We start from the raw sequence: 58,308 nt of genomic DNA, 5'->3' as shown, positions 1-58,308 counted from the left end.
ACCACTTCCCCTTTCATCGTCTCTTCCTCACCAAACCCTCATTCTCAAATCTCAACCTACCATGCCGCCAAGAAATTACAATATGTCTCATAATTTCACTCTTAATCACCCTTCATCAATTATTATTTTATTGTAATAATTGATGACTCCCTTCAAAGAATTATTGCCAAATCATCTACGTTTAATCATTAATTCTATACACAATTAATTATGACCGTTTGGTTTGAACCATCGTAATAACATGTTATGATCCAAAACTGTTGTTTTATGCAAATGCATATTAAGTTTATGCCAAACAAAAATCATGACAGTTATATGTTTGTAATAAAAATCGTCACAAACAGATGTTAAAACTTTTGGATCTTACGCATTTTTTATTACTTGTCTAAAGGTTTAGTATTGATAAATTGTCGGATTAAAATTTTTTATGCAGCCAATTATTTTGATAACACTTTATATAGGTATCATATTTAAAAGCAATTATTATAAAATTTAATAATTTTTAATTATATAATAATTTGTAATAATCTCCTCGGGAAAAAAAAATGATCTAGTTGACGTTATAAAAATATTTATAATTTAATATATTTTAATTGAATCATTAGTCAAAATGTTGAATTGTGAATCCGGATACCATAAAGAAAAGAAAATAGTATCTACAACTTCGAGGTCTGACATAGTAAATTTACAACGGAATAAACAATGAATTTGGTCTTTACACTACAATTAATATTAATTTAATTCTTCAAAACCGTTAACATTAATTATTTAATTTAGTTCCTCAGTTCCGGAAGCAGCATCAAAATCATTGTTTTGTATATGCATGTGTATATGGATACGATGATATTGATGAACACGTGCAGTCGATATTAGCTTTTAGGTAGTGTTTGTTTCCGGGAGAGTACTGTTCACAAGCAAAGAAAGACGTGGAAAGATACCGTTTGTTTCTGCTGATTTGGAACGAAGGAAAGGCGAAGAAAAGCGAGGAGAAGCACTGTTGCTCTCCTCGCACAAAAGGGAAGAAAGGAGGTGAAAGACACGTAGGATTTGTGAAAATCCGAAAATACCCCTCCCATGCATGTGCCATGCAGTAGAGAATCTCTGGCATTTCACGGACCGTCCTTGTCTCATGCATGCATACTGGCAGGAATCTCTGCCATTGTTGACTGAATTATTGAAGGAGCTTTGTCGTTGCGTTTGAAATAATAATATAAGAGGAAGCTCTCTTTGGTGGTATGTCTTCACAGAATTTCCGTTGAGTAATTTCGGTTGGTGTTGTTCAAGTTCTTCACGGGCTGTTACGTGGCTGGTGCGTCGCTGGTGGTGGCTGGTGGTGACTGGTCGTGAGTGATTGCGGAAGAGCTCCTACATTGAAGATTAGTTTTGATGTCATTTAATATATATGAAGGACCATAATCGATTATGGTTGGTTACATAATCGATTATGGCCTTCCATAATCGATTATGGGTGAGGCATAATCGATTATGCAAGGCCATAATCGATTATGTGCCAAGCATAATCGATTATGCAGGGTGTTTTCGCTGATAGTGGAATCCGGAACGGCCCGTTCCAAAATATATTTTATGAGGAAAACGCGAAATCAGAACGGGCCGTTCCACTTTTGAAACGGGCCGTTCCACATACCCCAGAACGTCCCGTTTCGGTATGAGAACGGGCCGTTCTGGTTATGTGAAAGAGCCATGCAAAATGCGTCCAGAACGGCCCGTTCCGGACCCGTTCTGGGCACATTAATTTATTAATTGATCCGTATATATATATATATATATATATATATATATATATATATAATATTTAATATATAATACCTTAAATAATTATATTAAATATTAATATTATATATATATAAATTAAATTTTAATATTAAATAATTATATTTAATTTATATATAATTAATATTTAATATATAATACCTTAAATAATTATATTAAATATTAATATTATATATATATATAAATTAAATTTTAATATTAAATAATTATATTTAATTTATATATAATTAATATTTAATATATAATACCTTAAATAATTATATTAAATATTAATATTATATATATATATATAAATTAAATATTAATATTAAATAATTATATTTAATATATATATATATATATATATATTAATATTTAATATATAATACCTTAAATAATTATATTAAATATTAATAGTATATATATATATAAATTAAATATTAATATTAAATAGTTATATTTAATTTATATATAATTAATATTTAATATATAATACCTTAAATAATTATATTAAATATTAATATTATATATATATATATATAAATTAAATATTAATATTAAATAATTATATCTAATTTATATATATATATATTAATATTTAATATATAATACCTTAAATAATTATATTAAATATTAATATTATTATTTATTATAATTAGTATCATTATTATTTATTATGATTCTTATTATTTTTCTAATATTTATTATTATTCTTATCATTATTTATTATTTTTTTAATAAATTATATCTATTAATATAATTTTATTGTTATTATTATTAATTATAATAAATAATATTTTACTCATTTCTAATCCAAGGGTAAAAGTGTAAATTATATATTCATCTCTTAAATTTTTAATTTTTATCTATCATTAAATTTAAAGCAAATATTTAAATTAATTTATTTTTAAATTAATTTTTTTATAATTTTTTAGTTAAAATTTATATATTTATCTTTTAATTATAATAATTATAAACTTTTTTTTAACCTAAGGGCAAAATAGTAATCTTTCACAATTATCAATTAAAAAATTTATTTTTATCTATCACATCAATCAATTCATTCACAAACTTTCACAAACTTTCTCTACACTTTCCACTCACTTTCTCTTAATCCAAACAACCTCATTTTCCACTCACTTTCCATTCAAATCCCTCCTTTTCCACTCCCCCTTTTCCATCTTCAAATCCAAACAAAGCCTTAATGATTAGAGACTAAATTGATTTAATTGTTTATACTTTAAAGGGATGTTGCTATGATGTGACTTTGGAATAATTTGAGAAATAAAATAAAAAACAGAAACTATAAACAAAAAGTATGAGCATTTTTTTTTATCCAAAAGCATGAGCATTTATATGTGATGAAGAATATATTAAAACTATCTAATGCTTTTCTTCTTTTAGTAAATAAGATTATTTAGTAAATAATTAATCTTAACACATACCCTTAATTAAAAGTTAAAACATAACTTCCTTAAAATAAACAGTTTATATAATTTATATTTGTACCGTCCTGGTCGGGTACCGATCTGATACCCCTTACAGGTTTGGATCCGATGATTCGCGAATATGGATATTCTCGGTCGGCAGACGATCTAACCTCTCACGTGGGTAAGATCAGTCGGACCGCGATTTTCCTCCCTGGAAGAGCTTAATCTGGGCGGGCTCGGCCAGGATTTGCTCGGCCAGGATGTACTCGGTCATGGTAAGCTCGGCCAGGATGTGGTCGGCCGAAGGCCGAGTAGGTCTCACCCCTTGGACTGGTTCGAGAATCAAGGATAAAAATCCTATCTTTGATAATCAAATATTCCCAAGGAAAACCGTTATGGAAATCCTCGCGCTTACAAGGCTCAGAAAGCCCATGAACAGAAAAGTATAAAAACCAAAAACCCTAGAATTAAGGAGAAAGAATTCACTTTTAAATGCTCTAGCTTTAAGGCTCAACCTAGGAAAAAACTCTAGCTCACCCTTTGGCCAGAACAATATTATTTTTAAAAGATGATTTAAGGACTAAATAATTAAGTTAACACTCAAGAGGTTGTATTAAGGGATAGTCTCATGCAACGTGACAAATTAAAATTCAAATATCTTCATTAAAAAATGCGTTCATGATCAATATAATTATATTGTAAATAATATTGTGTATGATAAAAGACACTTGTGACTTTTTTCGGATAAGTAAATTGATATCACTTGTATACCTTTTAAAAGATTAAACCAATTTTTTACTTATCTATTTTTTTTTCCTATGTGTCTCTTTAAGAGACGATTTTTTTGGTGACATTGTTAAACACTAGATATATGAACATTTCTCTAGCGGAGATTTTAACTTTTATATTCACCACGTTGTGAGGTATTAATTAATCCTTTCTAATGAAACTAATCACAGTACTTACTTATAATGCATAACATGAGAATTGACAAAGTAAAAATAAAAATTAAAAGAAAGAAAAAATAAATAATCTACGTTTTTTGTTTAGTATTTTTTTTTATTATAGAGAGGGAAATAAATACTACTACTGCACAAGGTCTCATGAATTTTTTCAAACTTAGCTTAGCTACCTAGATTGAAAGTTAGACTATAAATTCTAAAATGTTTTGTTTTGATGCCAACCGTTAAAAAAAATCTTAAAGATAAAACCTACGATAAATAACGTCATAACTGGTTTTCATGTCAAGGTTGATGAGTTCAAAGATGGCGAGTTTTAAAATAGTTTCGAAGGCAAGAAACAAACAAGGACCAAACTAAGAAAGAATCAAGTTTTTTTTTTTTTAGGTAAAAAAGAACCAAAGTCTTAATGCATTTTAAGTTTTGTCTTATCACATATGTTTCCTTAGACAAACAATGTTAATTACACTGTTTAAAATCATGGAATTAAAGGAGAAAGCAATCTAAGGGAGAAAATTTTAAATAAAAAATAATGATTTTTTACTATTTATTTAGAAATAAAAATGAAAAGGAAGACTTTTTTTCTTCACAAATAAATTTGCCCCTAGAATTGTGAAAATAAGAGGATGGCTAATTTTTTTTTTTATTGTTTTAGTTAGATTAAAAATTAAATAATTTTATATCAATAATAATAATAATAATAAATACTTTTATGTTAAAAGTAATAAAGTAAAATATTTATTTTAGATTAAACGTATTTGTAAATTACATAAAAAATCATATTATTTATTAATTTATTTTCACACCCAATTCTGTACATTTAATAAATAAATAAATAAATTTATCGATTTATATCTAGTTTTTTTTATCTATGTAAATAACATATTTATTCTATTTTTTTTTTAATTTATATCGCTCTTATTTGTTTTATTTATTTTCTTCTTATTTTACTCTTTATTCAAATATGTCTTCAATTTTTTTTTAAGGTCAACTTTGTTGGCCTCCCCTAAGGCCCTACTTAAGGGGGTTAGCAGTCATTGTAGTATTTTTTTTTTCTTCTTTTCCCTGTTTCCTTTTCTCTATGTAAAAATAAATAAATGAATGAATCTTTGAACGTCAAAATCTCACTTTAGGTTGATGATTTAGGACTTTATATATTTTTTTCTTGTAAAATCATTTATAGACACTTTTTTTTAAAGACATTATGATATATTATATAAAAGAATTTTTTTTATTTATATGTATTTTTCTTTTACATGAAACAATTATCTTATGATAAATTTATAAGTAAATTACAATGACATTTCATAAAATTTCGTAAAATTGTACTAATACTCTTTAATTTTTCTATCCCTACAATAATCACTCATAAATGTTTAAAAAATATTATACTAACATTTTTTTATATATTACTTTAACTCACTTAATTATTTGAAAAACATTAAATTATGATTTCTTATAAAAGAGGTTAATACAAGTGGATTCTATTTTAAATAAGAGTTTCAATTATATTGATATCGTTTTTTTTTTCTCTCTCAAAATTCATACTTTTATTTTTAAACATATAAATTTTTTATTCATCAAAATTATAATAATGACATTCAGAGTTTGAATATAAAATCATGTGTATACTACTTAGAATCTCCTTTGTATATATGAAATTCCTTTTTAATATTGGTCTATTTCATTAATTATCATATTAAGTAAGTAATTAAAATTAATACTATTTAACCTTTATCAAATAAACAATTAAATATTGTTAACAAATAGACATTTAAAATATTATCAAGATTTCTGTGTATGAAGGATTAAAGTAGTGTATATTTAATTAAGATATATGACCCACAAGATTAAGAAAAATTTATAATATGAAATGTGGGAATTTTTTAATAAATTTTAATTAATAATTAAAATAATGTTAAAAAAAATATATTTAATATCAACATTGATGTAATGCTTTTTAGTTATATTCCAAATTAGAAAGGGTAAAGCTTTAAAATCTAAAGGGCATAATTATACTTGTACGTTGCTTTCAAGTGTTCAACTGTTCAAGTTGAGGTGTCCCACGTGCTCCGTTACCCACCAGCTGCTTTAAAACGACAAATTTATAAATTATGCACGTGAATTATGACTAATAATAATAATAATAATAATAATAATAATAATAATAATAATAATAATATTATTATTATTATTATTATTATTATTATTATTATTATTATTATTATTATTATTATTATTATTATTACGACGTACTACTTTATTAAGGTATTTAGATTTAGATTAAGGTCAAATGGTCCAAAATTATTTTCTAATATCACGTCTGTAAATATAAAATAGGCGGAAGTAAGCATAACGATAAAAAGTAAAAGAATAATCCCAAAATTTTATGTAAATTTTTTCTAACGCGAATAAAGAAAAATTACAGAATCTAGTCAAGTATAAGTTATCTACTGTGAAATTAAACTTACAATAATTTTTCTTTCTCAATCGGTTCACTCAAATAATCTCGCATTTTTCATATAATCATAAAGCATAGTGAAAATAACTCTCAATTACCATTATTTTTAACTTTTTAAACAATATAAAATTTTATAGCCGAAACAATGTATAATTGATTTTGAATTAGTGAGAAATAGAAACAACAAAAGAGAAAAGAAAGTAAATTAACTATCATTTAATACAAAGTCTTCGTCATCTCCCCACAACAATGAAGATATATGAGTAAGACAAGAAAGTTATACGATTAAAGTGTTAAACAAGGTATTCCCAATCTTAGCAAGAGAATATGGTATTTTATTCTTTTCACGAAAAAAATGATGGAAAGAAAAATTCCATGATAGATCGGAGAAAACTCTAATTTTAGAATTTAAAGGAGCATAAGGGTGAATCAATGAAACTCCCTAATTGATAAGAGAAATGATCACTTGTAAATATGATATTTACATATTATATTTAGAAATAGACAAATCATGAAAAATTGCTAATATTTGTATTTGAAGTAAAATCACACAAATATGCATATCATTTTATCCAATTCTTGAGTTAATCTCTGAAAACTCCTCCAAAATTGGAAAGATTTGGGTTTCCTTCCGAGTTACCATATGTATTCAACTTAACAAAGTGTTTTGGAGATGGATTTTATCCTATCATATAAAGTCTTGATACTCGAAGACTAATAAATAATGTCATTAATCAAGTATTTTGATTGATAATAAACTAATGTTACCAAACTATATCTAGAAATACTTCAATGTTCTTGGACTTCCAAATGTACCATGTTGTAACAAGAAAATGAATCAAGAAATTGATTTTGGCTTAAAATTATTTTAAATAAAAAATATTTTATATTTTATTATTGTCATTCATTAAATTATAAATATTTAAATATAAATTACATCACTTTAAAATCAATTTTGACAAAAAAAAAATCATTTTTAAGTATTTTTCATAAACTCCCTACTTAAAGAATCAAACGTGCACCAAATGTTTCACCAACCGGAGGCATGCATGTTTGGTTATGTGAGGTAAAGGATTTGAATCATTCCATGCGTGTCGTTTTGAAGCTGAAGTAGCTTTTGCATGTTTTAAATATTTGAGGTGAAAATGTGTATAGATGTGTCGTGAGTAATGAATATAGTGTTGGGATAAATTTCTTAAATCAAATATAGAAATTATCCATTAATCAATATTAAGAACCGTTATCTCAGATTATAGAGTTAATGTTAATAATAGGGACCTGTATCCATTGACGTTAATCAAAAGGTTACAGTAGAATAGTCTTTTGGTGCAATGATCTTCCTCGGCCAAATCACTAAATTCCTTAACGGGACTTGATATTACTTTTCTGATGAGGAGATAGAGATATGTGTTTCTGATTTGACATATTAGAGACCATGACCATTTTTATGATTTTAAACCTATTAGGGTTCTCATTAACTTTTAACGGGCCAAATCTGGTTTTCACTTATTTGGGCTCATATAATTTTTTTTCTGTTGGCAGTCTAAAGGTTCACTAAAATTAGATCACTTTTATTGTGCTCAACTAAATGTAAATAATTAATATAAATACTACAAATAATATATGTAGTCCACAATAATTATTAGAAATAAAATTTCTAACAGAACCAAGTGCAAATTGAATTTGTTAATTTTGAAAAATGTTTTTTTTTCGTGAAAAAGTTTTAAAACAATATTTTTGAAAAAGATCTTTTACATTCATTTATTCTTTGAGTGGGTTCATACTTTTGTTAATATAGCTAAGGTTAAAATATTTAAAACAAAATGAAGATATTTTAAACGTAATTCTCAAACAACTTAAGGGAGACATGGCCAAAATAGCTAGCGAGATTACTTGAGTCTAAGGTCCAATCACATCCACGATAATGGGTGTGTATGTATTTTGGTGAATGAGTGTAAAATTGATTTTGAATAAAATAATTACGTATAATTGATTTTGATTAAAATTGATTGTGAAGTAATATGATTTATATTTGAATGTTTTAATTTAAAAATAATTAAGAAATAAAAATTGGTATAGAACATTTTATAATTTTTATCTAACAAAAAAACTACTTAAACCCCCATCCACATAAAATCAGGTATGAAGCTTCAATCTAAATACAAAATCAAACATATGAATATTTATTTAAATAAAAATAATACTAATTGATATTTTAATAATATTTAAATGAATTAATCTGAATCTACCGTATTTATAAATAAGTTTAGTTCATGTAAAATTAAACTCAATTTTTAGATGAAAAAAACACAATTAAAAGAAATTTTTTGAGAATATTTACGATCTAAATCATTTAATCATGTGTCTTATTTTACTTTATTGAATCTTTTATTGTCGTGTCACATTTGAACAACTCATTTAAATTCATAAATATTTATCTCTTTATTCTATATTTCATATTTTCTCTCTTTCACAAACACATACATAATAAATAATTCACAATAAAAAAATTATTTATATAAAAAACTTTTTTATTTTATTTTAAACAACTCAAAATTATATGTGACATACAAAAACAATATTTTATTTTTAAGCAACATACTCTTAATAAAAATAATTAGTCTTGCGTGTAAAAGTTACTCATTATTAAATGGACATGTTCTTTAAATAATTACGAGCAATTATGCATCCATTGAAATTTTAATCGAAAGCTGTTTCGAATTAATTGTGATTGACGTTTATAGTTTTTTAATTATAAAATATAAATTTTAATTAAAAAGAAAAAAAGCTTTTTTAATTAGTCGAAGGGAATATGCATGATCTAGCATTTTTCTATAATTGTATATTTTGCATTATTGTACGAATAACATAACTATCTAAACAAAACGTGCAATATCTTAAGATTCTCTTGCTTCTTGACAAGATGGCAATGCAATGTTTTCAATATTGGTCTCACGAGCATGTCTCCTTTACGTCTCTGGGCACAATCGAGGGGGCATGACCAATTTTAACTTCAAATAAGGATTGGCGTAACTAGAGTTCCTGATCTCAGATTGTGAATTTATAAACTTAATTGTGTACTAAATACTTTAAGGCGAGATGTAACACGGTAAATTATATAATTGTTTACTTAATTTTATTACGTGAATGATTTATGTGATTTATTAATTTAATATTTTAAAATTCTAAGAATTGAATAATTCTTATTAGTTATTTAAGAGTTGATATCATTATTGACCAAATTTAGGAAAAAATATATAAAATTTTCTTAAAAAATTTAGAGAGAAATTAAAGTGATAAACTTTGGAGTTAAATAAATTATTTTTCTTTTTTTGATTTTGTATAAATATTCAAACTCGTTCTTATAGTTGAGTGGTGGTGTTAGATTGAAAATTCGAAGTTTAAAGTGCTAAGAATTAGGATCAGGGTCGTGATGCGGTGAGAGCTCAAAGTAGCATTTTTTAGTATTCATCTTTCTTCTACCTCTTGTCTTACCCTTTGTTTGGTGGAAATGATTTAATGGGAAGAGAAAGGATTATAGTGGATTAGAGCATATTTGTAAAAAAAAAAAATCATATTTAGTGAAGTGCATTTAAGAAAAATTGAGAGAAATTATAAATGAGTCTTACATTATTTTTTATACGTTATTCGTTGAGAGGATTATTATGAAATTTATAAAATATGTAAAATTACGATATGTAAAAAGATAATAATTTAAACTATATTGTAGGATGAGGATAAAATAGTAATTATAAATACTAACTTCATTCTATTTCTTACTTAATTTCAATCTATCAAACAATTACAAATTTCACTTTATTCCATTATATTTCCTACTCATTTCTTATCAAGTCAATCCTCACATATTCTCCCTCATTTTCTTATATTCCCCCCTCTCCCAAACAAAGCATTAGTGATTTGAAGTAAAGGAAGCTTGTATATTTTATCTTATTGTGTTGTATGTGTGAATTATTATCTAAATTCATCAAATTGTAATCATGCTATTGAATTGAAGACTGAAAATTATTGTTTTTTTTATAAAAAATTTCTTTCTAGTTGTTGGAGAAGAAAATTATAGAAATTTGAAAATTGGTGGTTACATGTGGTGATCTTTTTTTTATCATTTTGAAGTGATTATATATATATATATATATATATATATATATATATATATATATATATATATATTTGAATTTGTGAGTTGCATGTTAAATTTGAATAAAAATTACAAATGTTGAGTCCAAATCATGATTCTATCAAGTATAAAAATCGTCTTTGCCCTAAGCAATTAAAAGAATATGTTAAAAAAGTGTTTTTTTTAAAGCTAAGAAAGTGTTATAAAATATTCTTAGCACTTAACTTTTTCTTTTTTAATTTATGTTATTGTAACATTTTACATTTCATTTATTGACATGACATAATAATGTCAACAACTTCTATCCACATAAATAATGCTTAATGGAAAAATTTATTCTAGTAAAAAAGATAAATAAATTCATTCTCTAACATAAATTATGCAGCAAAAAATATTATATTTGTAAGTTAGCCATCATGTATATTCATTCACATTAGTAAAATACAAGACTGAATTTAAAAATACCTAGTACAGTGAGATGCCAAGCCGAATATTCTATCCCTCTCCAGTACAGCATTTTACACGTGCAAAAACATAAAATATCCTTCACCCCCACGGAAAGTGGGAAACACCAAACACATCAAGACATTTTTGGTGACACAAAAATATTTATCTAGCAACCACACTTTAACTCCTTTTTTTTTTACCACCCTAGACCTTAGTGCATCCACTTCCTAACAAATGGGTGAAATGCGAGTCCTTTGAATCTAACAATTTTTAACAAAGAAAAATAATTTAATTTTCACATATTATTATCTAATTAAAAATCACTTTATAAATAATTAAACGACAGTATTTACGCTGCCAGGTCCCAATACACTACTAAACTGAAGTGTGAAACTCAAAAATGAAATATACACGGTAAAAGGGAAATGAAAAGTGAAAACAAAAACGACGTCGTTTTTCTTAACAGAATGAAAAATTCAGAACGACGGATAGGGCATTGCAGAAGCGGCGAAATGTTAACTAACTTTCCTGGGGACAAGAAGAGGAAGGGTTCCACGGTGTCATATCCATAGGGTAACTCCCCAACACCCGCAAGAAAGAGGTGAATTCCTGAACCTCAGCGAGGGCGTTCTGCGCCCTAACCTCGGCCATGGAAGCTTCGAAATCGATGTAGAATAAATACTCAAAGTGCTTCGCAGTTCCCTCGCTCTCGTCATCCTCCACCACGCGAATCGGACGGCTACGGTGAGGCCGAGACTCGATCTTCGTCAAGCTGATGTTCCTAAAGGCGAACGCAGACAGGACTTTGAAGAGAACCGAAGTTCCTTTATCGTGCGCGAACACGATGCTCGTCTTGAACGGCCGATCCGTGCGCGGAATGATAGGTTCTCTCGCCAGCATCACGAATCGAGTCACGTTGCTCGGATCGTCCTGGATTCCGTCCGCCAGGACTTGCAGGCCGTACAGCTCCGCCGCGCGCGCGCTCGCGATCGCCGCCGTGTCGCGGAGGCCGTTCGCGGCGACGAATTCCGCGGCGCCGGCCGTGTCGTCTACGGCCTCGCGCGCCACGGTGAGGCCGAGCCTCGTGAGCGAGTGCTCGCACTGCGCCAGCGCCTGCGGATGCGAGATGACGCGCTCGAGGAATTCCTTGCGGACGCCGGGGAGCGCGAGGAGGCAGTGGTGCACCGGGAGCTGGACCTCGCCGACGATGTGGAGGCGGTGGCGGAGGAGGAGGTCGTAGTTGCGGTGGATCGAGCCGCCGAGGGAGTTCTCCACCGGGAGAACCGCGCGGTCCGCGATCCAGAGCTCCACCGCCTGGAACGCCACTTCGAACTGGTCGCACGGTATCGCCTCGCTGTTCGGATACGCCTTCCCCGCCGCGGCCTCCGAGTACGCGCCGGGAACGCCCTGGTACGCCACGCGCAGCTGCGAGCCGTGCATCGGCGCCGGAGCTAGGTCGGAGATCGTCAGCGGCTTCGGCGGGAGCGGCTTGCTGTTGTCACCGTCGCGCTTCACAGGTACGAGATTTAGATTCGTTACGGCGGCGTTGTTGCCGTTGACGGCGCCAACATGGTCGCCGCCGCCGCCGCCCCCCGCAGGAGAATCGCCCTGCTGCGAAAACACTTTACTGGCTAAGATGGCGCAGGAGCTTTGCCAATCGGCTCGGCTGGCGCCGAATCCCTGCGAGAAACTCGCGGATTCGTAGCCGTGGCCGCATTTGACTGTAAATCGGGTCGTTCCGACCCGAATAACTGAGTAACGCGCCCGGTTCAGATAGTTGAGAGGGTTTGAGGACGTTGGAGTGAGGGTCTGCATGTTAGGGGACTAAAGTGGAATTAAGAAGAAATTTAGTTGCTTGAATTTGGCTTTGGGGGCTTATAAGTTTGGTGTTGTTCTCTTTTGGAGAAGGGAACGTGAAGCTGATGAAAGGGTTTATATATTAGTTGGTTGGTTTAGGATTTTGACGAGGAAATGGAACGTGAGAAGTCTTGAGGGGATGGTGTGTGCGTGAAGGGGAAGGATGTAGGGGTCGGTCAATCCCGCACCTACCCCCCTCTCACTCTTTTATCTCTAACATTGCATACGGACATCATCACACGGTCATTTATTTTTATTTAATTATTATTCAAATAATCTGTTTATGGTAGTGTTGTATAATTTCTGCCTTGCCCATCATGCATTAGTGTTTTCAAATTTATTTCTAGTTTTGTAAAAGGAAAAAAAACAAGTGTTTGGTGAACTTTCCCCCCTCTTTTTCTGAGTAGAAAGATGCCCTATCCTGTTCTGTTCATGTATATTTCAAATACATCTATTTAAAACATTAAACTTTTACGTTGAGAAAAACAGCTATGTAAATTCTCTAAAGATATAAAAAGAGTGTGTGTTCAAATAGGAAAAAAGTATATTCGGTTGTAGTCTCGCAAATATTACCCTTCAGTAAATTTTTATAACAAATAGGTGATAAATTATATTATCATTAGTTCTTTTGTATTAAAGAAAATATTTTTTATTTTATTTAAAATATTTTTTAATTATAATAGGAAATTATGCTTTTTTGTTAAAAAAAAATTACACCATAATATATTTTTTTTGTCTTTTTAATAAAACAAATTATCTAATTCACTGTAATTAAAAAAATTGATTGATTGCTTTCAAATAAAATAATTAATTTAATTGATATTATTAAATTTATTTTAAATTTATATTTGAGTAAATGATCAAATTAGTTTCTGAATTTGTATGTCATTCTTATCTTAGTCTCTGATTTTTATGAAACTCAAAAAAGTTCATAAAAGTGTAATTTATCACTCTAAGTCTTTCTGTTAAATAAGATCTATTTTCTTAAACGAAAACACACGTGACATGATAATGTCATGTGACATACACATGGTACATATATAGAGTAACACATGTCACGTGAGGATGTCACATAACGTATATGTACCACATGACATATGACCATAATACAATATCATTTAAGTCCTTAAAATTGTAATTCAATATCACTTTTGTTCTTGAAATTGTAACTCAATATCACTTTATTCCTTAAAGTTTTAATTCTACATTACTCTAGTCCTAAAACATTGTTATAATTTTATTTTAATTAAATAATTATGATTTAAATATTTTAAAAATAAAATAGATAATTAAATTAATATTACAAATAGGATGATAAATATATTCAAATCATATTAAAATTTTGGTATTTAACATTAGTATGGACTTCTATGTATAAAACAAGAACCACTATATTTTACAAGAGTAATTTTAGCCTTTTAGGAGATGTTTCCTTTAGTGATAGTGTTTTTATGATTTTTTTATTTCATATCTAATTTAATTTTTATTTATCATAAATATTTATGAGTTAAGTTTTAATATTTTAAAATAAATTATTATTCAAATTTTATATATAATTTATATGTTCAAACATAATACTTATTTATATACATAGTTTATTTTAAATTTTAGTTATATATAATAAATATTTAATATGTGCATGTATTGCACATGTTAAAATATTAGTTTTTTTTTTAATTTTAAATATGCTATATCTCTTTTTTCTATCATCAATTTTCCCCCATTTTTATCCATTTCACTATTTAAAATACATAAATAAAAATAATTTATAACTTCTCAATATTTATATTTTATTTTCATAATTAATTTCCTTATATAAATTAATATTATTTCTAGAAAGATTAATATATTCAATAACATATTTTAAAAGTGTTACATACCGTATAATATTTATTTTTTTATTTATTATTTTTCTCTTTTTATTGTTTTGTTTGATGGTCCTCTAATACCTTCTAAGTGCAATTTTGTTATGTTTGTCATTATATTTACAATATTAACTTAATTATCTATTTTATTGTGTAAATATTAAAGTCATAATTACCTAATTAAAATAAAATGACGACGTTTGAGGACTAAAGTGCTGTCTAGTTAAAATTCTAAGGACTAAAGTGACATTGAGTTATATTTTCAAAGATTAAAGTGACATTGTATTACAATTCAAGGATTAAAATAATAGTGTTACAATTTTAAAGATTAAAATGATAGTGTTATAGTTATATGTAATGTGATACATATACTCCACGTGACACTCACATGACATGTGCCAACCCACATATGTATGATGTGTATGTAACATTACATTATTGTATCAGGTATGCCTTTTTGTTTAAGAGAACAAATTTTATTTAATAGAAAGACTCAAATGAGTAGCATAATAAATTTTCAAGAACATTTTTTAATCTTATTAGAATTAGAGATTAAATTGAAAGTGACATAAATTTTAGGAATTAATTTGATCATTATTTACTCTTTATATTTTTCTAAATTACTCTTAACACTAATTATACCAATATTTTATCAATATTCATTAAATTGGGATAAGTAATTTTATTTAAAAGTAGTTATTGTATTGAGTTAATCACTTATACATTGTTAGTGTAAAAAAAATTTTACACCGGCAACTAATTATATCTTTTAATTGTTACATGTCACTGTTAAAAATAAATGTGTTTATAGTGACATGACATGACACAATTAAAAGATATGTATATAGGTAATTAACTCTATTATATTTTTTTTTACTGATTCTTATACAAAGGCTAAACAATGCTTTAGATTTTTAATGACAATAATCAGTGGCAGTGGATGCAATTTTTTAGTAAAAATAAAAGTTAATAATAATAATTATTATTATTATCATCTATAAGATAAAAACATAAATATTAAAAATGTTTATCGATGAATTTAATATATGAAATCAAGAGTACAAAATAATTTTTTTTAAACATATACTATTAATTTAATTAGAGTGAGGTATGCATTTGTTCACTTCTAAATGAGCATAAGTCCACCACTCACTTTTCCTTTTGAATCTTAAATAAAAACAACAAGTGATGGATGAAAATAGGCATGACAATGAGTTGAGACAAATGCGGGTTTCAATATCCTTGTCCTTGTTTTCATACTCTATATCAATTCATATTCCCATGCTTCATAAATATGAAATTTGCATCCTATCTTTGTTCCCGTCAGGTATTAAGTATACATGTACTTGTTTCACATTTGTTTAAAAATTAATTAAATATTTTTTACAAAAAAATATAATTTTTTAACATAGAATAGCAATTAAAAATTTATATTAATTAAATTTTATTTGAAATAAATTTAAAAATAGAGTAAGAATTACATACATATTAAGTAAATTTTTAAAAAATAATAAGCTAAGTTTCTAAAAATTTCAAGCAGGCACGTGAAGGAGGCGAACATGCATATATTCATCTCTATCTTCATAATCGATTTAATAAATTAAGCATTTTTTTTGTCCGATTAAATCGAATATTCCTTATTAAAGTTAGGATGAGTTTGGATATTACTCACCAATAAGAAATTATTTATCATTCCTAAATAAAATAAAAACTCACTTGTCTTGGATAAATGATTTATTTTTCATTCCAAACAATTTTTTTATTTAGTACATTTTTAAAAAAATTTCTTTAATTATTTTTAAGAATAAGTTTTATTTTTTTATTCTAAACAATTTTTTTGATTTTTTAAATTAAGTTTTTAGAAAAGCATGTTTTAAAATTAAAAACACAATTGTTTCAAACAAAAAAACCTACTTCAGTCTGTATATATATGATTTTAATTGGTTTTGAAAAACGTCTTTTCATCAAACTTAATTCTATCAAACATTCAAATCAACAAAAATCTAGTTGTCGCTGTTGATTGGTTCAGAAACCTATAAAACATCATATCAAATAACCTAATTTTAGTTGGGGATCTTTGATGAGCTGATTAGAAACAAAAGAACTAAACAATGTGTTTGGTGAACTGATCTTTTTTCTAATGTTTAAAAAAAATCTTAAAACCAACAATTTTAAAAAGAACAAAATAGAAATAATTTGCCCATGATTTTTAACTCTCTTTCAATTTTTGTTAATTTTTGTTTCAATACTTATATGAAAATGAGGTAGAAAGAAATCGTAACAATCTCAAATTATTATACTTAACTAATAGTGAAGAAAATATACTCTCAAACATTGATATTAGGTTGATCAAGCACAAGCATTCAACTCCTCCACCACAAGTATTCAACATTAACATTTGGTTGATCCAACACTAACACTTGATGATCCCAACACAACATTCTAGCATTGGACTGTTCAAGCAAAAGCATTGAATCTTTCAAGAACTTATTTCATCAACAATAAGAGCTATGTCTTGGGTAGCTAGATAAAATTAATTCACATCTTTATTTATTTCTTATCACAAATGATCTAAATTACCTTATTTAGATTATTTAAAGAGGGGCAACTGTGAATAATCAATTTTATCCGGACTCACAAAATTAATAAAATGGACATCTATTATGAAGAGGAGGAGCTCTCAAAGTATGAAGGTGACAACAAGGAAGTTTGAAGCAAAAAAAAAATGTTAAGTAGCCCAGAACGGGCCGTTCCAAATTCGGAACGGGCTGTTCCAAGTCAGTTAAAAGGCCTAAATTTCCTTATCTGGAACGGGCCGTTCCGAATTTTAGAACGGGCCGTTGCGCTTTTAGAACGGGTCGTTTTGAATTTAGAACGGGCCGTTCCAGATTCACATTTAACACATAACGTCCATTTTCAGAACGGGCTGTTCCGATTTTGGAACGGGCCGTTCTGGTCAGGTCTGACGTCTATAAATTGACGTCTGGGGCACTGTTTCCAGTACGCAGAAAAATTTCGTCCAATACTCTTTAAAGCTTGAAATTTTTTTTTTCTCTCCCCCTCTCTCTTTTGTATTTCTTGAGATCTGTGAGGCACCTCTGTAGTGTGAAAGGTAGCCAAAAAGCACCTTCTTGATCATCATATTCGAAGATTCAACTCATTTGGTATCATTTCTTTTCTTAACTTTTTTTTTCTTCTTTCTTTTATTTATTTGTTTATTTTATTTATTTTATTTTTTTATTTATTGTTTATTTATTTATTTATTTTTGTTTATTGTTTGTACATAGTGAATATGGTTTGTTGCCTTTAAGATTATTATTTATAAAAATATTTAATATACGACCAATAATAATGTTAATTGAATAACATTTTTATCTTTAACATTATTAGGTCCTGGAAGTTTAATGACTAGTCATTTGTAGCTTAAACTCTCATTAACAATTTTTTTTTATTTATAAAGATATGTTGCAACCAATAACATTAATTAAGTAGCACTTCTATTTTTAACGTTATTGGAGGTATTTATTGATTAGCCATTCGCTAACTTGAATCCTTATGCAAAATCTATTTCTTTAGATAAAAAAATGTAAACATAATTTTGCTTCATGTATACTTATTTTTATGGTTAATGATATTAATTGAGGAGCACTTCTACCCTTTAATATCATGTAAATCATAAAAGTTAATAGAATAATTATTCATTGTCCTAAGCTTTAAGCATAATTTCGCATCAACAAATAAAAATTAATAACATTGATTGAATAACAATTTTATCTTTCATGTTACTGGAAGGGTTTATTCATTAGTCATTTGCTAACCCAAATCCCTATAATTTTCTAATATAAAATAAAAAAGAAGCATCTCACATACATTTCTGAGGAGTAAATTTAATGTTTATAAATTTATATAATTTTGCGCACTTAATTAAAGGTACTGTTTTTACAGGCGTCGTAGGGTGCTAATACCTTCCCTACACGTAATTGACTCCCAAACCCAACTTTGATTTTAAAGATTATCTTTTAAAGGATTTTCCAATATTTTTCCCTTAAAATAAAATATTGGTGGCGGCTCCATTGAAAAATAAATGTTACCGTCATCCCGTCGTGATCCCGGTTACGACATATACTTACAACTAATTACCTAAAATTATTATGCAAGTCATGTATAGAAATAGATACTAATATATATATATATATAAGAGTTTTGGCAATAATTAAAGAAAATAAAATTTTATACAAGTATATAAATGTATATAGTAACCCATATACTAAATAATAATCCTAGTAACAAGTCAAATCCACTACTATATACAACTAGTCACACTACACAAAGGTAGCTCCAAAAAGATTAGCACCATCATCATCAACATGACCTCAAAAGAACTCTGCATGTAGTCTATCCTTTCTCTACTTCCATATCAAGTATGATTATTATAGTTCAATCACATGGAAACATGTAAGAATAAACTATTATTAAAAAATAATCAACGTAAACAATACAAAGTAGGAAATTCTACAATATTAGTATAAAAAACTCATCAACTTATTCTACATATCATCAACTATACCAGTTCCTCAACACACAACACTATCAACATGTCATATTATAGCACAACACATCAATCAACTTGAGCAACACACAACACAACATATGCACAACATACAACTACATGCGTTGTAACATATTCAATTACGGAGATCTTGTACAACACAGGTGAGTAGTCTAAGTGGTTTGACCCCATCAAATCAACAACTTGACCTTTTCAATCTAGCTAAATCAACAATCAATTTGGATAAAATTCACAACAACATGGTTTCTTGGATTTTTCTACTTAAATTATGAAGTCTAGTATTTTTATCAAGTAGAACAACTTTGGTGTGGCTTTACCACACCATTAGCTTGCATAACTAAGCCACCTATGGAATTTTGGCTACCCTCCAAATACTATGTCTCTTGAGTACATGGGTAGGGATTTTGGCCTTAGACTTTGTACCTTACTCTACTTTGGTTGTTTTATACACATATGTCTTGACCTTGTCTACATACTGCATCAACTAAGGTCCTAGAGGAAACTCTACTATTCACTTCAAGGGTCAACCTCAAGAAAGGTTCTCAACAATTAAGCTCGTAGAGCACCACAACAATATCCTCATAGTGAGATATCTAACTTTTAAAACTACCTCTCTTATAGTCCTAAGTCAATCAACTTAATACAACTTCATGTCTTAAGCATTATCAAACACAATTACTCAACACAACATAACATACAACTCATGTTATACTTCAAAGATTTAATCAACTACATACATCAATGTAAATAAGTGATATCATACAACAACATACAACATATAAGTTATCCTTCTACTCATACTATGCTCAACACTTAGCTAAAACAACATATTGTAAATATGCAACCAACACCTAATGTCATTCTTTTCATGCCTAGCGTCATTAAGGCAAAAAGCTCTTAAGCTCGGCCACGTTTGATGCCACTCAACCTGTGCCTGACGTGGATGAGGCAAAAAGCCTCTATTGCCCTCACGCTTGGAATGACAATTTCCACGTTTGGTCCCATTTCAGTTAAAGACAATTATCTCTGTCATCATGCTTGACATCACTCCATTGGTGCCTAACTTAGACAAAGAGCTATGTTGTGGTCATGTTGGGTGCCACACAATTTGGGGCTCAACATTACCAAGCCCGAGACAATTCTCTCACCTCATGCCTGACGCCATTCAAATCACTCAGTGTGATCAAGTCAGAGACTATTCTTTCTCCTCATGTTCAACACCACCAATCATGCACCTAGTGTGAGCAAGATAAATGACCTTTGATTTGAGCCACGCTTGGCACCATGAAGGTGCTCTCGATGGATAATAAATTCTACACTTGATAGATTCACGAATTTGCTCAATGTGAAACTTAAACAATCCAAGCATGCAACACAACAATATACATTCAATCATCATACTTAACTCAATTTTTAACAAAGAGACAACATGCAACCAAAGATCGTTCAAATTCACCAAATTTCTCTCATTGAAAACCAAGGGCACCAAAGCTCAACACCTAGCTTTAGAATCATAGAATTTCAACTACATAATTGAAATCATTCAACAAACAATTAATATTGCATAACAACTCAACAATCAACAAGGACCAAGTATGGCTTCCCTTACCTCAAAATCTCAAGAATCCAAAAGAAAAGAGGAAGTAGAGGGTAGGTTTCTGTGCCAACTCTAAGAAGTTCCATACCACATTGCACCTATCATGATTCTTAGCTTCAACAACTTTGAATTATCAATTAACTACTCGATTAAGAACTTCTACAACTCTCGAAAATCTATGAAGAAGAAGAAGAAAAAGGAAGAGTTTTAGAAATTTCAGAGTTTTTCTTTCTAACTTAAGTTTTCTTCAGAATTGAACTTATGAAATTCAAATCTTAAAAGAAATTTTATACACTCTTTCCTTATGGTCAAATTGAACATCTGTCTAAAGGAACCTCCTAATCACTTATAACTCACAAGAATTTCCTAATTCTCCAAATTTCTCCATAATTATAACAACAAATCAACACAACACATAATTTAATAAAATCAAAAATAGTTAGTAAAAACATACATTGTTACATAAATAAAAAGGAAATCAAAAGGAAAAAATAAGATAAAAATATCAGCTACCTTTCGTTTGAGAGGAAAAACAAGAAAGAAAATCATTTTTGTAAAACTAAAATTAAATTATCTTTGATTTTTTCAATTAAGTTGTATACTATTCTTTTCATCAATGTTTTTCTATTATTAATTTTTTGTTGATAATGTTAGCATATAGACATTAGTTTGTCAAACACACATATCATAATTCCAGTAATCTTTATACATCATACCTCACAGTGAAATCTTGAAGTATCGGCTTGGAAATACCTTTAATTCCTATAAATAAAAAAAGGGGGTGTTTAAATTTTAGTACAACTGACAAAATTTTACAAATATGAATGGAAGCATGGGGTCTACTTGCATTCATACACGTAAAATATATTTATTATATTTTTATAAATAAAATTTTGAATTTTGAATTAAGTTAAATAATGCTATTGTAATATTTTATAATTATAAATTAGATTATCTCTGAGATTTTTTAAGTTTTTTTTTACTGTTTTTTTTTAAACTTCTATACTATACTTTTGATGTTCTTTTTATATTAATTCTTTATTATTAACGTTAGTACTATAATAAAATTTATATTTATTAGTTTTTCAAACATATACATCGTAAACGATCGTATTCAAGTTAATTAAAATATAATAACTTTGAGTATATAAATATCCAACAAATTATGACAATTTTTTTATCCATATATATATATATTAACGATGACAATAAGATAAATCTAAGATTTTGTTCATACTATCCTAATTAACAAATAATGAAACAAGTCTTCAGTAACTATGTTAAATTTATTTATAGAAATAGTTTTATTGTTTATAATAATTTTACCTCATTCAAATAGAATTACTTACTACTTACTGTGATATGTGGTTTAGATTATATATATATATATATATATATATATATATATATATATAGAGAGAGAGAGAGAGAGAGAGAGAGAGAGTTTAAACGACATCGGTGTAACTTTTACTAATTATTATACCGCTCAATAACTTTATATTAAATGTAAATTTTGTAAATCCAACCGTTAGATTAAAAATTCATATGTATATAACAAATTTTGTTAAAATTGAACAACAACTTGAGGGTAATCAAAGTGTTCATATTTTAGTATATTTTAAAATAAATATATTACGTCAATTTTGTTTTATAAGAATGAAGTATCAAATCATCTTAGATTAATATAAAATTTTGTATATGTGATCTAAGAGTAAAGAACTTTCAATCTAACGGTTGAATTTATAAAATTCACATTTAATATAAAATTATTTAGCGATGTAACACTTAGTAAAAGTTATATCGGTATTATTTGAACCCTCATCTTATATATATATATATATATATATATATATATATATATATATATATATATATAATGCATATATGAACATGAGAATTGACATTGTATCATTTTACTCAAATTTTACCCACCGGCATCCTTAATCAAATGAAATAGGGTGTAGTTTTTTTTTTCGATGAATTGTTTTTTTTTTTATCGGTGAACTCCGTAAGTCTCTAGATTATATACAATGTGTTAGCTGCTATCGACACCAAACCAAAATTAAAGGCCCGCGACAAAGAACTATCATCCTTAATCAAATGAAAAAGGATGTACTTTTTTTTTTTTCAATCGGTGAACAATTATTTATTTATTATTATATCGGTGAACACTCTCTAACTCCTTAGATTATATACTATGTGTTAACTGCTATGAAATGTTAGAAATACTTCATCATAAAATTTTGATAGATGATCTCGCTGTTGACAAGAAAAAAAGAGGAAATAGTTGTAAGGTGTTTTTTTTACTAAGTAAATCGAACTAATCCAATCCAACAATTATTGGATTAGTTTAAATTAGTTAATCTGGTTGTCGCTTCGAAAAATAATATTTAAAAGTGGAAATAAAAATGAAGGGAGAATAGGAAGAGGTTAAAAGAAATTCTTCAAGTCTATTTCGACGAAGTTAATCAAATAAGAGACATATACATAAAAAATAAATAAAAATCAAATACGAGACCTAAAACTAAAATCATACCTCCCTTAAAGTCATCATCACTCATAACTGAACAAGTCAAGTAGTTAATCAGTTACGTCCTAATTATGAGAAGTGAAACAAAGGATGCATTTCAGAAGAAGTAGGAAGATCAAGGTTTAAACTTCTCTAATGCCTGAAATGAACAAATATATCAAGCTTCCAATTCTTGGGTTTTAACCCCATCTACTGCATTTTCTACATCTATTTCATTTATTACGAGTATATATGGTTCAGATAAAGTTGTGGCCTAGTGACACATTTAGAATCATCTCTCATATTATGGACAATTTCATGCATGGGAGGAAGCTCCTTTACAACCTCAAGTATCATAAAATTTGTTCAACAGCTGAACCAAATCATCGTGTTGACTATAAAATTCATATATTAATATATGTGTGTTTGAATTAGTTGATTGATTATAATTTTTTTATTACGACAATTATGAATCATTTCAATGTTGATTGTAATAATACTATATGTTTTTGTAATTATTATATTTATTAATGATCATGTGACGTGTGTTATTTTTGGAATTGTTGTTGAGGGATTTTAGGGGTTAAGAAATTCCTGAAGAATTTTTAAGTGTTTAGAGGGTTTATCTAGACAAAAGTTCTATTTGATCATGAAAGAATGAGTATTTAATGTTTTTTTTTTATAATTGAGTTTCATAAGTTCATTCTTAAAAAATCCTAGAGAGATAAGTTAGAGAGAAGTTCTTTAGAGTTGAAAATTCCTTCTTCTTCTTGTGAGTAAGTGATCCCTTCCCCAAGGAGTTGATTTGTTAATGTTGTTGATTCAGGTTTGTAAAGCTAGAAATCAAAGTCCTTTGAGTTGTGTAGAGTTCTCCAGAGGAGCTCGATTCCATTCTTCCTTTTCCTTCCTCTCTTTTGCTTGAAATTAAGGTAAGGGAAGCTAGAACTCATATTTATGCCAGATGGTTGGGTTGCATGAAAATTCGATGTGATGAATTCATGGTTGTATAAATGAATTTGAGGGTGAAATGACTGTTTGAATGAGCTTTTCTTGTTTTTGGTTCATGGAGATGAATTTTGGTGTTTGACCTTATATGTGTTGCATGCTAAATTTCTTATGAGAAATGAGTTATAGGTGATGCACATACATGGATTATGGTATTGCATGTGGAAATCTTCTATTTTTCAGTGTTATGAGCCAACTCATGAGTCTGTTATGTGTAAGGGACCTTTGTCTTGCTCATGCCAAGTGTAAGATTGGTAGCGTCGAGCGTGAGGAGAAAGAATTACCGCGGGTTGGATTGACGTTGGATGTGAGAAGAAAGAATCATTTCGTGTTGGTTTGAAGTCGGACATGGGACTTTATTGTGCCAGGTGTGAAGGCGTAGGGGGTCTCTACCTAATCCATGTTGGGCAAGTAGTATGGTGTTGGGCATGAACGAGTTAGAGGGCTCTTTGCATCAATGACATCGAACATAGGGTGTGTGGCGATGGGCGTGGATTGCTTTGAAAATACTTGTTATTTTCATGATTAAATGGTGAACATGGATAATTTAGGTTAATCTACTAAATATTATATGTTGATTGATGATGTTGTTTTATGTGTATTGATCTGGGATGATATATGTAAATGATTGTATTGTTGAATTGTTGAGATACATTTGTATTCTAAGAATTAATAATATTGTTAGATCTCTATATCCATTAATCAGGGGTAATGCATATAGATGATGATTGTTAAGATTTTGATGTTGAGAATGATATAGACATTGAAGCATGTTAATTGACTTAACACTAGAGAAAATGATGTTTTTGAAAGTCAAATATCCCATTTTGTGAATATTGGTACGGTGATTTAGGAGACTAGTTGTTGAAAAACCCTTCTTAAAGAGGTGATAACCCTTGGTGTGGACGGTTGAGTTTCCTCTAAATCCTTAGTCAATATGGGAGTGAGATATGAAGTTGAGGGCTACAACCTTTAACTGATTATTAGAAATGTGTGTGGTATCACAATGATGATTAGCAAGTTAATTTTATATGTGACTTGGTTAATGCATGTCAATGTCATAGTAAGCACACACCCAAGTTATACTATACTTGACAGTAGTACTGAACTTTCCTAATTTAAGTAGCAATACCTAAGAAATCATGTGATAGGGATTGATATCCCAATTTAACTGTCGATTTAGTAAGTACGTAAGACGTGAAAATGATCAGTTAGTTTAGTAGGGTCAAGTTTCTTAGACTACTTATCTTGGTGTAGATCTCCGTAAGTAAATACATGATAACACATTAATTGAAATGTATACATATGATGTGATGTTGTTTGGTGTTATTCATATACTTGTGACTATATTGATCATAGGATAATAATATATATATATATATATATATATATATATATATATATATATATATATATATATATATATTCAAGTATTGTGACTATATTAATCCTAGGTATGTTATTTTTTGCAGCGAGTTGATGATCTGTAAATGTAATGACCATTACAAATCATTATATAAACATCATTCTATCATACATTACAATGGATGTATATACATAAGTCAATCCAATTATCCAAGTATGATAAAAAACCTCCTCCAATTTTAGAAGTGATCCAAGATCTTGTTCGATCATGAGCAAATTTTAATGATATTTGTTATATCCACATTATAGATGATGTCAAAACTTTCTTGCTTGAGAATGAGAATGCTCTATCTTTTAGATCCAAAATGACCGTAGTTATATAACCAGTTTTACGACAATTATTTATATAGTACTGTTGCAACGGTAATCAAACGATAACTAATAATTTAGTTGTTTAAAATTCATAATGAAATAAATTGTTACAATATATTTACTTTTATGTTATTATCATTATTATTATTATTATTATTTTTACCCCTTTTAAGATATCCTGTTGTCGAAAACTAAAGACTAATATCTCAAAATACGAAGTTCATTTAAAGGATTATACCTTTCAACATATGTTTTTCTACACACATGAATACCAAAATCAAACTCTTAACTACATACTTAAAAAGTGCAATTTTATGGATAATATAACATGAAAAAAAATGTACTAGATAGGGTACAAATATAGATGAGATACACAACTTTTAAAAAATTCAGGGTACGAGTACATTAATGTAATTTAAATATATATATATATATATATATATATATATATATATATATATATATAGTTATATAAACATAAGAAAATTGGATAAATGATAAAAAAAAAAATCACAAATAAACAGAACATTTGTCACTTGAACTAGAAGGCTAAGGAATACTTGAGATTGTAACCTGATTCATTTATAGGCCTTTTTCATAACTAAATTGAATATGTAGACAATGTAAAATCTGCTGCATTTTAATTCAAAGCTAGCTACATATTAACAACAGTACAAACCTTTTGATGTCCTGAAGATGCATTCTACGATCTCCATGAATACATATGCTACATACATTTTATATGGCTTGGTTTATCTAGGAATTACAATGAAGCTGGATAAAACTGCAAAAATATATATACATTCAAAATGATTTGTCAAACCTCTCGCCTTTAAGCAAGAAAAAAAAAAAAAAAAAAAACACCTGCAGATTTCAAATGAATCAAAACTAGCTACAAGGTTAATCTAATCACAACACAAATAGACCCCTAAAAATCCCCAATGTATACAAATTGACCTATTATTACTCTCCATCATTGAGTCCATCCAAGACAATTGAATCTTTACACTGCCCCTTCAGTGGTTGAGAGCATTTAATAAAGTGAATATGTGAACCAAAGAAACCTGTCTTCTACAGGCCAACCCACTTCACCCATCTGAAAATCCGACCAACCCCCAAGGGCAATCCATAGTCATTAGCAACAGCAGGTTCTCTTCTGGCAACCTCGGCTTCAGACCAAACATATACCCCACGTTCCTGCTTGCTGCCAGGTACGGTGTTATCCAGGATAACAGCGACGAGAAACGCTATCACCATGTGTAGTGAAAAAAGTGTGTTCAAGACATAGTTCAACTGCAAAAGGAACAGATTAACAAGTCATACCAACCATGGAAAATTTCTACCAAGGAGTAAAAGTAATTTTTAACCAGCATTCAAGTGCTAAAATAACAAACATAATTAAGAGTAATACAAATTAATTTATTTTTTTTTTGGAATTTTCTTAACTGAAAATAATAAAAAAATCAGTAAAAAATCTCTCAAAAACACTTTTATCTTGTATCTAACTAGACCCTATAACTAAATCCAAATACATATTAATAGTTAGTTTCACTGCATCATGAATTCTAGATGTCCTATATATCCATATAATAAAATAATTTAGCAACTATAAAATAATGAACAGGTGGGATTCTGTCAAAAATGAAGCTGCCAAGCTGCATATGTAGCAGAAATCATAGTCAAAATTACAGAGTAATAGGCAATTGACCTTGAAATATAAGAAACTAACTAACTATTCCCTATTGAAGGTGGGTAGTTTCTACATCCATTCACAAGATCACGGAATAGAATGTAATGACAGTTTTCTGAGCCACGGCCACCTAGAGAGACGAAAGTGGCCTTTGGATTACTGTTTATCTTTTCTGAAAATCTTTCAGTAGTTAACAAATTTTGGGATCAAAATTTAACACAAATAAATTTAAGCATGATATCCATAATGGTAAAAAAGCATGACACAGGCATACCCCTGCATATTTGCTGTGGAAAGGCCCATGAGAAGCCACAATGTAGGGCTGAAAATAACTTGGCACTGACAAGTTGGAATTGGGAGAGAGACCATATTGTTGAAAGTATGCAGGTATGGAAAGAGAGAAAAACAATGATAACCCAACAATGATGATATTGCGAGAGCTTCCAGCCTCACTGTAGCGTAGATTTGACAAGCCCAATGCGGTGAGCATTGCCCACATAAAGCAGAGGAGACCAGCAACCATGACTTCAGGAATTGAAGCAATGAATCCTCCAACCTTACCTGTTGTGCAGAATAAGCAAAATTAAACATGGGTAATTTGCAAGAGAAGATTTTCCATAGGAGAGAACAAAAGTATATTAAATGGAGACAAGAGAAGCCAGCAAAATAACAGACTGAATAAACCACATATCCTCATTGTCTTATGGCTAATTTATGCTGTTTGGATAACATTCTCCATAAGCACTTATAGAAGAAGAAAAAAATCTCCCATTAACTAAAATTAATTTATGCGTAAGTTAAAACTAGCTTTTTGAAGAAGCTAAAATCAATGGAAAAGTGTACCCAAATAGGACCCAAGTGCAAATTGCAATAGCCATTTGTCTAGCCGAGAATTTACATGGAATTAGAAAATTAGAATTCACTTGGACGTCATAATGAATGAAATTAATGAAAATTTTGTTATTCTACTGCATCTAAATCTTAAGGTAGCCCCTGATTTCAAGAAATGATGCCTACAAACATCAAATGTTTTTACATAAAACAATTGTCCTAATGGCTGCAGACCAGCAAAATGAAATTTTTGTATCACTGGGAAACCAAAGAAATTGCAAAAATTAAGCATAGGTAACCCAAATTTTCTTTTCATCCCAATAACGCATTGCTCATAATAAGTATACTTCCAATGAAGGTTAGATTCAAAAACAGAAAGATACAGAACTTACCCACAAGAGACAAAACTATCAGAAAGCAGGCACCTAGTTGAACTGCCCGGCGGCTTCCCATTTTAGTCACAGCAATTGTGTGAACATTTTCAGTTAATGTTGTAGAACCAGTTCCAGTTCCCCAAAGACCAGCCAAGACACTAGAAAGACCTTCCAAACCGATTCCTCGACTAAGAACTCCAGGAGTTGGCGGTCTGGATGCTACCAATAATGAAGATGCATGGTATGAGCCAACCTACAAAAATTGAAGTAAATGAGTATCAATAACAGTACAGGGATTAATTACAACTTACAATCCTGCATCTAGAGAAAAATACAAGGAACATATTATTCTAATTGAAATATTATACAGTTATTCTCTACTAGAACAATTCCTTATTATTTGATTAATCACAGTGGTTATTTGCAGCATCAAAATTCTAAAAATTTTAGCAATTAAAGAATTATTGCCATTGATCCAGTCATTTCCTAATGTGGAAAAAAGAATGGCACAAAGAAAAGACATTGACCATGTAAAAAATGTGACAAGTTGACAACCATAGTTTTTAAGTTTGGATCTGATAATCTATCATTTCAATAGCCAAAGTTTTCCACCTTCATTGACAAAACATTCACTTAAAATGAATTTACAAATACTCTTAACTTGTAAGTGAATAATAGCATATGCAAGTTTCATATTTCACAATCCAAGCCATCTTTTTTGTCAAACATATATCATAGTAGGTCCAAATCATAATTTCCCATTCAATCCTGTATCACATCCAAGAAAAAGAATGGCCTTATAAATACAATATTGCTAAAACATAGTTATGAAGATGGTACAAGGGCCCTGCAGATAATTAGTTTTTTTCTTCTAAAATAACACAAGCAATTCAAATGATCAACATGTCCAAAACAGAGAAAGACAAGAAACTAACCGAATCTACAGATGAGATTAAGGAAACCACACACATTACAAGAGCCATTTTCCAGTGGAAGACAGGAGTACCCCATTGTAGTGGATAAGGAAACCTAAACCACGGAGAGGATTTCAATGCTTGAGAAGTATCGACCCGACAGTGCCTCATCCTTGAAAAATGCTTTCTGCAGTGCTCTGAAACCATATTTGAGGCAGGTATATTTGTATCACACCCTTTGTAGCTGTAAGCTCCTGCTTCAGTCAGCAAGAAAGCAAATGCCCATGTAATTGCCAGACCCAGAGGAACCTGGCAGTTAGGTGAAGAAAACAGAAATTATTCGCTACACCGCAATTTAATTTCAACTACTGGAGCAACTGAAGATATTGTAACGTTCAACTTACCGCATATATTAGAAATATGCGATGTCCAAGAACAGATATCTTACGAAGATACTGTGAAAAGCAAGAAATATTATATTACAAATTGTACTACTAGTACAATGCAAGCAATATGATATACACACTTAAGATTTTTAAAATAAAGCATAAATAAATGAGTCCATATTAAAAAAAAAACACTCAAAGTCACATATACAAACTTACAAGAGAAAAAACAATAACCACTAATATCTGTACTGCACCAATCTCAATACATGTACCGACTAATGGGAAACCATAACTGTAGAATGAAAGTCCAACTGCAGCAATAGTTGGGGATACAACTACAGGATTGATCAACCTGTAAGGAAACACATAAAATGAGGCTCATTAGTCATTATCAGCTACAATGAACAAAAATTAAGATGTGAATTCTGAAATTTGATGATTTTATTTCAGTCAACTCGGACAGTAAAGTGATCTAAATTTAAAAATTGTAACAGATGGCAAAGGGCATAGTTTCACATTGCACCAAAACAAAAAGGGGGGGAGAATGATATTCAAACAAGGCATATGTAAACTTTTGAAACAGCACTTTTTCATGGAAGAATGATTACAGAAACTTAATCATGAGAACTGACAGTTATCAATACTCTAGACCGACAAATTACCAAAATTAGATAATAATCTTAAGGTTTAAATACCCATTTGATCTCTATAGTTTCATAAACTTTACCTTTTAGCACTTATGGATATAAACATTTCATTTTAGTCTCTATATATACCATTTTTTTCCCTTTTAGTCCCTTCTTTATATTTGCTATAGGGACTAAAAGATAGAGTTTATGAAATTACATGGACTAAAAGGAAACAAAAATGATATGTATAAAAACTAAAATAAAACGTTTTTAACTATAAGGATTAAAAGATAAAATTCATTAAACTATAAGGACTTAAAAGGGTAGTTAAACCTAACCTAAATTTATCCAAAGAAAAATACATCATTTCCTTCCTTTCAAAAGTACTTATAAACTATTCTAAAAGTACATTGCTCTCATAGATAATTTTATTTAATATATTCACCACTCTATTAGGGGATATGGAAATTCTTTTAGATTTGCTACACGAATCCCCTTTTAAAAATTGTTTGCATGAAATTAATAGTATTAATATTATTATAGACTAAATGTTAATTTCTTATATCCTCCTGTATAGTTTTATTGTTTAATCATTTATTTATTAAGAAAAATGCTGATAAGAGTTGGCCCATCTAGTATGATGATTGTGTCAACACCAAGGTATTGGGTTCAATTCTTGTTGGCCTAAGAAGCCTGGATACATAATACGATACAAATAAGCATACAGGGATATGGAAATTCTTAAAAAATCAAAAAACAACAGTCAGGATATATTAACAAAAATTATATGCGTGTAAAATTTAATTTTAAAAAGACACTTACATCACTAATTGCTTATTAATATAATAATACATGAACATATCAATCGTTAATAGATGATGACCACAATCTACGAAAAGGATAATTGTGATCATAACAATTAACGAGCATAGTTACATACATATTTTTTCCCTACCCATTTGTGAAAATGGGTGGCATAGCAAAGTGATTTGTGAGTGACTAATAGGAATGAAAATGCGTTAGATCAGACTTTGAATATATAGGTTAAGTTTGTTCTAAAAAATTAAAACATACATTTGGCCTATTATCTATCATGGGTTTTTTTTATAGGTCTAGCTGACCTTTTTAAAATCCGATCCATTAGCCTATATAAAAGTCTATTTTATATTAATAATGTTAATTAGGCTAATAGACTTAATTTTAAAAAAAGGCAACAAATATGTACTAAGAGTTATTTTTTAATTTGTGTAATAAAATATAGTTTATTCAATATTATTAAAATTTAAATTTTGAAATATATATAATGTCACAAAGAGGAGAAAAATGAATCATTTTCTGTTAGAGAGACAATTCATGCATAGTCATGTATGTCTGCATATACTCAGGTACAAGTCGTAAATGAAAAAAGATAATCATATAAAAAAAAATTTAAATGTTTCCTATATCTAATTTAGTATATTCTAAATAACCAACTCATATTTTAACAAACTAAAATAATTATGATAATAATTTACAAACTAAAAAAATAGGCATACCAAATACATATACAATGTCACAAAGAGGGAATAGATGAAACTGTTTTCTATTAATGGGATAACTCATGTACACTGACATACACTTACCATGGACTATAATGAAAGAGGATAATCTATTCAAATAATATATGTATATTTATTTTTTTAGTATATTATAGAGATAAATAGACAAACTTTTTTATATAAGTCTAAGCTCAACCTTTTTAAATAAATAGGTTTTTTTAAAACCTAAACATGATCTTTTTATTAAAGAGGTCAGGTTAAACTTTAAAAAGGTCAGGCCACATGTCTCTATTTTAGGCTTGATCTATTCTCATCTCTAGTGACTAGGGTGAATGAATGGAGTGGAAGAGAGGATAAGAAGAAACATTTGGTATTGGGTTTGTCATTTGCAAGCCCTAACAATGATAGGGGGGCTCTTTTTTGTTGCACCATTTGAAACAACTTTCACAGTAAGAAACTTAAAGTAAAAAGTGAAGGTAGCGCTGGCAAAGCAATCCATCAACCATCCAATATTTACAAGTAAATTCATTAAATCTATCAATTAAAAAAATATAATAATAAATAATAGATTTAATCTAATCCATCTATTTAATTTTATGGATAGTTAGTAAAAATAAATAAAACCCATTAGATAGTTAGTATTCTATCTACTATTTTTCAAAATTCATTGGATTACATTAAATAAAACCCATTAGATAATAAACAAAAAAAAATGTTGATCAAGATCGAGCAGAAGATGTTCTAGCTGAAACCAAGCTGAAGATGCTTTGTCGAGTCAAAGCAGGAAATGCTAGTCAAGCATGAGTTGAAAATCCTCCAGACAAGATTAAGTCAAAGATGTTCAAACCAAGGCCGAGTTGAAGAAGTTGGTCAATGTTGAGCAGAAGATGCTCCATTCAAGGCCAAAACGAAGGTGCTCCAGCTGAGGCCAAGCCGAAGATACTCCAGCTGAGGCTGAGTCAAAGATGCTCGAGTTGAGGCCAAACCACATGATCTGGTTGAGGCTAAACAGAAGATGCTTGGGGCGAGGACATGTTGAAAATGCTCTGGCCAAAACCAACCTAAGATGAGCCAACGATGCCCTGGCTGAAATCGAGTTGAAGATGCTCTTGCCAAAGACACTTTTGCTGAGGCCGAGCGAAAAGTGTGTGCCTCGGCTGAGCCAACAATGTTGGCCGAGGCCGAGTGGATGATGTTCCGGTTGAGGCCGAGCAAAAGATGCTTAGGCCATGATTAAGCCATGCTTGAGAAGGCCAAATTGGAAATATTTTTGAAACAGTCATAGTTTTTTTTTATTTTCAAAAAAATTATGGATGCACAAGATATTCATCCATAAAAAAATTGTTAATGGATGAATTGAATGAATTTTATTAAATAGATCACAGACGAATTGGATTTATTTTAATGAAATATTTTTACTGGATACAAATGGGTTGTTTTTAATCAAATCCATTATAATCCTAATTAAAATTTATTCTCAATTAAGCAGAGAATATCACAATGTCATACCTTACTAACAGCGACATAAGTCCAGTATATCCAAGTAAAGCTTGAAAAGCTGATCCAATAATTATAGCCCCCTGGAGCTCCTTCATTATATGCTTGAATTTCTTCAAATTAAGAAAGAAATCTTATCAGCTATCTATGCTCCAATCTTTCCATCAGAGAACTTACAATACAACACAACTCCCTCAAGAACTCATGAATAAGTAAATAGAATTAGAAAGCATTGCAATAACACAACTTTATCAGAGGAAACCAATATCCAGACAACAATCGATATCTTCAGGACCCAAATTTCCGTAATCAGAAATTCAACGCATTCACGCAGTCAGTCAATCAACACCATTGAATGAAAATCGAACTCTTGCAAATTAAATCACACTTAAAACACACCGATCTTCATTCAACAGCAAACCCACCAATTCATGACCGCGTGCGTGAATGCGTGATTGCAAGGAATTCATTTCATATCTTGTGAAACATCAAGAAACGGGAAGAGATACAAACATTTCCATTCAGTGCTTGAAACTCCGGGGAGTTGATTATGGCGAGCGCGGGTGCGAGGTAAACAAAAGAAGGGCCCTGAATCAAGGGCAACCTGGAGCCAAAAGCAATATGCAAGAGAGTAGTCACCCCCGAGACAAAGAGCACGGTCGATACCACCATAGAAGTATCCTCCTACACTCACTAACACATCAACAACTTCGCCACTCAAACACACAACACGAAAAAACCAACTAAGCCAGACGAAAACAACTCACATGAGTGCCTCCCATGGCCGGAACAATCACAAGCGGAATCAGAACCAACGAACCTAATATCGAAAGATACTGCTGAATACCGTACACGCCAATAGGAACTACAATAGTAATTATAAATTAGTACCACACGTGAAAATCGAAATCAAATTTTCAATTCAAACCACAATTGAATCAATACCTAGACCAGGTGAATCTCTGAGGTCGTACTTCATATGCGAGTGCCGCGACACAAAACCGTCGCCGTCCACCACTTCCTCGTGCCTCTCCGTTCTCCGTGGCGGCGGCGGCGGCGCCTGTCCGTTGGTGCTGAGAATCGAGGTCTTGGGAACGCCGTCGGAGTCTCTCCGCTTCTTCGGAGGAGGAAGAGCCTTGTCGCCGTTGGCGGTTGGCGGAGGCGTAACGCGACCGGCCTCGAGATCGAGGTTGGGGTCGGGCTCCCTGGGCTTGGGCTTGGGCGTGGTAATGGGACCTGAATCGGCGGCATTGGTCTCGCCGGAGAATTTGGGCCTGAAGCCGGTTTTCTTGGCCCATGAAGAAGGCGGCATTGGGTTTGGGTCCGGCGGTGAAGGAGTGCGGTGGTTGGGATCGGAATTGGACATGTTTGAAAAATGGAAGAAGCTATGGCTAGTTATGCATAGCTTCAGCGGTTACAGATCTAAGAATGAGTTGAGAGTGGAGAGTGGAGAGAGTGGAGTGGGGCTGAAGCTGAACTACAAGTCTAACAAGCCGTTGTTATTTATTACTCTCTCTTGTTCTGTTCTTTCCCGGGACAAACGGTGGAGTTGAAAATTCGGATTTAGATTGTGGAGAAAACAACACAAACAAACAAAATGCTAAGAATTCTTGTGTCCTTCTCAAACGGGGCAACGTTTATTCCCTATTTCTTTTCATATTTACAACTATTTTTTTATAATACAAAGTACAAACCATCCATTTTAATACAAATTAATTCTATTCACTTGTATTTTAATCTACTCATTTTTTAATGTGATCTCTTCTTGTTTAACGAATGTCTTTCTCTAAGATAAGTGTATTTTATCATTTAGCTCCAATACAAAACTAGTTAATGTATCTTTGGAATAGATTTTTAAAATGTGAATTTTACAGTCCTTCACCATATGTTTGATATGTAAATTACGCATTAATTTCTCATACACGTGGATCGATTTTGAATAAATGTGAAATTAAATATGTTCTTAAGGATTAATTTAACTTATTGCTTTTTAAAAAAAAAAAAAACAACAACAACGCTCGCCTCATTTTGAGGTGAAATGAAAGTAAAAAGGGAAAATATACTAAGAAAAAAATATATAACATATCTATATCTATATATATTTTAAAAGTAGAATAGTTTTTTTTTATTTAAAAAAATTGCTCAAAATTACTAAACTCAAGCCCTTTTTTTCCTAAAATTTTTTAACCATAAACGTTTTCTATGAATTTTTAAATAAATTTATTAACATTTAATAAATTGAATCATGTCAATCAAATATAAATAGTTTTTTATTGAAAATTTGAAATATATGCATATGATTTTTTTTAATACAATTGTACATTTAAAATTAATTTATCTATATATATATATATATATATATATATATATATATATCAAAAGTAAAATATTCTTCAAAAAAACCCGCTCAAAACTACATAGTTTTGAGTCCATTTTTTTTTCTAAATTTTTTTCCCTTTTAAAATTTAAATATTTTTTATTAATTATAAAATAAATATATTTATATTTAATAAATTGAACTATATCAATTAAACAAAAATAATTTTTCATAGAAAATTTGAAATATCATAAGAAAATATATATGATAGTGAGAAAACTATTCTACCTTTAATATTTAATAATATGTAGATATAGATATAAATATGATGAATTTCATTCACTTTTTTTTTCTTTTCATCTCCTATATTCCTTTAATGACTCTGAGAAATTGTTATATAGTCTTTACAAAGTTTTATTCATTTTCACTTTTTAAGATTCACCTTTCTTGTTGTGTCTTCATTTACCTTAGTTATTTTTTGTTACTACATTTCTTCAATGTCACTAAGTAATTGTTATAGGATCTCTACAAACTTTTTTTCACCCTCATTCCCTTTTAGATCCACACTATCTATTACCTCTTTATTTACTTATCGTTTCTTTTTCATTATTTATATTCACAATCTATTGGCATACCTTAATGTACATTGTTAATAACTTTTATGCATTTTACTTTACTTTTTTTGTTTTCTCTACCGTTTTCTTGTAGTTGGAATTTTGGGTGAACATCACGCATACAAATTGAACAAATATAGTAGATTTTACTGTTTATTTCTCTTGTTTATATTTTCTTATCAACACTTCAATGAGTTAATAATTTGTGATTATTTGAAAATAGTTCATTTTCTTGCATTAATTATTTGATTGTTCAATTCACTTCACAAAAGAAGAAAGTCTTAAAACATCAGAGGAGGAAATACTTTGTTGACTTGATAATATATTGTTTTTTTAATACATTTTACAACAAGGCCCCTTTGTTTATAAAATTGATTATAGTTATCTCAAAACATCATTGAGGAAAAAATATTTTAATGGTATAGAAAAAAAATTGAGATAAGATATGTGACACCCTCTACCCCCAATGCAATTTCATACACAATCAACGACTATAAACTTTAGAATTTATAACATTTGTAATGTTCACATCAAGTTCAAATAAAAAACAATATTCAAGATATCTTCATAACATAACTAAAATAATATTCAACACTAAATGTAATTTGAACTAGTAATAAATCCTAAAGTACACTCACAGGTGTCACATCTCATCATAGCATCCATAATACTCTATAAGGCTCATGCCTCATCACCTTTATCACTAACACGATAGTCATTACATGCAACACACTCAACATGAGATAATAGAAAATAAAGGAGAGTAAGAAATGTTTCACTCTAATATAATCAACATATACATAATTAAAATATAACATAAATACAAATTCAAGTCAATATTAACATATTCACATGATTCACTGTCCATTATATTCATAGTAGTACAATTAATTTTCACATTCCTAATTAATTAATACACACCTCTATTAATATCAATCACCCCATAGTAAAAAATTTAAACCACCATAATGTTAGTCATAATTTCATGACTCATCCTCATGGCCTTAGTCTCATGGTTAAATTTACATCTTTTACTCACACAACACATACCACATTCTTCTTCTTACACTTAACTCTCACACATAATAATCATCGCATACTTAAGAACATATCCATTAACAATTAATAGACTTATCATACTCATTACTCATCCCTTATAGTTATACAACACAACTTAACAATCACAAAACAAATCCTCATTACTCATACATAATATATAACAATCCTTAAGTTCACATGATTCACACGCATATACGTTAAATTGGGTTCCCACGTTGGTGTGAGTCAACTCATGTCCAACAAAGTACCACAAAGGCATGTTGGAGTTTGCACGATGTAGCTACTCCCACACTTGACACTATTACCATAGAGAGCAACACATGCTCCTTATCACAGTTTGCGATAAAATTTGCAATTATGCAATTCATAGTGAATTGTGATGGTGTCGGACACAAGGAACGGAAACATAAGAATTTCAGGATGTTATATATAAATATATGATGAATAATTTAAAATTATAATCAATAATTAATTTTTTAATAGAGGCAATATTATATATTAACATTAATTATAGTAAGTTTAATAAATACACCAAACTCAGTATTATATACATTATTTTATAAACTTTATATAATAAACTTTTTCTATTATAAATTTAAAATAATAACATTTTAAAACTATAAAAAAAATTACACTTAAACACATTAAATTAATAAATACATAATAATTTTTAATTATTTTTTATTAATTAATATGATATAAATTGTTATTTAAATTAAATATCTCATGTATCACACAAATAACCATACCAATAATATGTAAAGAGAAGAAGAAAAAAAAAAGAAATGTGACTAATGATATGAAAAATGAAAAGAAAAAGAAAAAGAGATGAGATAAAAATGAGTATTAAGAATGTAAAAATCATTTATAAGTTTTTTTTAATAAGAATATTAAGGAAAACAAACTATAAATTAGAAAAAAGTTGTACATCCAATACCTACGGTTTTGAATTAAATTAATTTGTATAATTTGTTCAATCTTTATCTATCGTTAGGCATCATTCTTGTAGTTTGACCTCTTTATTATCTCTCAACAAATTCTTAAAGATATAATTGTATAATAATTAATTAGTAAATTATTTTATATATATATATATATATATATATATATATATATATATATATATATATATATATATATATATATATAATCATTCTCAATACGTTACATTCGGTGCTTATTTCATTTTTCTCATCTCTACACCATAAATTCTAACATGTATTAGTACAATTAGTAATTACAACACACATGTACATATATAAGCACTAGAATGATACTTGAAGCATATCATGTGAATGATGTTAAAACTTAAAAAGAATGGTTGTTGAAATAATAAATTAATTTTACTAGAAAAAGAAATATCCCATTAAATAAAATAAACAAAGTTGAACAACATAATAAATGATTCATGCAGTTAATGTTTTGAGATTTCGATTTCGACGTGACGCCTATAATTTGTGACCATGGATGTTTTTTCTAATATTTCATTCATATCGTATCAGAGTATAGTCTTAACTACCAGTTGGAGATTTTTTTAAGGGTCTACCCCATTAGGAAATGTTGTGGATTGTGGGCCCAATAATTTTTCTTTTCTTTCATCAATTTCTTTGTGAATGTTACATTGTGAGGAACAATTTAACAAATGATTATTGAACAGATCACTAAATCTGCTCACAAATTGGCCAAAATAATTTGTTCTGAAACTATTAAGAGTATGATAAAAATAATAGTGTAATACATAATACTTATCTGCATATATCTTTCTTAAAAATTATTAGTACGTGTCAATTTTCTTATATTAATTTTGCATCAGTTGATAAGTTAACAACATGTATATATCATTTTATGAATATATATATCATGCAAATATGATTTGTCTTGCTTTAGTTTTCATTTTTTTTTACTTTTAAATCATTGATATTTTATTGTTGTCCATTTTTAGTTTTTATCATTATTTCTAACAAGTATTTCAATTTAAATATTTATTATACATAAATAAAAATAAAATTTATAATAAATTTATTTTGTTATATTTAAATATATAAATCATATTTTAAATTTATGATAAATAATTTATATTGTGACATTCAAAAAATATTTTTAATTATAATTTATTTTGAAAGCATTAAAAATTAATTTATAAATAAACATGATAAATAAAAATTGAATTAAATAAGAAGTTAATTTTTTTTTAAACTCTTCCATTGAAAAAAATATATTTAAAAACACTCTCGTTGAAGAGAAGTTCTTAAAAATGTTTTTACATAAAATAATTTATTATATTTAATATATAGAGTGAATTAATTTATTATTGACATTACTAACAAAATGAAGAATATTAATTAAAATAATTAATATAATGATTATTTTAAAATTAAGATAATTAATTTATTTTTAGGTGCATTAATTAATTAATTCATCTATTTATTTTTGTATAAATAAGAGAATTACAAATCATTTTTTATAATTTATTTAATTTCAATATATTATGAAAAATATTTTTATTTTTTAATATAGTTCTTACTTTCAATTGACTTTTGACATTGATTTTTTTATTTAAAATAATATTATAATTTACTCAAATGCTTATGATGTTTTTTAATATATTATTTTAATTATTTTTACATTTCTATTCATTTGACGGATTGTAACATGATTATTTTGTACGGACTAAAAAAGAATGCAAAAAAAAAATGTCTTAAGATTTTTTTTTCTTTCAAAGATTAAAATAACAAATAACAAATTTGAATCGACTTAAATATTTAAGTCAATATTTTAAGTAAATACGATCTAAGTATTAATTTCTATAATTTTTCTGCTATATGTATTTAATATATCTTGGGTGATGGTTGAATGTTAATCCGATGGAGAGATCACCTAATTAAATGGGTACAATTATTTCTAACAAAAAAACTAATATTTTCTGGTAAATTATTATTTTTAATTATAATATTGGTATGAAATATTTATTAATTTTGTTGATAATTAATTTTTGTTGAAGAATCTAACCCTTTTTTAATTATATATTTTTTTCATACATATATAATACTATAACTCAAGATTTTGTTTAAGAGAATCATGTTTATTACTATTTTAACCAATGACTTTTTGGTGATTGTAATTGTTTTGTGCCAAATGTGAAGTGTTTTCCCATTTTCTCATACAAATATTTGAGGGACTACATATAACATAAAGGACCATCTGAGTGTATTCCAATTGTGGAAAATTGAGGCATTTTTGCTACGAAGGCTTTAAAAGAGAAAAAACATGAGTCACTTTTTATTTTCCCAAGAGCATGCTCAGCATCATGCAACGAAGCACACTAGATTTGGTGGTGGGGTGCATTCACAAACAAAATCATCATTAACATTACCTTCTTCTTCTAGGTCAAATGTAATTGGGAGTTTGGTGTAAAGATCAAAGCTTCACCAGACTTACCCGCAGGAAGTATCCCTTCTTTCAAGCTCATTCATGAATGCTATATTATGTCAAGAAAAATTCGCCATCTCATGACTATTTTTAAGTTTTGCAATAAATTCACATATTTCGAAACTTTTACACTTTTTTAATTTGGGTAAAAAGTTATCACTAATTTCAATCTACCCATTTTAGTTTAGAATTACAAATTCCATATTGATCTTTAAACATAAAAAGTACACAATTTGATCTTAAAGGGTCGGTTTATTTTGTAGTTTAGAAAAATATAACTTCAAGAATATAATTTTCATTTTTTATAGTTATAAATTCAACTTTTTTATAAGTAAGTAATTTCCTTAAAATAAAAATATTTTTCATAAAAATTATTTCCAAAATAAATGCTCCAAAATTTATAACATATGATGAGGGATTCAATCATCATGTCCGTATATACGAAGGAATATCTGTCGGAGAAAATTCTTAAATAAATTTTCAGAGAAATCAATCTCTAATACGTTTCAAATCAAAAGATACTTTAGACAACCAATTTTTATTTTATTTTATTATAGTACTTTTTTCATTCTTTTGCTTGACTTCTCGTCAAACTCTAATTTCGTTAAACACATCCTATATTAGATCTAATAAATTGTTTTGAAATTGGAGTAATTTCAAAACAACTTTTAAATATATCACTCATTCTTTATTTACACTAAAATATTTTCAAATGTTGACTAAGCTTTACGTTTGAAATGTTTTACAAATTTTATATATATAGTCTTTAATATGTGAAAAATATTTTAAAAATTTAGCGTTAACTTATAATATAATATGACCAAAATAATATATGTAAATGTGACCAAAATAATATATATGTAAGTGTGATATATAATCATAATTCATAAGTTTTTTTTGCATTGAGCTATATTCAAAATCAACTACAAAGAGAAACTAGACAAAAATGCACATTACTAATGAAAAAGTATAAATTGAACTCATTGCATACCATTAGATCAACTAATTTTCATTTAGATATGTCATGTCATCAAAACCTAACTAGAGTAGAGAACCTTGTTAAGAGGAGCACTTTCTGAATACTTGGGTTCATATCTAATTGCGTAGGCATTAGCCCTTTTGGATTGAATTGGATTTACTTTTGTTGTCTACATATTAATAATTCTAAATATTTAAAATAGAGTTTACGAATGAATTAGATGCAAAATCGAATTAAAGCCCATTTTTAAAAATTATATTAAAAGTCTCCATCATAACATTACCTTACAAAGTTTATCTAAACTTCCCTTAAACCCATAAACCTAAGTTTAAAACTGAAGTTTAAATTAATAACCCTCCTATGATAAAGGTCTTGGTTAATGGTGGTCGTTCTTGAACGGAGAGAAAATCGAAAAAAAGAAAAATAGTAAACAAAAATGTGTTGGTTAATGAAAAGATGGGTCCCCGATGATGGTGTCAGCAAGTGAGAAACGACACATGTAGAAAACGAAGGCATGGTGATGGTAGGGTACACTTCACAAGTTATCAAGAACTATAATAATTATTGAGATGAGCTGAAAAAGGCAATGAGAAAAACAGGAAAAATACAAAATAATATTAAATGCTATTGCTAGCTGTAAACTATGGTGCAAAGACTCGAGTGAAGAAAGAAAGCAACGGCTACTTTTGGAGGTTTCGAATGCAGAGAATGTTCTTATCCAAAGTCCCCAAACACCTACTAGCCGTTTCATGATGAAAGCAACTTGCCATAACAAGAAAACTAATCATATCAAAAAATTTACAAGTTTATTCAAAATATCTATACCCACATCACATATCTTGCAATATCCATCGTGTTATTTTATCAGTTTATCTGAATAACTATAATTATAGTATTTAAGATTTTTCAATGAAAATGCATCCACAAGTTAACGTTCTAAATATCAATAAACATAAACCATGAAAGAAGTGTCAATATATTATCCATGCAAAAAGTGATTCTTTTAATATTAACAACTCAAAAAAACAAAAGAAAAATGTGATTCTCCTCAGTATGACGTGGCTGGATCTATCTCTCTAACAACGACGTAGCCCAACCCAGAACCAAAGATAATGGATGATGGATCCTCATCATCTGAAGTAATAGTTCCTTAGTTGCATCTAACATATTTCACATGGCAAAAATAAGACAAAATTCGAACTACTATGAGAAAAAGTAGTAGTACTACATACACATAAATGTTTTTGCCCATTTCACCTCAAGAACGCAAACAATTAATTCCCATCTCTTGATTATTTTTTCCTACAAAATTAATGTCACATTGTGTTATTATAATCTACAAAATTATGCTATGTGTGCGATGCAATTGCGCATGCGGTTGTGTTAGAAATGTTAGACACATATGATTGGAACAAAACTATTTTGAATACTTTAGAGGTTAATTATTTAGTGTAGGGATAATGATGCAAAAATTGCGGTGCTCTGTATGGTAGATTATTCTCTTCTGAAATTGACTCATTCAGTTTTGTGTTTGAGAAAAGCAGGCCATGACCCGGACAAGGAGAGTCTTGATTGCCATTGCCATTAAAATAGGTATATTATAGCAAAAAATCATGATAGTTTCTTAGAATATTCAACGCAGTAATCGATTGATTTGAGTATTATAACCGCGAATCAGGAACTTTGGATATCTATAAACATGACACTATCCGCCATAGAGGTTTTCTACGTAATAATTGAACTCAAAAGTCATCAAGATATGGCTCCCCCAGTTTCTGTGGTCTTGTGGATCATGATATGGCTGAACTGTCCATTCAGTATTATGATTTATGAATGTATAAAAATAGGCACCAATTTTTTTTTTTATTATATAAAAATAACAACTAAATTGTGTTTTAATGAAGTGGGTGATCTCAACGTTATTTAACTATTTCAATTATTAATTTGTATTTTTAATAATGATGAAAAATGAGTTAAAATCCATTTTTAACTATGTGTATGTGCATATTTAATTATATGTAGAAGAATGATAGTCATATTCTTTTCTAACACTATAAATATTATTGATTAAAAATTATTAGAAATTATAATTTTTAAGGAGTCTTTCGTCTTATTTAATAAATCTCTCTTGTTAGAAAAGATATTAAAAAGAGTGCCCTTAACATTTCTATGTGTATTTATAATTTTATAGTATAAGATGGATTTAGAGGTGAAATACGCATTTACATTTTTGACCTTCCTTCTAACTTTCATAAATAAAAAAAGTCTAATTCAACATATTCAAAACAAATAGAGAGTGCTACTAATATATTTTCTAACATTTTATTTTGACTCATCATCTTATAATATTTAAAACTTATTAAAAATTATAAAATCACCCATAATGTTCATGAAAGGAGTATCATTAATACAACTTTATCATTTTAACAAATTTTAGCTAATAATAAAAAAAATTGTTATTCTTACATTTTTTAAGCATAATTTTTTTAACTTTAAAGTCAAATAAATACTAACAAGTTGATTTAATTATCATCTTGTTATGACCAATTTTTAGGTATTTCTTTTGGACTTCTCTCATCAATGTCATTTTGATTATGAAATATTATTCTACTATCATGACTTTCAAGAAAGAAGAACTATGCCTAAATATATGATGAGTCGTTTAAATTTGCTAAATTGGAAATAAACTCTGATGAATTGTTTCCTAGACCATTTCAATTACTTCATACATGAACAAAAAATAAATTAAAAATCCATAAAATGCCCTTCCCTTTCCTTTCACTCTTCACTTATCCTTTCCACACCCTTCTCATTAATTTTTGAAATCCTTCTCCTATCCCACGTCATTCTCCCTCATTGCAAACGTGAAGAATGTTGTGAAGAACTACTTTCATCTAGAATATTGGTTGATCATTATTATGTTGTCCTTGTTTATTGGAGATGTATTCTTTTATCTTTTTACTTCTTTTTATAGTCTCCATAACGTGTTTTAATTTTTTTAAAATAGTTATTTCAGACTGTTAAATTTGTACTTGGATGACGTTTATCTAGAACAACCAATTTGAAATGATATTTATCCAAAATGGATGTTCAAAAAAAAATTGTATTTCAGATTAAATGTTTTGGATAAACATATTTTTTTTTTAATTGGATGTTCTAGATAATAATGTTTCAAAATGACAATTTTAGATTGAGTGTTCCAAAATAGAACATGGTAATTTGGAAAGTTTATAAAAAAACAAAGGTAGAACTAAAGACTTTGGATATAGGTAAAAATTTTCAATGTTTGATTCATAATTATAGTCTCTTAATTTTTATTCAACAATTTTAGTCAACAAATTTTATAAAATTCATAATTTTAATCTAATTGCTAAATGTTGATTTGTTAATAATTAAAATTATAACATTCATCATTATCTGACTTAAGTAAATGATATAAAATTAATATTTAAGTTAAATTATATTTTTGGTCATCATTTTATCCTATTCATCTCTTTTTATTACTTGTATGAGATAAAAATAAAATTACAAATATAATTTAATTTTAAATATTATTTAATATTTATTTAATGTTATATAATTAATATTCTAATTTTACCATTGACAAATAGATATTTAATAGTTAGACTAAAATCGTAAATTTTATAAAATATAAGGCGGTGTTAACGAATAGACATTTAAGGGTTTCTTTCTCTACCTTACTCTGGCCCAAATACCCAAAATACATTGGGCTCAAATGCACCTTTCTGGTCCGGTAAGGCCCAAACTCAATTGCTTGGTCCAAAACATTTTCTTCAAGCGAGTGTTGCTCTTCATTCTGGAAAAACCGTTAACACCCGAGTAGTTTACACTTTACAGTTTACACCTCTTCTGCACCGAGAGAGAGAGAGAGAGAGTAGTTCTTCAATTGAAAGGTGGAGGAAGCAGTTGATTCGAGATTCCACTGGTAACTTTATTGATTGCATTGCTAATTGTCTTTTCTAGTTAAAATAATTTGCTCTCTTTCTCTGTTGGATTCTGTTGCTTTTTTTCCCCTTCCGTTTTTTTCCCTTTCCGCTAAATGATTGTGAATAATTACCTCATTTCTGTGCCTGGTGATGTTTGATTTATAGGTAATTATTAAAATTTCTCAACACTGAAGGAATGGGAATCAGTAAAACGGAAGTAAACTTACGGAGGTTGCTTGCAGCTGCTCCTCAGCAGGAAAACCAGGCCAAACTTGTGCATGTATGTGTGCTGACTATTTATTTTGAAGTTAATAGGGTTGTTATGTTTACAGTCTTTTCTAATTTTCTTGAAATATATGTTTTATTAGTTTAGACATTTGTTGATTCTGGCAAACACAAACTTAATCATTTGTTGATTCTGGCATGCTGCAGTATGTCGCCACTTTGCGTGAACAATTGGAACAGTTGGCTGAAGAAAGGACACCAGAAGGCTTACCAAGGTATTGTGTGTCTATTTGCAATCTGATACACAAAGATTTCAAGGAATTATAAGTGAAACTTATAGACACACTTTACAGTTTACCCTAAACACGATCAAAACATAATATGGCCATCCAATTTTTTTCCATCCAGATATTTTTCTATTAAGTAGAGTAGGATTTTCTTCTGAATGGGTGTAGTTTGGTTTGAACAGATGAATGGTAGAAATTAATACTTGTTGAAATTTTTGGAAACGGAATGGAAAAAGGGAGAGAATGATGCTTTATTGCTGTGATATGAGTAGTAGTAATCTAATGCTTTTATTTATACTAATATTCTAGGCCAAGAACAAATATAAAGCAATCAATAACATACCTATCATAATAGGAGTACCACCACAATACATACAGGTCCAGCAGGCTGGGGAATAAAAGAATAGAATTAACAGTGAGTTCTCTTGAAAATATTGCTCGCACTGAACAAAAGCTGTACTTTCCTGCCTTGCAACTCTGATATAATATTGGGTTATAGAAATGGTTATATTTCTGTAAAGTAAGCTGACATGATTATTGTTTCATCTTCTACCTCCCCTAGACAGTCCATTATCTTCCCTTCTCCATTGTAACTTGTAAATTAAAGCTGTTAATATTCCTCCTACTTTTTATGTGTTTCTCTGCAGAATATGAGTGCATTCATTTATGTGTATATGCTTTGCTCTGGTTATGCAGGATTTCAAAGGCTATGTTGAATGATTATTCAGAGAAGATTGAAGCCATTGCTTCCAAGTTGGTTAACCATGTGGTATATATAAGTGAATTTATGTATCTTGGAGAGCTATTGAAATGTAAAGAAGATCTTTAGAGTTTAGACTGACTAAACATTTAAGGTTCCGTTGTCTACCCTGTCTAATCTAAAAGGAAAATTTCATTAAGAAAGGGTGGAATTTATGTATTTGAATTTTCTTCAGGAACCGGTGAAGCAGCTAGTATTTCATTTATTTATTTATGTTATTTAAAGAACAAACCAGCTCTGCAGTGCACTTACCAACTTTTAGATGGGATAGAACTAGGATGGTATTATGGGTGTTGGGGAAAAAAAGAAGGGTAAAGGATGAGCTAAAATGAAAACAACTCATTTTTAAAGCCAAACAAAGAAGGCCCATATTTTCATCATGAAATAACTCAAACTCAGGTGCTCAACTAATACTTAGTTCAATGCATGACTGTTTCATCACCTATTTCTTGCTCCAAGTAGATAATTGCCTCAAAAAAGTAGGAAGCAAATTCTGTTTTGTTAGATAAGAATAAAGATTGATGTTTTTAGTCCCTGAACAAATTTTATTTGGTTTTAGTCCATGCAAGTTTTCTGCATGAACCAAAATTTTGATGCTAGAGACCAAAATGTTAATGGGAAAAAAGGTTCAAGGACTAAAAATGAAATTTGACAAAAGTTCAGGAACTAAAATTAATAAAAAATTTGTTCAAAGACTAAAAACAAAAATTGACAAAAGTTTAGAGACTGAAAAGATGTTTAATCCTAAGAATAATTTAAAGAGAATACTTTTGAAATTAAAGAGGAAATTATGGAAATAAATTATGGCATACTTGATGCAGGAGAAGCCACGTGGCTTACTAAGAGAAAAAATAGATTCTAAAAATTCTCTTATTCAGAAGTAAGAATTCAGATTTATAATTAGAGGTGGATGTAATATGGAAATATAAATATATTCATTTGGATAGGATCCAGGAGAGAAGAATAAAAGAAAGTCAGCAGATGTGAGATAAAGTGATTAGATTAGTTATATGGAATAACAAAGTTAAAACTGCTAGGTGGTTGGACCGGTTAAAGGGATAGTAACAACAGGGATTTAACTTAATTGGGGGGGAAAGGGCAGAATAGAGGAATTTAAATGTTAGTATTGGAGCACCCGGCACTAGCTAAGTTATAGAAGGGAAAGCCCTTTGTTTAAGGTGAAAGCCTTGGACGAGGTACTATTTCCTTTTTCTGTTGAGATTCAATTAATAAACCTCTGCACATTTGTTCACTTTCTGGTTTCTCTCTATTTCTCATCTCTTTTTGCTCGTGGATTCATAACATATTTTCACTTTGGGTCATAATAACTCCATCATCTTTTTCCCACCTAATCAATCAAACTTTTAGGATTTATTACACAATGCAGAAAATCATAGTATGTGAAAAGTGCATATAAAATATAGACTTTTAATGGCTTGAATTTTTTTTACTGTTGGAATGCATCATGAAGTCTTAAAATTTGCTCATTTATGAATTTTCCTTTTCATGTATTTTTAGTTTTGTCCAAATAGCCAGTCATTTGACCACAAATTTTTAACCCAGGCTGACACACAAGTATCCGAGAAGGACTTTGAAAGGAATCTTGTTAAAGAAAACCCTTCTGAAATTGAGGAAAAAAAGCAGATACTCCTTTCTTCTGGATTGAGAAGAAGGCCTGTGTAAGCGATAGTTTGCCTTTCTTACTACTATGTGTATTTTGTAGGCTGGCTGTTTCATTGTTGCTCATCTGATTCATTGGACAGACCTGCATCAAGTACCGAAGATAGAGCTCATGAGCCTATTGAGACTGACCACACATCACCTGTTAAACTGGATGCTACAGCACATGCACACATTGAAAAGCACAGGTACTGTTTACTTGAGTTGTTATTTAAACTTTAAAGCTTATGTATGGTGATCAATAGACTCAGTACTACTTTGGTTCAGAGTCCAATAGTCCATAACTTACAAAACTTACGTTCATATGTCACTTGTCTGAACAACGAAGTGTATTTTTCTTCAGGACAAACACTGATCTATTAGAGTCAATTGTTGGGATACATTGTTGGTAACTTACCCATTACCATATGTTACTGGCTTAACATGGTAGACTACTAAGGTCATATATATTTGGGGGATTATTTGCTCATCAATGACTAGTCCTTAGCATGTTTCTGAATCACTATCAGTATGATAACAATACCTACACAATTGGTATTAAATTATCTACGCAAATGTACTGGACCAATACGTTTTATAGTCATTTACCTTTACTCTTTATATGCTTTGCATTTATTGTGCATCGCTTTTTTTTTTGGTTGTTCACTCAACTATTTTATTTTGTTCAATCTCTTACTCTAGAAACCTTCAAGAAGGTTTGACTGATGAGATGGTGGTGTTGGCAAAACAACTCAAAGAGAGTAGTCTCCTGATGAGTCAGTCCCTGAAAAATACTGAAAAGGTCCGATTCTCATAATGTTAATAGTGTTGATTCATGAGTCATAACCATGTTTTGTAGCTGATGATTATGTCACATTTGGGAGTTTGAACGATGAGAATTGATTGTGGGTGGCTTGCAGATACTCGATTCAACTGAGAAGGCTATTGAGCATAGCTTGGCAAGCACCGGTCGTGCCAATGTGCGAGCAACGGCAATTTACTCGGAGAGTTCCAAGACTTCTTGCTTAACCTGGCTTCTCATGTTTGTGATGACATGTATATTTGTCATGGTTATTCTCCTAATCCGTGTCACATAATGTAAATTATTTTTAATTTCCAATTATAATTTTTTGCTTAACGTAAATTTTTAAATTTAAAAGAAATTTTGGGATTGTATTACAATAATATCATCTTAAAAGTTAAAAACACAAAATGACAAATACAATTGATACGACCGCAGCGAATTCATATATTTTTCTTATATGAAATTTAAAAATGGATAATGGACGTTGAGAGTAACATGTAGTGTTAAAATTGCAGGGACAAAAAAAATATAATTTTTAGAAATTCAAAATAGTTTTTTACCTTTTGAGTCCGATAAATTCGACTTAAATTAACACGTAGTTGATTTTGTTCAAGCTTGACAGAACAGATGTATAAATCCGACACAATTCAATTGAAAGAATTTTCTTCTTGCACCCGTGTTTTTTTTTTTTAAGCCATGCATGTTTATATATATATATATATATAAATAGATAGATAGAGGAGGGATTTTTTTACTTGAGGAATAAGTCTACCTAGATTACTTTGTTCAATAATTCATATTCTACATTAAATTTTAACGATCTAACCGTTCAATTTAAAGTTCTTAATGCATAGATCAAATTTACAAATTTTTAAAAAATTTGAAAATCATTTGATACTGTATTTCATTAATTCAAATTGATGGATAATCATAAAATTATTTTATACATTAATTCGAATTAATGAGAAACGAAGTATCAAATAATTTTTAAATTTTTTAAAAATTTGTAAATTTGATTTATGCATTAAGAACTTTAAATTGAACAGTTAGATTGTAAAAATTTGATATAGAACATAAGTTATTGAACGAAGTAAGTCTAAGTAGACTTGTTGTTTGAGTAATATATATATATATATATATATACTTTTCAAACTAGGAGTAACACCCAATCCAGATTTTACATTCTGGAATCGCTAATTTGAAACCATGTAATTCCTCAGAACACCCACATCGAAATTTTGTCTTTTAGAAATTAGAATGCACAATTCGGAATACCCATTCCTAAAATTTCATTCAAAAACATTGCTATCCAGAACACTTGATCTGCAATATTGCTTATCTAAAACCCTCGTTGTTTCTCTTATCATTTAAAATGTCTTTTTAATTTATTAATAAAAAAAGATCATTTTCAATTTATGTATTATTTTAAAATAAACTATAAATAATCTTCTATATATCATTTAGAATAATTTTATTGAATAATACTAGGAATTTTAACTATTTTTCTTTATAGATAATATTTTTAGGAAACTTTCTTAACCTTTTATCGCTTATTAAATTTATCACTCTCAGTTTTATTTTTAAATTAAAAATATTGATAGTTATAATCATTTATTTTAGTTTTTAGATTCATTTTTTTATCTGTTAAAATATTTATTTTAGTCTTTTATATTTGAATCAATTTGATTTTTTAAAACAATAGTCTTTCCAATTTTATGGTACAATTTTAAATCAATTTTGACTTATTCAAGATTAAAAACTTGTAACATTTAAATCACTTATATAAAAATTATAAAATTCAATTATTGCTTTCAACAATTTTTATTTAAGTGAATTTAATGAGGTAAATTGTAAATTTTAAATCAACAAAAAAAAATTAAAATCATATATCAAAATTTAAAATAATAATTGTTTAAAAATCACCAATTCAATATAAATTTAAGATGTAAAAGAATAAAATAAACCTTTTAAAAGATAAAAGATAAAAGATAAAAAACCTTTAAAATAAAAAAAAAATATAATTTAACTTAAATTAATACTAAATATATGCTACATTTATCATAAAATTTTAGTATTTAGTTGGTTCACGCCATAAACCATGGGAGCTTGTAGTACTATTTTACACTCCATTCTCACGCCGTGTAACCCTCAAAACGTGAATAGCCACGCCGCCCCAACTACCCCTCTATTTTCAGTTCATCACTATTCCTCAGGTTCTCCTCTTCTTTGCCTTTTTTTCTCTCCCTCAATTCATTCATCAATTAACGAACGCGTAAACGATAATTTAGAATTTCTGTTTAGATCACAAGTGTTTGCTTTGAAAATTGTTGCCGCAGGATTTTCTTCGCTGTTCACTATATGGTGTAACTATAATACTTGTCAATGTCTATGGTTTTTGTTGATATTTTCTTTATTCCTTAGATTATTTAGCTGATACAATTGTTCAATTTGCATATGTCTTGGTATTGACATTTTAATCGTATAAGTAGATGGTAGATATCGTCAATATGTGTCCAATCCATAATATTCAATATTGTTTATTTGTTTAATGTGTTGTTTCTTTTTTGGTGTTTTTTTAGTGAGGTGTTGGCTTAGTCTGGAGGTACAATGAGATTGGAAAAGTGTTGGTTCTGTTCTTCTACCGTATACCCTGGACATGGAATCCAGTTTGTTCGTAATGATGCAAAGGTAAACCTATCTCCTACATTTTTCTCCTTGTAAATCTTATCTATGTGCTTATGGCTGCAAACAAACTGAACTAAATTGAAATTACATTGAGACTCGACTTGTTAATTAGCTCAATGAACTGTCTTGGTTCATGAACTAATGTGTCAAACCTGAGATGAAGATTAAGTGTGCGTTTGTTTTAACATCAGCACACTTTCCAATGCCCGTTCAATTGAATTCACGAGTCTTGTAACTTTGAATTGAATGTACGTTTGAAGCTTCTCAACTATAAAAACAAACATGCTCTACCTATATGGGATACATCTAGTGACATGTATACATCTGTGTGTGTGTAATAGAGAGAGAGAGTATGTTTGATGATATTTATGTAACCTATCATTTTTCTTTTTGGTTCACGTGATTTCAGTTTGCAATTTGAGCCAAACAGTTCATGAAATCAAGTTGGGTTGGACTTGAGTTGAAAAAATTGATTCTATAAAACTCAACTCTGAATTAAACCAATTCTTATTTGGTTAAGTTGAGCTAAGTTAGGTTTGACTTGATTAGACTTGTTTCCAGCCCTATATGCATTGGTATGTTTGTGTTCACGCAACTAGAGAACTATTAGTTATGCAATTGGTTGCTCTTGTTGGATCAATTAAGGGATCTGAAAATGAGGCTCAACCACGTTGCTAGCTACTTTCTAAAGCTGCAGTCTTCAACCTTGTATAGAATTACTAGTCATTTGTAGTTTGAGATTTTAGGGTCCTTGCTCTGAACCTGACTGTCTACTGTAATCTTCTATTATTTACAGATCATGGATGGACTCGGTAAATTTGTATCTTATGCTTGAATTGATTGTTTGTACCACTATTTCATTTTCACCAGTAATTGGCATAAAAATAGTAGGCATTATCTGCTATTGCAGGGTATTTTTTCCATTGCATTGCGGATGCAATAGAAGCCAGAATAGCGGCTTTACCATAATATAAGCGTCAAAAACTCAGTTTTTACTCTTAAAACAGTGATGTTTAGTTTTTTTTTTTTTTTTTCTGTTGATAAAATTGTGATTTCTCCTCATTTTTCTTATGCATTTTTTGCTTTAGAAACATAATAGGATTTGAAACCCTTCTTCCTTGAGAATTCCACGAAAAAGTTACCTTTGTTTATTTTACCTTCATTTAACTTCCTAGTTCACATTTTGCTAATTTTTTTAATCTAATTTGTTATGTTCTTTTTCTATTAATTTCACCATTATCTTTCATTTTTTTGAATTCATTACAATGTTCTTGTTATTCCTAGATTGATAATGATTGTTTGTGTAACTTGACATTATTTATGATGAATTTCTTTATTTCTTTTAGTATTTTTGTGTAGAATAAATTATTTAGTTTGTATATTATTAAAAATTGTGGCCATCTTGCATCATGCTATCTCATTATAGCGTTTTCAAACAAAGTTGGCTATGGTAACTGGCAGGTTAGCGTATGTGTGTGTATTCAAAACTCTCTAGACGTCCAATGGGTGATGAATACCTTTTTATGTTCATAGGTCTGTGTCACACGGTCTCTGACATCTGTTCTTCAGATTTTTCGATTTTGTAGATCTAAATGCCACAAAAATTTTAAAATGAAGAGGAACCCTCGGAAAGTAAAATGGACAAAGGCATATAGGCGAGTGCATGGAAAGGATATGACACAGGTAAATGAAACTCTCTTTCCCTTATTGTGCTGGTCTTATACATGTGTTACACATGATGTGTTGTTGACTACTGTCTTGGTCTGCAGAAGCTTCAGCATTATTATATTTACATGTTGTTTCAGGATTCAACCTTTGAGTTTGAGAGAAAGCGAAACAGGCCTGAGAGATATGACAGGAATCTTGCGGAGAGTGTCCTCAAGGCCATTCCAAAGATTGATAAAATCAGAGTCAGCAGGGAGGAGGCACACCACAAGAATAGGTTATTCTTTGACTCCACCTTAGTTTTTCAGTCTTAAAAATTTTAAAAATACAGGTGTTTTCTTTTCGCTCTCTACTGACATTCTGTCAAATCTCCCATAGGATGAAAGGCAAGAAGCAGAAGCTGCAGATGGAGGCAGTTAGGGAGTTGAAGCAGGGCATCAGTCTGGTCAAAGCTCCATCTGTGCTTCAAAAGGACCCTTCTCTCACCTTGCCCAAGGTCAAAGTTGGGGTTTCCCGACAACAATCAGAGGACAATCATCCCATGGAAGAGTGATGTCAATGCTGCACTTTCCCCAAATTTGGTGGATTCGGTGCCCAGATTACAAGTTAATTCATCGCTGATCAGAAATGTGAATGATGCAATTTTGAAACAAAAGTTTTGGCCGTTGAGAAAATGTTTGCGAGTTTGTTTTTAGACAATAATATTACTGTTAGATAGTTAATCTGTTAATCTACTTAATCAAAAATAATTGGATGGGAAAAATAAACGTAATAGCATTAAAATATAATAAATCTTAAATGTATAATGCATTATTATATTTCACCTAAGTTTGACTGATTATGCATCGATGAGATATCATTGTGCTGTCAAGTCAAAAAAGAAAAAGATGCTATTCCCCTAAATACATGGTTTCACTCTTTCAGAAGATGGATGGATTTAGCCATTTAGGTACGATGGGTTTTGCCACAACGCTGTTTCTAAACAGTTTTTCAGTTTGATGACTTGCATTGAGTTCAACAGACTTCAAATCAATGTGTTAGGTTGAGCAAAACTTGGTCCACAATTAAATAAACATTATGTTCTTAGGTCAACCCAGTTAATTACATCGAGGAAAAGAAGAACGAGAAGAAATTTATTATAATTAAATAAATAAAAAAAAGGTTTGTTGTTGAGAGTGGGATTTGAACCCACGCCCTTTCGGACCAGAACCTTAATCTGGCGCCTTAGACCAACTCGGCCATCTCAACAATCTGAAGTTATGGGAAATGTTCTCATTATTTAAACATGTGAGACGGTTATTTTAAAAACAAATAATTACAATTAGGAAATGTTCTCATTATTTAAATATGTAATTCAGTCTTCCCTTGCATTAATTATTTACTTTTTGCCTTACACCATTTTTCATAATTTTCTTTTATTTTTGGTAGATGGGAAAAGAAATGCCCCTAGCATCAGCATTTGGGGCAAGCTTAACACCTTATTCATTTTGAAAAACCTTATTTTAGTTGTATTTTAAATACTAAAATTATTTTTTAAAATTTAAAGTCAACCATACCCTTAATTTTACATGAATTATATTTAAATTAGGTTTAAGTCCAAACAATTTCTTTCTGAAGTTACTCCAAGTAATTAAAGCAGCGGTTTTAGGCCTCATATTTTCAAGGTCCTGTGATTTTATATTAATGCAACTGATTATATCAAATATATGATTTAAGACAATTAATTGGATAAATCTAGATGATATTTCATTTCTTAAAATTGTTATACCTTTTTCATTCTTATATATTTATTAAATATCTTCTGTTCTAACACTACAATCAAGTTAATTAATAAAATGCCATGAGATTTAAGTGATAGGTAGAATAATGGTCAATAATAAATTATTGGTTTAAATATTAAATTCAATTTTTTAAAATAAAATTTTGAGTTTAAATATTATGCATAATAAAAATGTGATGAAAAGAAAAAATCTCACTAAAAATTTTATTCAATTTTTTCAGCAGATATCAATAATCGATAAAATTGGTTAATATTTTATATCAATAATATTAATAATACAACTAAAAAAATACCTTGAGTAGTACATTATCATGCATTGCCATCACCAAATCAAATCAACACCAACTATGGTGCTGGGTTTACAATTCTCCACCACTCTGTTTTTCTTCTCATATATGCTTGATAATTATAGTGATGTCATCCATTGAATTCATCATTTTCTTCTACAAGTTAAGATATTTTTTTTTTGTTGCAATCATTTTGTCCTATAATAATGATAATAAAAAATATTATCCTTTAAAAAACGTGAGATATGTTACGGATTCGGGGAAATTCACCAGCCCATGATAATGCAAACTCATAAACAGGAAGCCATCATATCATAGTTGCAATCGCACATGCCAATGGTTTGAACAGTAATACTATGATATATCCCATCATTTTATTTTTTACATTTTACTTGGGGCATTTAAATAGGGACTTTTTTTAACTCATTTTTCCTTATCAAGAAGAAGAATGGGCATTTGAATGCGATTTGGCTCGATTTTTATTAAATTTATTTGAATTAAATAAATAAATTATGTATAGTTTGATTTTAATTAATTTTTACACATTAAATATTAATCAATATTTTATGTGAGAGTTTTTTTATAAAAAAAATCTATAATAAAAGAGTTTGTAAGAATTTTTTAATTTTTTATTTAATTTGATTTTTATTTATCATAATTATTTGTGAATTAAATATTTATATTTTAAAATAAATTATCAACAAATAAAAATAATTTTTTTGTTACAACACAAACTATTTATCATAAATATAAAATATGATTTATATGTTTAAAAATATTTATATATACTAATTTCAAATATAATTTACATATTTAAACATAATATTATATATATATATATATATATATATATATATAATAAACATGTCTATATTTTGTACAGTTAAAATACTAGTGTATTATGAAATTCGAATTAAATTAAACCAATATGTTGTGGATTGATTTGGTTTGATGTTTCAATTTTTAAAATTTGTTATTTAAATATTAACTAAAAATTATAATATTATGTTATTTGTTTAAGAATTGTGCATCAAAAATAAAATTAAAAGTATACTAATATTAAAAACTAGTATTTTAGCATCTACAATACATAAGTTAAATGTTTATTATATATAACTAAAAAATTCTAACAAATTATATATAAAAATAAATATTATCATTGATAAAGGTGTCAAAATGAACCAGCTTGATTAACACGGGTTAATTTAACAAGGATTGGTATTTTAAATGGGTTAAATCAACTCAACTCATTTTCTAATGAACCAGAAAAATTCAACTCACTACGAGTTGATGGGTTAATTTATCAAAATTTTTAAAAATTAAAAAATTAAAAATATACATTAATTACATGTTCGTATTTTTAATAAATGAAATAAAAAGTTATAATTTTTTATTATTGATTCAAATATTAAATACAAAAAAAAATCAATTAAAATTTCAAATACGTCTTACTATATTATAAAGTATATTTATGGGGATCAAACATCTTTCGTAAGGTACAATTTAATAACTTACAATCTAATAAAAAAATCTTTTATATATTTATCAATTTGTATACCTATATTATATATTAGGAAATTTTTTTTGCATACAAGTGTGATTTGAT

At 29.0% G+C, this 58,308-nt stretch overlaps 4 protein-coding genes and 1 non-coding gene across 6 annotated transcripts; 2 read left to right on the top strand and 3 right to left on the bottom strand.

Annotated features, from left to right (window-relative positions):
* Window positions 1–11,486: 11,486 nt before the first annotated feature.
* Window positions 11,487–13,385, bottom strand: LOC109798632 (arogenate dehydratase/prephenate dehydratase 6, chloroplastic). Its single transcript, XM_020358967.3, has one exon. The coding sequence runs from the start codon at window positions 13,015–13,017 to the stop codon at window positions 11,722–11,724; it is 1,296 nt and encodes a 431-aa protein (XP_020214556.1). The 5' UTR covers window positions 13,018–13,385; the 3' UTR covers window positions 11,487–11,721.
* Window positions 13,386–27,053: 13,668 nt separating this feature from the next.
* LOC109798837 (nucleobase-ascorbate transporter 12) lies at window positions 27,054–35,789 on the bottom strand. The gene is made up of 10 exons (XM_020359236.3): window positions 35,150–35,789; window positions 34,972–35,069; window positions 34,718–34,888; window positions 34,217–34,317; window positions 30,757–30,892; window positions 30,556–30,606; window positions 30,173–30,460; window positions 29,256–29,490; window positions 28,307–28,593; window positions 27,054–27,635 (listed from the first exon to the last, which is right to left on the bottom strand). Exons 1-10 carry the CDS (start codon window positions 35,568–35,570, stop codon window positions 27,414–27,416), a joined length of 2,010 nt encoding a protein of 669 aa, XP_020214825.1. The 5' UTR covers window positions 35,571–35,789; the 3' UTR covers window positions 27,054–27,413.
* Window positions 35,790–46,394: 10,605 nt separating this feature from the next.
* On the top strand, window positions 46,395–50,618 carry LOC109798341 (uncharacterized). Its single transcript, XM_020358567.3, has 8 exons — window positions 46,395–46,548; window positions 46,715–46,829; window positions 46,982–47,049; window positions 47,758–47,830; window positions 49,385–49,500; window positions 49,585–49,689; window positions 50,183–50,282; window positions 50,401–50,618. The coding sequence occupies exons 2-8, from the start codon at window positions 46,746–46,748 to the stop codon at window positions 50,575–50,577; spliced, it is 723 nt and encodes a 240-aa protein (XP_020214156.1). The 5' UTR covers window positions 46,395–46,548; window positions 46,715–46,745; the 3' UTR covers window positions 50,578–50,618.
* A 1,736-nt stretch (window positions 50,619–52,354) lies between these two features.
* On the top strand, window positions 52,355–55,357 carry LOC109799039 (putative ribosome biogenesis protein RLP24). 2 transcript variants are annotated; one of them, XM_020359516.3, is made up of 5 exons: window positions 52,355–52,498; window positions 52,865–52,973; window positions 54,540–54,653; window positions 54,776–54,912; window positions 55,014–55,357. In XM_020359516.3, the coding sequence occupies exons 2-5, from the start codon at window positions 52,893–52,895 to the stop codon at window positions 55,186–55,188; spliced, it is 507 nt and encodes a 168-aa protein (XP_020215105.1). In that variant the 5' UTR covers window positions 52,355–52,498; window positions 52,865–52,892; the 3' UTR covers window positions 55,189–55,357. The 2 variants fall into 2 exon arrangements, with proteins under 2 accessions (XP_020215105.1, XP_082918837.1); XM_083062711.1 differs by lacking the exon at window positions 52,355–52,498 and adding an exon at window positions 52,546–52,646.
* Window positions 55,358–55,802: 445 nt separating this feature from the next.
* TRNAL-AAG (transfer RNA leucine (anticodon AAG)) lies at window positions 55,803–55,883 on the bottom strand. Its single transcript has one exon. It is a non-coding gene; the product is annotated as a tRNA-Leu (tRNA).
* Window positions 55,884–58,308: the final 2,425 nt, after the last annotated feature.

The sequence above is a fragment of the Cajanus cajan genome, chromosome 8 (genome assembly GCF_000230855.2).
Source record: "Cajanus cajan strain Asha chromosome 8, NIPB_CcT2T_4, whole genome shotgun sequence".
Lineage (NCBI taxonomy): Eukaryota > Viridiplantae > Streptophyta > Magnoliopsida > Fabales > Fabaceae > Cajanus > Cajanus cajan.
Note: the sequence above shows the minus strand (reverse complement) of the source record. Positions and strands in the feature narration are given on the sequence as shown.

What these genes read in the sequence shown, in the direction of transcription:
- LOC109798341 (XM_020358567.3), top strand. Translation starts at nt 46,746, where the DNA reads ATGGGAATCAGTAAAACGGAAGTAAACTTACGGAGGTTGCTTGCAGCT. An exon ending in ACCAGGCCAAACTTGTGCAT is followed by an intron (nt 46,830 to 46,981) that starts GTATGTGTGCTG and finishes GGCATGCTGCAG; the next exon opens with TATGTCGCCACTTTGCGTGA. An exon ending in GGATTGAGAAGAAGGCCTGT is followed by an intron (nt 49,501 to 49,584) that starts GTAAGCGATAGT and finishes TTCATTGGACAG; the next exon opens with ACCTGCATCAAGTACCGAAG.
- LOC109799039 (XM_020359516.3), top strand. Translation starts at nt 52,893, where the DNA reads ATGAGATTGGAAAAGTGTTGGTTCTGTTCTTCTACCGTATACCCTGGA. An exon ending in ATGGAAAGGATATGACACAG is followed by an intron (nt 54,654 to 54,775) that starts GTAAATGAAACT and finishes ATGTTGTTTCAG; the next exon opens with GATTCAACCTTTGAGTTTGA. An exon ending in GAGGCACACCACAAGAATAG is followed by an intron (nt 54,913 to 55,013) that starts GTTATTCTTTGA and finishes AATCTCCCATAG; the next exon opens with GATGAAAGGCAAGAAGCAGA.
- LOC109798632 (XM_020358967.3), bottom strand. Translation starts at nt 13,017, where the DNA reads ATGCAGACCCTCACTCCAACGTCCTCAAACCCTCTCAACTATCTGAAC.
- LOC109798837 (XM_020359236.3), bottom strand. Translation starts at nt 35,570, where the DNA reads ATGTCCAATTCCGATCCCAACCACCGCACTCCTTCACCGCCGGACCCA. An exon ending in CGGCCATGGGAGGCACTCAT is followed by an intron (nt 34,889 to 34,971) that starts GTGAGTTGTTTT and finishes TAGTGAGTGTAG; the next exon opens with GAGGATACTTCTATGGTGGT. An exon ending in TTCAAGCACTGAATGGAAAT is followed by an intron (nt 34,318 to 34,717) that starts GTTTGTATCTCT and finishes CTTAATTTGAAG; the next exon opens with AAATTCAAGCATATAATGAA.